The sequence below is a fragment of the Brachypodium distachyon genome, chromosome 3 (assembly GCF_000005505.3).
Source record: "Brachypodium distachyon strain Bd21 chromosome 3, Brachypodium_distachyon_v3.0, whole genome shotgun sequence".
In the NCBI taxonomy this organism is placed as follows: Eukaryota; Viridiplantae; Streptophyta; class Magnoliopsida; order Poales; family Poaceae; genus Brachypodium; species Brachypodium distachyon.
In genome coordinates, this window is record NC_016133.3 from 29,188,815 (window position 1) to 29,258,458 (window position 69,644).

Below are 69,644 nucleotides of genomic sequence, written 5' to 3' on the forward strand. Positions count from 1 at the left end.
TTTTTTCCATCTTTGAAGCTTTAACCAGTGTTGTCATCAAACACCAAAACGGGGGAGATTGAAAGGGAAACCTTGCCCCTGTATGGGTTTTGATGAATGATGACAACATGGTTGAGGAACTAACGAGTTACATGGAGTGTTTCAGGTTTTAATTCCTCAGAAGAGTTGGTCTAACCAGCATCGATGACCCCTAAAAATTGAAATACAGGTACTGGCTTGAAGTATGAAGAACGCAGTGAAGAACGGTGAAGAACATGAAGCGTAACATTCTTCATAGGTCTTTCCGCAGTTGTTTTCTTCACATGAGTATAGGAACGCCGTACTATTAAGGGGGGTTTGAAGTGTGGAGCTGGTTCAGGTGAAACCTATTCTTCATGTTCAGCTTAGGCGGAAACCATTTTCTGTGTGAGTGTTTTTCGTCGGAGTGAAAAATGAAGCATTTCAGGCTTCACAGAAACTTCCGCATGAAGTCTTCACTCCGATTTCAAATGTGTTTGAAAATCTGTCGCTTTCGTGCTTGACCACCTAATCTAACCGTTGTGAGACAAAGTGATAAAGTGTGAGCTGGAGTCTCAGGGATCACTTTATCCAACGGGTCACAACGGCTAGATCAGCCGTGGCCAAGGCTATATAAGATGTCCCACCCCGAAGGAGTTCGGTGGTAAACCCCAGTGAGTTGTTTTGATGAACACCTGATAAAACCCTTAGAGCTGAACTGAGCGTGAAGAATGGGATCTCCTCTCTAACTGAGCACTTGAAGCTTGTTACTCTTGGTGATTGGCATCACCTAGACGGCTAGGAGTCAGTGTTGAAGAGCAATCGAAAACTGTGATTTGCCATCAACCAGTCTGTGAAGGTCCGGAGATCACCTCAAGATCTATCACAAGTAACTGGGCGAGACTTAGGTCTTAGCTCAGGAGGATTGGGTGGACTTGTGTGTCCGCGAGTCTTGTGTGACTCAGCCCCCTCAACGGAGACGTAGGATTGTGCCAACAATCTGAACTTCAGAAAACAAATCCCTGTGTCTTCAGTCCTGGTGATTTCATTCCTCAACTTTTACTCTCTGTTGAAGTATAACTGATTCATTGTGTTCTGTCTTCATTGATGCTGCTATAAACTAGTTCATCTTTCTTTTTTCCGCTGCAACTCTAAAATTGCTAAGTGTAATCCCTGTTGTTGAAGTACTGTGACTGTCCTCAGTCTTCGTCTTCATTTTGTGCTGCTATAAACTGGTCACATTCACCCCCTCCCCTCTGTGACATACTCGATCTTTCACACTATAGCATCAAAACAATTATTCTTGTAGCACATCGGAATCGGTGCAACATAAAGTCAATGTCTATGAGCAAACAAAATGTATGTTTGTAGCATGTACAAACACCGTTTGCAACATAGAGAAAATAAAATAAAAAACACTCATCTACCTCCCCTTGCAGCATCGCCACCTTCCCCTTGCGACACCGCCACCCTTGCCTCAAAACTCCGGTGTCGCAGCACCAGCACCTCCCGCTTGCAGTATCGTCGGCCACCGCTCTCACAGCACTCCCACCCTTGCCTGTAGCATCAATGCTTCCCGCTTGCAACATCACCACCTCCATCTCACAGCACCCCCCGCCACAGCTCGCCGCACTGCCACCCTTGCCTCATAGCACCGCCACCTCCCGCTCGCAGCATCATTGGAGGGAAAAAGGACGAGAGGGATCAGGGAAGTGATAATAAGGCTGAAGGAGACAAAGCGTGGGTGGGACCCACATGAACTGCTGCATTTTTTTGGCAACAAAACAGGCCACATGTCGAGCGTACGAGTCGGCTGCGAAGATTCCATATCGGTCCGGGGAAGTAGATTATTTTACCATAAATCAATTATATCCAAACAATTTTACTAGTTGTTTCAATCTCAATTCACATATGTAATAGGGATTTCAGGTATTAGTGATGTCCACATATATGTGTTATCTGACAGGCGGAGGTCTTGGGGAGGATATCAGGAGATTGAACGCTGACAACATACGTGCCACGGTGGCAGAGGGTAGCTGCAACGCTCCCCCGTTCTGTTGCAAGGCTAGCGTATGCGGGACCTAATATAAGCCTGAGAAAACGCAGTGTATCCAACGGTCACAGCTTGGAATCAGACGGCTACCCAGGCGACGGATCGGGGAATCGGATCGCCCGACCGACGCCTAGCGCGTCCCATCTGTTTTTGGGGTTTTGCCGAGGTTTTACTGGGTGCGAGCGTCGAACGGCCGAGATGTTCCCACAAACAGCAGTACTTGTCCGTCCAACCTCCACGTCGCCAGGTGCCTCGTCACGAATCTACTGGTCAAGCATTTCGTCTCGCCCAAGTCGCCACCTTGTCCGGCACGTCTGCCAGTTGCCCAGGTCGCCGCCGCGTCTGCGTGGTTGGTTCCTCGAGGTTGCCACTTTCATCTTCGTCGCTCCCCGAGCCCCACGGCCACGGCTTCAGCTCACTGACAAGTCGGGCCGGCTGGAAAACGAAGATGTGTCCGAGGAGAGAGAGGAGGGGGTCCCGTTTCGGTTCGACTTTGGTTTTGTTCGATATGATTCGAGCTTTGGGGCCGGCTTCTGTTAAATTCCAAACCTTTTGCGGAAGGTTCGTTGAAAAATCTTCAGAAAAATTATCCGAACTGTTCTCTCTCTCCTCGCGGCGTGCGGAGGCGCGTTGGACTAGGAGTCGGCGGTGTGACGCCCGGCCAGACCTCCCAACGGGCAGACCTCCCAGAACCCTTGCCCCCTGAGCGCGCGATGGCAGAGCTGCATCCGTCGACGCCCGATGCGGCGGTGCCGGAGGTAGATCAAAAGGAGCAGCAGCAGAAGGGCGTCCCCGTGCTGATGCTGTTCGACACAAGGACTAGCTAAGAAGACTGAGGTGTTCCGGCCGGTGGTAGAGGGCAAGGTCAGCATGTACGTCTGCGGCGTGACGACCTACGACTTCAGCCACGTCGGCCACGCCCGCGCCTACGTTGCCTTCGACTGTCCTCTACAGGTACGTGCCCCCGCCGCACCCTCGCCGACCTCGGACCTCCCCCCCCCCCCCCCCCACCCCCATCGAATCGGCCGAGTTGAAGACGGACGACGACCATAGCCACGCGTCTGGGCCGAGATGGGCCGCGTGCCCACGCCTCACGGGCTGCTATATCAGCTGCGTTGTGCTCTCGTGGTCCATTCACTTCGATTTGCAAAGACGATTCTTTTTTTTTTTTGGTAGTGCAGAGGTAGCAGGATCTCGCTAATGTTCCGTTTCTAGGCCATTGAGGACTAGCTAGTGTGATTTTTCTTTGTCAAAATTTGAATCAACATTTGGTGGTTGGCCTACAGGGGGGACATGTGCGGCATCCCGTTGTTTTAACTTTTCAAGTGCAGCTAAGCTAAACTCAAATTGCTAATCATGGGTTGTTGTGTTGTATATTTATTTTCCACAAGAAATGTTGTACTCTCTCCGATCGGTATTACTTGTCTCACATTCGCCCAAATACGGATGCATCTATGTGTAAAAAGCGGCTAGATACATGTAATATTTCGACAAGTAATTTCGGTCGGAGGGAGTAGCATATCTTGTGTTCTTCTATGCTTCATATTATTACTGGTCTGATGGAGAGGGCTCCAGTACGAATTCGGATTGATCTACGTGGATACAATTGTAGTTTGGGTAGTCTCCTGCAGAACTGTCTGTAATAGGTTTAGCTTGTGTACAACGATCCGTAGAAAAGCCCTTTAGTTGTCGAATCCTTTTCATGGGATGGAATTGACATGTTTCTTCATGCTCTTCGTTTTGTTAAATTTGCTGCCTGTTAAGATTTTGTAGGGTTAAACTTGGATGATGCTATCTTTGATAATGGAACCTGGAGCATTTTGCTTAGCAAGGAGATTTGTTCTATTGTTTTAACGACATGATTTTGATAATACTTGAGATAATACACCATGCAAGTTTATTATAGCATTGCACCTATCAGTTTAATTTGATTTCTATTCTCAGGTACTTAAAGTGCCTGGGATATGAGGTTCAGTATGTGCACAACTTCACTGATATCGATGATAAGGTAACACTTTTGAGAAATACACGGTTTTCAGAAAATCAAGAACACACTTAAAGCAATAGAGAAAATAATGGCAAGTGTCCAACATAATCTCTTTGCACATATATTTAGCTGAAAATGGTAAAGTTATATCTTAGGTAGTTATCTAGGTCATATTGTACCGTTTTATCCCGATGACATGGAAACTGATAGCTTTGTATTTGTTTTTATTTTTATAATTCTCTGTTTTGTGATAATTGAATCCTATACTTTATCTTCTGTTAATTGTCCAGCTTAACCTTTGATTTTTGAAATTTAGGTTATCATAAGCTTCAAACTAATTAACTTCTCGAATCAACTTTTCATGAAAAGATGTCTTCCATATAAAACTTATCTTCTGGAATAAATCTCCTTGTAACACCTTCTTCATCGTTTGGTTGGATATGAGATGGTCACTCCTGGTTATTGTTTTTTGTGCAGATTATTAGACGGGCAAATGAAGCTGGTGAAACTGCAACCAATTTGAGTAGTCGGTTCATTGATGAATTCTTGCATGACATGGTCCAACTTCAGTGCTTGCCTCCTACTCATGAACCACGTGTGACGGATCACATCAAACAGATAATAGATTTGATAACCAAGGTACACTATAAATATGGAAGGATAACAGATAATAGATTTGATAACTTCAGTTGGCTGTTACTGGTTTAACTTTCCCATTGCGCATGACTTCATAAAACTGACTTGGTTACCTGTACTGATTTTCATACCGTTTTTCTTGACATTAATACCTATATTTTCAACTTGCATATGCATCTGGACAGATAAAGGGAAAAGATAAAGCCTATGTTATTGAAGGAGAGGGCGTATACTTCTCAGTTGATAACTTTCCTGAATATCTAAGTCTATCTGGAAGGAAGTTAGAGCATAATCTTCCAGGGTCACGAGTTGCCATTGATACAAGAAAGCGGAATCCTGCAGACTTCGCTCTATGGAAGGTGTTTACTGCTTTACCTTCTTTACTTTGGGCTACATTTTAGTTATGGTCGCCTTTAGTGATTAATAATTATCCTTTACAAAATTGTGTTTGCTGTTCAGTCTGCGAAAGATGGTGAGCCATTTTGGGAAAGTCCTTGGGGCCGTGGAAGACCAGGATGGCATATTGAGTGCAGCGCAATGAGTGAGCATTATTTAGGACAATTGTTTGATATTCATGGTGGAGGCAAAGATTTGATCTTTCCTCATCATGAAAACGAGCTCGCGCAAAGCCGAGCAGCTAATTCTAAAAGTGAGGTCAAATGCTGGAATGCTGGATGCATAATGGCTTTGTCAACAACAATGGCCAGAAAATGGCAAAACCAGATAAAAACTTCTTCACTATTGACGTACCAGTGGCCGCGGGCCCCACCGGCACGGGACGCATGGATCGCAACTAATGAGATCCCGCAAGGCCGGCTTCCCGGGAAGGGCGAACCTGGGAAGCTACCCGTTCGCTCCCTCGCAACTTGCCGGGCAACGGTACCAGGACGCTCTCGAGTGCCGGGGCTTCGAGGGTCGCAGGTGGGGCCGGCGGAACAGTGGAGACAAGACCACACAGCGGGCGGAGTGCATTTAATGCGCTGACAGGAGTCACATCATTAGGGCTAGTCTTGCTCAACAAGCCTAGAGCGGCTACCCTACGAGTTATTTTGCCTACGATCCACAGTGGATTGGGTGCTCCATGAAGCCCAGTATGGATCTACAGTAGGGATAGTTTTGTGGCAATGACACGCGTATAGGAAACGTGTCACATTGCATGCATTGGCACCTGTAGTATCCCCTTGACTATAAAAGGAGGACCAATGCCATCGGTCGAAGGCTTCGAACCCCAGTTAGTGGTAGCAAGGAGTGTTGCTCCTGATCATAGCAAAATCTCTTAGGAGAACAAGTAGCTCCCCTGGGAACTCCCCGGGGCAACCTGTAAGAACACACACACATTGTCGTGAATACAACTCGAAGCAGGACATAGGGTGTTACACCTCCGGGTGGCCCGAACCTGGGTAAATTCACGCGTCGACACTTTGTGTCTTTCATCACGTTGGCGATCGCCGGAGCAATCGCCTCGCCCTCCACCGAACCAAAAAAAGGGGTGCTTAGCATCCCCCGTGCCGGAGACCCGTGCTCCGACTTCTGGCACGCCAGGTAGGGGGGCGTGCAGAGAACTTCAGGTGACCGCCGGCGTCATCGTCTTCATCATCGGGCTTCTTTGTCGGTTTTTTCATCAACGACATCGTCCACGACTAGCTCGCCATGCCACCCAAGAAGGCAGACGAGCCCCGGGTTGACTTGCGTGACACACTAGCCATGCGCACTCGGTCCCACGACGCCGCGCGTGCGTCACAAGGCCAAGGAGACCCCTGGTCCCCTCAACGACAGCAGCAGCAACCGCAGCTGCCTCCCCCACCTCCTCGGGCGTCGACGGACAATCGTCCGAGGGGGCCTACGACTCCTAGCGCCGGAGCCAGCCGCACGGGTGACCTCAACGTCGCACGTGCCAGCCAGCCAGCTCACTCGCGGGCTGAGGACGCGCAACAACAGCTGCGCCACGAGCACAACGCGTCGCGTGCGACGCCAACGGAGTCTCGGCCCTCACATCCGAGGGCACCGGGCGATCGGCAGCCGGTCGGAAAACCGGCAGCCTCCCGCCCAAACCCCAGCAGAAGCCATAATTGCTGCGCATGTCATGGTGCGCTACAAGCCACCGCAAGGCACGCCAGCGCACGACGCGTGGAGCGCGGAGATGGATGCGGTCCTCACGCTCGCTGCCCAACAGCCGCAAGGTGAGGGCGGCCCGGTCGGTTCGGGCCGAGGACAAAACCCGGGACGCAGAAATGTGCCCCGTGTCTCGGGGCATGGAGAGCATCCTCCGCCATAGGGAGGACAAGGTGACGAGAATCCCGAGGACTACTCGGATTTGTTGCCGACCATCACGCCAGATGACGCGCGGGGCGTCCTGAACACCCGCCAGCAAGAGGATCTCCGCCAGCGCTTGCAGCGTCGGCGCTGGCACGAGGTGGAGCGCCAGCGCCCAGAGGAGCAGCAAGACGCTCCCATGGGTGCCGATGACGGCTGCACCGCGTTCTCTCGCGAGCTGCGCCGGGTGACATGGCCCTACAAGTTCCTAGCGCCAGCGCTCGGGACGTACGACGGGAACCTGAATCCCAAGGACTTCCTCCTGACAAGGTCACGACGACAAGGTCAGGGCCAACTGGTTTCCGATGGTCCTAAAAGGGTCAGCGAGAACCTGATTGCTCAACCTGCCCGCCGGGTGCATTCCCTCCTGGGCTGACCTGCACGAGCAGTTTGTGAACGCGTTCCAGGGTGGCTACAAGCGTCCTGGAACCATGGCGGGGCTGCACACGGTAGTGTAGAAACCGGGAGAGACGTTGCGGGACTTCACCAACGGGTTCTCCAACATCACTCCATCCCAGAGGCGGAAGCGGCCGGCATCATCAACACTTACGCCATCAACGTCCGTGACCCGAAGATGCATCAGAAGTTGAACACGCACCGGAGCTCGTCCTTCAGCCGGGAGATCCTCGACGCCTTCTCCGAGTTTTCCTCGTCGAGCTGTCAAAGATCGTTCCTCGCGACGTCCAGCTCGCCCTTCAGGGCTGCATTGGCGTCGGTCGCGGCCTTGAGCTGCTCCTGGAACTCGCATTCCCATGCTTGGAGCTGCTCCTGCAACTCCTTCTCCCGGGACGCGGCTCGCGTCGCCGCAGCCTGGGCTGCCCTGGCCTGCTCCCCAAGTTGATGCCGCAGCTGCTGGATCTCGGAGGAGTAGCTGGAGATGAGGCCACTCTTCTCATCGAGGCGCAGGGCTTCCTAGTGCTTCCCCTCAGCGCGAAGACGCGCCGCCTCCAGTGACTCGAGCACCTGCTGGTGCTCCACGTGCAGCTCCAGTAGCTGGCGTTGGATGAGCGCTTCCAGGACCGAGGGCTCGGATGCCACGGCCCGGGCTTGTTGCGCCACCCGGATCTCCTCCTGGAGGCGCGCCCTCTCCTGCCGACGCTCCTGGACTTCCTCCCGCGCGCCGTCCCGCCGACCCTGGGGTGCCGAGAGCTATGGGTGCACCCTATTGTAGCAGCTGACGAATCCCAGTTGCTGCCGCTTGATGCCCTCTATGATCTCGTGCCCTTGGTCGAAGATGCTGGGGACCCAGTTCAGCGAACCCAACCTGCGCCCACGATCGCCCCGGAACTCGAGGAGGCACCTGCGGCCACCGTTTGTGACCGGACCACCTCCTTGGGCGACAGCGAAGGCGAGCGCGTCCTCCTGCTTCCACTGGCCGCGAGCTCGTCCTTTGCCTCTGTCGGGGGGCTAGGCGGTTGCTCGCGGGTGGCCTTCGGTGCGGCGAGATCGAGGGGCTCTGACTCGGTGTCCGCTGCCTCCTCGGTTAACACCGGGTCGGTGGCTTGGACGCCGGGAGAGCCCCCTCCTTCCCTGGTCTGTCCGGTGGGGGATTGCCCCACCGTCACCTCAGGGGCGGCTTCCGCATTGGTCGTGGTGCCCCCTAGGTTGAGCTCTGCGGCCCCCGCTCCCGCAGTTGCTGCGGTAGGAGGGGCTGCAAAGAGAACTGTTTGAAAGAACGAAGCACAAGACAAGAAAAAGCGATAGGGAGGAATACTGCGGCAGGCGTGGCATACCTTGCGCAGTGTCCCCTCCGACTGTGTCGGTCGCCCCTTGGCGGCCGCAGTCGATCGTTGCCAGGTCGCCCTCGGCAACGCTTCCCGGTCCTGGGTAAGAGAGCAGAAGAGTGTTAGGCGCTGAAAAAGAAAAAAAGAGAAATATACCCGATCAGGTTGCCGGGCGCACCTGCTCCTGGGGCCGCCGGCTTGCTTGCGGTCTGGGCAGCATCGCCCCCACCCGCTGCTGCCGTCGTCGCCGTGCCCCCCGTCCCGACCTGGGGGCTTCCCCCACACGTGCCGGGAGTGGTGCGCGGCTTCTTGCTCGATGTCGCCGGTGGAGAGCTCACCGTACCCCTCTTCCCCGCCGGCCTAAAGCAAGAGGAATTAGTCGTCCAAAAGATGCCAAGGGAAACAGGAAGCACATATTAAGGGGAAAGAACTTACCTCGCTGGGTTCAACACCAGCCTGCGGTCGGAGAAGATTCCCCCCGCGTGAAGCGCCTTCCGCGCTGGCGGAGCGCTCCCGCTACCACCCGAGCCCCCCACCGCGCCGGGGGCTGAGCTCCGGGCCGGTGGGCTGCCCCCGCGCTGGCTCTGTTTCATGGCAGACAGGCAGGACAGTGGCACGACGTCGTCGCCGTCGCTGTCCCCTTCCGCGGGGCTGTCGGCACCCCGGGACCCCTCGTCCTCGGAGGTGTCGGCGACCTCGCGGGAGGCGTCGTGGCCGGCGGAGGCGCCTGTTGGCCCCTCGGAATCCCCGTCCGAGTCGTCCTTCTCCTCCTCGCTCTCGGCCCCCGGTTGCTTCCTGGTCCGGGCCCTTGGTCGCGGGGGAGGGCTGCTCAACAGGGTCCCCGCCATGATGCCCCACTTGTTGCAGGGTGGGTAGTCGCTGGCTCCCGGGTTGGCGACGTTCGCGTGGAGCGCGGTCACACCCGGAGGAAGCCCGGCGAAGGGGGAGTTGTCGCCGGTGATCCCCCTGAGCCACGTACGGATCTGCTCCATCGTGAGCCCGCCTCGTTGCAGCCTCATCCAGTCGCTCTCCCCCGAGTAGGTCCAGACCGGGTGGGTTCGGTACTGCAGTGGAGCGATGCGCCTCGCGATGAAGTTCCGGGCCACGTCCAGATCCGTGAGCCCCGCATGCCGCAGCGTCGCGATCTTGTCGCAGATCGGCGCAAGCTCGGCGTCCCTTGCATCGCGGTCCCGCTAGTCGCGGGATTTCTTCGGCAGTGTGGTGGGCTTGGCGTAGGCCTCATCGTGCTCCTCGATGTAGAGCCAGCACCAGTCCGCGCACCACTCTGCCTCAATCTTCCGGTCCTCCGTGACGATGAACTCCGATTTGAGCTCGTCCCGGAACCGGCACGAGACCCCGGAAGACATCGCCTCGCCCTTCTCGACGCGAGGATAGTAGTAGTGGCGGAACAACGCCACTGACGGCATCACCCCCACGAACGCCTCGCAGAGGTACTGGATGACGGCCAGCTTGAAGAAGGTGATGGGGTGAATCTGCGCCAGCTGCAAGCGATACGCAGAGAGCATGGAGGAAAAGGGAGTGCGGCGGCACAAACCCGAAGAGGATGAACCTCACGAACACTCGGTAGTAGTGCTCGCCAGGGTCCGACCCGACAGGCAGGATACACGTCGGGCCGTGCTCGTTGTGCTTGGTGGCCACCGCCAGGCGCAGCTTCTCCACAACCTCACCGTTGTAGCCGGGCTTAAAGAACGCGAACTGAGCCCTCTTCTCCTTGTCCCTGCGCTCTCGCTCCGACATTTCCTTCTTGCCGCTCTTCTCTCCCTTGCTGCTGGCGCCCTTGGCACGTGCTGGGCCTTTGGCTGCCATCGGTGGAGGGAGGGAGGAGAAAGGTGGGAGGCTTCTCGGGGGTTGGAGCACAAGGGGGCTTGGGGGAGGCAATGGCAGGGGCTGTGGCGGAGGGGAGTCCTTGTGACGCCGCCCCTGGATATTTATATCTGGCAAGCGGAATTGCAACGGACGCCCCCCACGATCAGTAATCAAGCGCGCTAAAGATTTGGAGGAATCAAGGCAGCATGCGCGACATGGCCATAACTCCCTACTCGCAGAGGAATAGTGGGGGCAGAGATCGTGCATCCGCCCCTCCCGTTCCGACGGGAGGAGGCGTAATCGAGGACGATACTGCCCGAGAGCTCAAGGTTGCCGGCCCACACCCGGGGGCTACTGTCGTACCAGTGGCCCGCGGGACCCCACTGGCACGGGACGCGTGGGTCGCAACTAATGAGATCCCGCAAGGCCGGCTTCCCAGGAAGGGCGAACCCGGGAAGCTCCCCGTTTGCTCTCCCGCATCTTGCCGGGCAACGGTACCAGGGCGCTCCCGGGTGCCGGGGCTTCGAGGCTCGCAGGTGGGGCCGGCGGAACAGTGGAGACAAGACCACATAGCGAGCGTAGTGCATTTAATGCACCAACAGGAGTCACATCGGCTGGGCTAGTCTTGCTCAACAAGTCTAGAGCGGCCACCCTAGGAGTTGTTTTGCCTACAATGCGAAGTGGCTTGGGCGCTGCATGAAGCCCAGTGTGGATCTACAGTAGGGATAGTTTTGTGACAATGACACGCGTATAGGAAACGTGCCACGCTGCATGCATTGGCACCTGTAGTATCCCCTTGACTATAAAAGGAGGACCAAGTCATCGGTCGAAGGGTTCGAACCCCAGCTAGTGGTAGCAAGGAGTGTTGCTCCTGTTCATAGCAAAATCTCTAAGAAGAACAAGTAGCTCCCCCGGGAACTTCCCGGGGAAACCTGTAAGAACACACACACATTTTCGTGAATACAACTCCAAGCAGAACGTACGGTGTTACACCTCCGGGTGGCCCGAACCTGGTTAAACTCACGCGTCGACACTTCGTGTCTTTCGTCACATCGGAGCGATCGCCTCGCCCTCCATCGAACCACAAAAGGGGTGCTCAACATCTCCGGTGTCGAAGACCCGTGCTCCGACAACTATCAGAGATGTAAGTGTTGATTCTTTTCTTTATATGTTAGTACTTTTTCAGTTCGAATATAGCATATCGTATGCCTAACTTTTTGGTGTTATTTCTATAGATTATTTCTCTGTACCATCCCATGGCCTTAAGATTATTCCTGATGCGAACACACTACAGGTCCGATGTGAACCAATCTGATACAGCCCTTGAGTTTGCATCTGGCCGTGTGTACTATATTTATCAGGTATTTTTTGTTTGCAAACTTTTAGCCACGATGGATGTATTCGCTTGAACAGTCCTTCTATAATTTTCTTAATTTAAAATCTTACCAGACTTTACAAGACTCTCAAGAAGTTATATCCTTGTACTGTGATGACAAATTGGATTTCCCAGTCCCAACTGGGGATCAGGCAGTGGTTGACAAGAACCATGAAGAATTCCTGAAACACATGGCGAATGATCTACATACAAAAGGTGCCCTTGATGAGCTTATGAAACCAATCTGAGCAATAAACAACAACTTGAGTGATTTGAAGGTAGTTATGTCGTACCTTGTGTGTTTTACTGTTTATGAACATCGAACAATCTTTACTGGATGCCATATACAAAATGAAAACAGAGCAAGTCATCTGATGGTGTGTTGTGTTGTCAGAAGTTGCAGCAGAAACTAGAACAAGAGAAAAAGAAGCAGGCAGTGAAGAAGCAGCAGCAGCAACAGAAACAGAGGAGGGGAAGCAGCAGGCACAGAAACAGACGGGACATTATGTACAAGCTCTGGTTGCCTTGCATGGTGAAGTTACGAGTAAACTGTCTATTCTTGGCTTGATGCCATAACCATCTTTGGCTGAGGTAAATTTATCAGTCTTCATATTATTGCCGGTATTACTTTTTTTTTAGCCAAGCACCAGTTACAGCATTATTTGTGTGTTGAACGCTCGTAGGCAGTGAAGGAACTGAAGGACAAGGCGCTGAAGCGAGCTGGGATGAGCGAAGAAGAGTTGCATCAGGTGATTTAGCAGAGAACAGTTACCAGGAAGAATAAGGACTTTGCAGAATCCGACCGGATCAGAACGGTGCTCTCTGCTCGTGGCATAGCGTTGATGGATGAGCCTACCGGGACAGTGTGGAAGCCAGCCGAACCGGAACTAGTTGAAGAATCATAGGCTACAAATACCTTTTCATGTTTACAAACGCAGAAACTCTGCTTTCCTTTCATTAAGAAGTAGTAAAACAGACAAATGTTCTTAGCCCAACCATATAGCTAGTACTGTAATTAACTATGTGCAGTGCAAGAACCTCCTCTTGTTTTGTTTCCTAGTAGTAGTTTGTAAAGTCCAGACGCTTGCAATCAAGTCACGAATCACTGGCAGCTACGAAGGGCGGCGCGAGAAGCAGTAAGTACCTGGCCTGCCTTGCTGACTCTGCACTAAGTACACGCACGGACGTCGCTGTCGGCGGCGCGTGGTGCTAGGATACGGGGTGGCAGTACCAGGTGGTGCTCGGCCGGAATGGTAACAAAGCGGGTGCGCGCATGTGATGAGAGGTTTCAGCCTGCCATTGAATGGCATGAAGAAGGGGATGCCATTGCCAGGACGCCACCCCACCCAAGGAGGGGCGCTTAATTTGATGGTGCCCTGAGGTGAGGTGGTGCCAGGTTGCCTTCGGCCAACATTGCTTAATAACTCTCCTAGGTCAATTTATTACAGAGCATCCACTGTATTTACTCTCGTATCAGAAACGGGAAAGCTCGAGAGGCAAAGGATTATTGCTCGTTAATCTTGGCCTTGTCTCATTCACGGTTGGTGAGGGCGGCACTGACGATAGGCTATACTCCTTTGCCTATTTGCGACACGACGGTACCAACATGTCGGGTACGTACTCAGTGGATGACGAATTTTAAGAGCTGCAGCACGAGGACAGTAACAAAACAATTGTAGAGGATCTGAACCCAGTTTGAAATGGACAAAGCTGGGGTAAGCTGTGACCTACTTCATCCTACCCTACCTATTGTATCAATTTGGGAGGAGTAGAGTTTATTCAAATTTTTTTACGAGACACAGCAAGGTTGTTTTTCATTCATTAAGGTTGAAGAATGTACACAACGGATTTAGCCAACCGTGGGACCAAATGTCTTTGATTCCGAGTCGAGTGACCATTTTTAAACTTCACTGCGAATTGAAAGACTAAAATCCTCTTCCATTATCTAAACTTAGACTTCGCTCGATAAACAACAACAATCAGAGTTCGCATGCACTCTACGTGCTGATTGAGAAAACTTGCGTCGCAGTTGAGCCAAAAGTACTTATTGCTCTTGAAAAGCGTGTGCTCTTATTTGGTATCAAGTCACCTCAAAATTTCCACAAATTATTGTAAAAATAATGGAAGTGTCGTTTGCTATAGAACGTACAAACTGCAAATTCCATCAAAAAAAGTATGATGAGTATATATATATGTCCTCCAAAACAAATTCACAACCAAAATGTAGTAGTAGGAGGTTTTTTGACTAAATTTTGCAGATCCACATGTTGTACCATACATAGATTACATCTATGATTTTCTTTCAATAACTTGTAACTGTCTCTAAAGGAGATATGAGCAGACACTCCTCAAGTATTGACAGCGAAGTATGGACAGAAAGTAGCAGCTAGCTTTGAAGGTCTGGAAGTTGAACTGCCAAATCCTCATTATACATATGCGGTGCACATCTTACACCTTTTATTTTACGGAATATGCACATACTCTACGTATCTAACATGGTGGGCTGATTAATTCCATGCACGACCCCCCTCTCTCTCTATATATAGGCCTCTTCTGTCTCGTGTCGTATGATCGATATATCGTCATTATCATAGGTGCGTTAGCAGCGAATACTAGTGAATATTAACACCCGCAAATTTAACTGACGCGTCACACTTTGATGACGATGACCCGTGCACTGGGCGGCTGCAGTAGTTTGTGGGCAATGTCGACGATGCTAATGGCGGTGGGGCTACTGGCGTCGCCGGTGGAGTGCGCGCGCGCCTTCTTCGTGTTCGGCGACTCGCTGGTGGACAACGGCAACAACAACTACCTGATGACGAGCGCGCGCGCCGACTCGCCGCCCTACGGGATCGACTTCCCCACGCACCGCGCCACCGGCCGCTTCTCCAACGGCCTCAACATCCCGGACATCATCAGTGCGTCCTAATAATTTGGTGTTACGACAGGGTTTTGTTGCTTAATTGCATGCAGCTCACGTACACAATGTGCACTACTGCAGGTGAGCACCTGGGCGCGGAGCCGACGCTGCCGTACCTGTGCCCGGAGCTCCACGGCGCCAAGCTGCTGGTGGGCGCCAACTTCGCGTCGGCCGGCGTCGGCATCCTCAACGACACCGGCATCCAGTTCGTGAACATCGTGAGGATGAGCCGGCAGCTGCACTACTTCCGTGAGTACCAGGCGAAGCTGCGCGCGCTGGTGGGCGCCGCCCAGGCCACGCAGGTCGTCAACCGGGCGCTCGTGCTCATCACCCTCGGCGGCAACGACTTCGTCAACAACTACTACCTCATCCCCTTCTCCCTCCGCTCCCGCCAGTACGCCCTCCCCGACTACGTCCGCCTCCTCATCTCCGAGTACAAGAAAATCCTCGTGGTTGGTACCCCCATTTTCTTTCTTTCTTCACGGTAACAAATCATAATATATAATACAGCAACTCAATTGATCGACATCCATTGGAAAACGCATATATGCAGAATCTGTACGAGATGGGGGCTCGGCGCGTGTTGGTGACGGGGACGGGGCCGCTGGGGTGCGCGCCGGCGGAATTGGCGCTGCGGAGCCGGGACGGGGAGTGCGACAAGGACCTGATGCGCGCCGCGGGGCTCTTCAACCCGCAGCTGTCGGACGTGCTGGGCGAGCTCAACGGGCGATACGGGGACGGCACCTTCATCGCCGCAAACGCCATGAAGGTGCACTTCGACTTCATCAGCGACCCGGCCGCGTACGGCTTCAGGACGGCCAAGGAGGCATGCTGCGGGCAGGGCCCCCACAACGGGCTGGGCCTCTGCACCGTGGCGTCCAACATGTGCGCCAACAGGGACGAGTACGTCTTCTGGGACTCGTACCACCCCACGGAGCGCGCCAATAGGATCATTGTGAGCCAGTTCATGACCGGCTCGCTTGACTACGTCTCCCCACTCAACCTCAGCACCGTGCTCCACATGGACGCCGCCAAGCTGCTCGACTGATCCAGCCAGACAGCAGGGCAGAGCAGAGCTGCCTAGCTTAATTACCTACTTGCAGCTAAATGTCATGTACTACGGAGTATAAGTGTACGTGTGTTCGTGTTTAATTTATCGATAGCTTTGTACGTGATGTACTGTATGGCATGTGCTCTACTGTTCTCCGTTTTGGCTTTTGAATGTCGGCGGTGTCGTGTTTTGCTAGTTGGAGAACTATCAATCAATAACTTGTGTAAGGCAGTTTGGACGGAGTTGCAGTGTGTGTTGCCACGGCCGCGGCCAACCGCAGCTTTTGCTTGCTTTTGTTCTTTGAGAACAGGGAAACTCCGGTTATGCTCTTCGCGGAACAGAGCCTCGCAACTACTAACGCGAGATAGGATTTGTATTTCGCTTAAGGAATTTATAACGAGTGAACGTTCGCTCTTTAATCTCTCGGAGCGAACGATCTGCTGAGCATCCGACCGAGTAAACTGTGTCTGAGATCGTGCCACGTATCTTGTGAGTGTGACAGCTTTAGGTCTGGGACGTGGCAACTTTGGTCTGTGAGGATGGCAACTTTAATTATGTGCAGTGGCAACTGTACCCCGTCACGCCAAAATGCTAAGGAGAATTCCTTGGGGTGGCAACTTTAGTTCTTTCTGTGCCGATGGCTTTACCCGTCGTGCCGGAAGATCAGGAAGCGAACGTTCACTCCCTATTCCATTCCTTCGCTTATGTTCTGTTGTTTTTAAGTCAATTTGTAAATCCATAAGTCAAATACCACAAAATAGTTGACCTGTAAACCAACACGCACCCGCATCGCTTCTAGGCAAACACAGGCGGCTCTCCCAGATCCACCGCCAAGGGCTCCCCTCCTCGAGGCGACGCGGGCGGATCTCTCCTTGGCGACAACGTTTCCGCGGGCGGCGATGGGCGGCGGCGTTCTTGATATTGTAAACTTTAATTTTTGTACTTTTGTATTTAAGAATGAATGGAGTATATAATTTAGCTCTCTGTGTCTATTGGGTTTCGATCCGGCTAGTTTCACTCTGTTTGATTCCATTTTAAGTTTTATTTTATTTCCGTTTTCTATATGCTTTATTTTTCCTTTTCCTTCAATTTTCTCTAATCATTTTTTTTCTTTTGAATTCTCTTTATTATACGTTTTTGTTCTTCATTTTATTTTAGTTTGATTTTTCCAGCCTTCTTGTTTTCTTTTGAGCACCTTTGATATATTTGTGGATGATGAGGAGCGGATCTGCACCCAGACCGGCTACCTGGGGTATATGGCCAAATTAGTACTAGTATTCCCACTTCTAAATCTCTAAAAAAATTGGGATCTAGTAGCTCAGGACTGGACTTATCCAGCCCATCTACCTCTAAAACCGGCAAAACATGAAACTGACTGTGGTCTTGTACCAAAATTTATTTATTTTCCCTATGCCTTTCTTTGTATTCAAACAACTAATATATGTTTGTATCAAAACATATATGATGTATCGGGTACAAATTAGTTATGATTTTTTTACCATGATAATTTAGAACCGGTAACACCTAAATCCTAGGTCCTACGATATTTGGCTTAATAATATTAGGATGGTCTACAATGTTCATCGATTGATGCAAAGATTAGAGATGTTTCCTCATTTTAAAAAATTATTTTAGGTGTGGCTATGACTCAGACGTCTAAATTTTGAGTAAAATAATTAAATCTCAATTGACATATCAAAACTGCCGTATTAGTACGTGAAAGCCATCCCCACTCTCTTCTCTCTATTATCCGTTCTGATTCTTAAAGCACAAATCAAAACCAATGTCTGAACAATCGAGTAAACCTTAATCACACAGCTTGAGTATAGCTAAACCGTTTTTTTACAGGCCGCCAAAAACATCCTTCCTTTCCCCGCGTCTCCCGCCAGAACCGTTTGAAGAAACCGCCACCATCACCGGACCGCACGAGCGCGCATCCCCTTCTTCTCCACCACCCCTCCCAAACTTGGCAAACGCTCCAAATCACCCCGGCCATTCCCCCCAATTAAGCTTGCAGCCAGGCCGGCGAGGCTGCGTGCGTGCATGCATGCGGCGAAGTCGGCCGGCGGCATGGCCCTGCAGATCGACCTCGGCCACGGCGGCAACGCCAACAACGCCAATGTGGGCAGCGGCATCGGCCGCGGCGGGTCGTCCAAGAAGCGGCTGGTGATGATCATCGCGGACCCGGGCCGCGAGTCGACGGCGGCCATGGAGTGGGCGCTGTCGCACGCCGTCGTGGAGGGCGACGACATCCTGCTCCTCCACGTCAACATGCCGCTCCCGAGCGGCGCCCCGGCCCCGGCCCCGTCGCGCACCGGCTCCGGCGGAGGCGGGGGATCCCCGATCGCCGTGCTCCTCGGCGGCAGCGGCGGGGCGGCGGACGGGGAGTTCATGGAGACGATGCGGGCGGCGTGCAGGGCGAGGCACCCGCGCGCGAGGGTCCACGCGGAGCGCGTGGAGCCGGCCACGGAGGGCCGCGAGGCCAAGGCCCAGACCATCCTCGCCGAGTCCCAGCGCCGCGGCGTCGAGCTCCTCGTCATCGGCCACCGACGCATCTCCTCCTTCCTCGGGTAAATCAATCAGATAACTTCGCAACCCATGCATCAATTTCAATCGATCTCCTCAGATCATGGCACAAATGATCGAAACACCTGCGTTCATGCTGCGGGTTCAGGTTGCGGAGCGCGAGCGGGTCGAGCCGGGGGCACGACAGCACGGCGGAGTTCTTGATTGAGCATAGCAAGTGCCTGTGCGTCAGCGTGCAGAAGAAGGGCCAGAACGCCGGCTTCCTGCTCAACACCAAGACCCACAAGAACTTCTGGCTCCTCGCATGACACGTATACCCATTCCCGTTAATTGATTAGATCGACCGAAAAATACACTTTTTGCAATTATCTCTCGTGCGCACGATCGCACGCTAATTAATTTAGAGCAATGCAATGCGTGCTTGATTGCATCAAGAACGAGTTGATCCAGCTGAATCGGTTAGTTGGGTAAAAGTGTGGGGGACAGAAGAAGATACACACCATTTCTTTTGTTTTCGAGTCATCGTTCTTGATGATCACACGAACGGCGTTTGTGGGGTGTATAGGGGTGCAACATGGTGACTCTCAGGGTACCTTTTGATTCTCCTTAGTTCAAACAAATGAACTAGTTTTTTAAAAAGTTGTGTCATTTTAAAATTTTAGTTCATTTGATTGAACTAAGAAGGGTCAAATGATACCTTAAGGGTCAAAATTTTGCAGCTCTAGGGGTGTACATACATAGACAGAGACGAGATTTTTGGAAAATGATGCTACATACATACAGGTGCGTGCTGCGTACAAGATGACATTTTGGAACTCTCCTAATCGGTCATCCTTGATAGACAAGACGACACCCGATAGCGGTGAAAGTTAGTGGACGGCGACAAGTTGACCACCAAGAGGGACCGCTTGGCGGGAGCCTCAACGAGTCTCCACTAGTGTTGAGAGGACTAAGATGCTTTTTGTTGACAAGTTGTTGCATATCTTTGTTCACTACTCACAGTTGCTTGACCAATTGTAGTGTGAGGATCAGCCACCCTTTAGTCAGCACACCACTGACGGCTAGTTTGCCACCCCTTCGTGCTGACCTCTGTCACAGGCTATAAAGGCTAAGCGATACACCGAGCTTGTAACCTAGATCTACCCCCTCCCCATCCGTTTCCCAACCTTGACGATGGGCAACAGTACCTCCTAACCCTAGATCTCCTCTTCCTTCTCCCCATAACTTGATGACGACAACAACAAGGATAGGCAGACGCGCCGGCTGCCTCCATGCATGCCACCTCCCTCATCCACCTTCTTGCCACCGTCGTCCTCCTCCCATGCAGTCCGCCCATCCTGACCATTTTGATCCATTGTCTGATATGCGGGCGCCCCATGGCTCCACTTGTTCGATGGATTTTTGTCACAATATTTCAGCAAAATGATAGAAATAAAGACGGATATTGAATTTAACGAGGCACATTGATTTACAAATACTATTGGCAAAATGCTACCAGTATAACATGAAACAAGGTTTCATTTTCTCCGTCAGTCACCTACGCATATTTGTTTCGAAGGGACACTCACATAGACCATGTCAGCACAATTTCGGTTTAGAAGGCAATAGCAACGGTCAACACAAATAGATGGGATGTCTCATATAAAAATATATGCTATGTGCTCTAGGTTTCCCTAACACAAGTACGTGTGGTCATTTGATTTAATCACCAAATAATGATTTGGGCTGCAATGCACATCGGCCATGTATGCATGGGCCCACAGATCAGCAGCTGCATGCGAAGAGAATGCCAGCTAGAGAGGAGAGGATAGCAGCCGCATAGCACAGCGCGTGTAGATATTTACCGGACAGTTTAAATCACGTTGAACAATTCCTGGATATGCATCTTCCAACGGAACAATTCCTGAGATCCAGAGATAAGTATTGACCGTTGCAACGACGCCAATCTTGATCCTGATGTTCGGCAAGAAGAGCTATATAAAAAGATCAGATCGCGGAGGAGGGGATTCGGAGGCCAACACACACGGAGGAGGGTGGCCAGGTTCTGCTCTGGATCGTCATCTCCACCAGCTTCGAAGAGAAGAAAATGGAAAGGGCCAAGCGCCAAGTCAAGCTGCTGTACAGAACATGTCTCATGGCTGATGCACAACGTTCATATAAATCGATTTATTGCAAGACTTCCTGCTTCATTGGCTGGTCGCATGAACGAGAAAAAGAGAGATCAGTTATGTTTTTAAGCATCATGAGTTAATCTTGCATGCCTTCAGCAACCACCATTACCGTTCATGTACATGCTGCATACATGAAGAAACAAAGGAATATCGGTGCATCACCATTCATGTACCATTTGTGATTGACGAAGTCAGAGAACAAGTCATTTGAAAATCAGATTCCATACGGCTATATGTGACAAGATTATTGTAACACCTTTCGTATAGTGGATTTGGCCTCCGCACCACGCGGTTTTTTCCCAATTTGGGTTTTCACGTTAAAAGATGTGTCTCTTATGTGCTCATATTATTTACTTGGCTGCGTAACCATGTGATGATCTAAACCCAAGATATTGTGACCGTTGAATGTTTGATGTAACTTAATCGGAGGTGTTCTGTGAGTAGATACACCGCAGATGTAATTAACTGAAATTCTTCCGAGATTTCAGGAATCAAGAACCTTACAATCGTCTCAAGTCAGAAAGATAGGCGCAGTACATGAAATATATGTGAAATGGGATATATAAAAATTGTCGAGAAATCGATGAAATACAACGTTTTCCCATTTCCATGTGTTTATATCAGTTTAATTTGTATACAATAGTATACCGGCACGCCCGCACTCAAAATGCCATAGCGGATAAATTTAAATATTTATCTTGCAAGAACACCACTCCATCAAGCTCATGACCCTGTCTACTAAGAACTATAACCAGGGCGAAGTCAGGAAAATATACCGTCGGGTCGCTCTTCAGAATTTACCGTTGTCATTACATATTTATGAGTGTATTTTTTCTATTTTCAACCGGGATTAGCAAAACAGCATTGGTGTCATTTGACATCAATGACTATATGTTGGCTCCACCCCTGATTACAACTACAAGTGACACGCGGAATATGTCTTCTATATCTAAATAGGAGCACTGCACTACATGATTTCTCATAACATGCAAGTCTAATCTCTTTGTATTCCTTTTTTGTATCGCTTCTTTTTGTTTTCGTGCCCTTTGTCTGTAACCCCCTTGGTTGAGTTCTCTCGACCTTCTTTGATATATGAATGACATGTTGTGTCATTTCGTTAAAAAAGCCGCAAGCATGCCGCCTCATCAAGCCCACCATATTGCCATGCAAATCATGCATGACATCTCATTATGCCATACATGTCTTTTTTTCATGTATTCATTTACATTTTTCATTAGTCTTTCAATTCAAACCATGCCACTCATCAATTCCATCATGTTTCGTTTTTTGGGAAAGTTTTTCTCTTTCTATACATCATTTGTCACATAGTTCTTAGATCTGATTAAGAACACTCATATATGTTTTTCATTAGTTTTAGTTAATTTGAAACATCCATTTATGCATTTGATTGACCACGCACGGTTCCGCAACAAGGCGCAGGTCGTCATTTAGTTTCATATAAAGGCGAACCCCACACGTACCCAGCTGCTGTACCAAGAAGTCATGCTACTTTACCTTTCTACCATATGCATTCTTAAGTACCCCGTCCTTTTCCAAAATATAGAGCACATAATTTTCGTGTTGTCAACGTTTTAAGTTTGATATTATATAAACTATGTTTATAAAGTTAGTAAAAGAATATATGGTATACCAGTATTTTGCAAGAAAAATATAATGATATTACTCTTACATGCTCAATTTATACTTTGTCATACATAGTAATAAATTATGTGTGTTATATTCTGAGTAAATTTCACAAAACCACACTTTTCGGGGCAGCTCTGTCGCGGAGCCACATTTAACACAAAACCGTCCGCAGAACCACAATTTTTGCGTCAATCCTTCTCACTTAACCCGAATCATGACCAGTGGGGCCCACATGTCGGGTGACACATCATCACTGAGCCCCCTCGACCCTTCTTCTTCCTCGCTCGATTCCCTTGGTTCTTCTCCCTTTCACCTGATTTGTGACGCGGCGAGCTCGTGCGAAGGAGGAGGCGGCATGATGGGCTCACATAGATGGGCTCGCGCGCACGCGGCGGGGCGAGTACGGGCGCAGGCGGCCAGGCGAGCAGGGGCGTAGCTGGCGCTGCGAGGGAACGGGCTCCAGCGGCGAGGGGGACTTGCGGGAGGGAGGCGAGGCGGTCGAGCACCAGCGAGTGGGGACGAACTCCGGCAGCAAGGGAGAGCAACTTCGGCGACATCTCAGCGAGGGGGGCGAGCGAGAGAGCACACACGAGAGAGAGAGAGAGAGAGAGAGAGAGAGAGAGAGAGAGAGAGGGACGGAGGGAGAGGGAGAGGGAGAAGCATCAGGGGAATCGAGGTTGGAAGAAGAATGCCGACATGTGGGCCCCACCGGTCAGGATTCGGGCAAAACCATCTGAATAAGCGATTTCAGGTTAAGTGAAAAGGATTGACGCAAAAAGCATGATTCTGCGGACGGTTTTGCATTAAGTGTGGCTTCGTGATAGAGCTGCCCTAAAAAATGTGGTTTGTGAAATTTACTCTCGTATTGTTCTGAAGAGCGAGACATCTTTGCATCGTTCCTTAATACACAATAAACGCTAAAAAAACATGTTCTCTATTTAAAGTAGCAGTTCATTAATAGTTTGTGAGAGATGGTCACTAGTTCTCAAATTCACAACCGGCAAAGCAAAACAAAATGGGACAAACGTATGGGGAGATCATCACAACCGGCAAAACAAAACAAAATTGAGACACACGCGTGGGGAGATCAAGGTCATGGTAACGACTAACGAGGCTGTGGAGAATGCAACCGTGCAATCGGGTTAGTTTCCCTGCGAGCGTAGCATCTGGTGCTCCTTTGAAGTTTGACTTGTTGTTTCTGAAAATGGGGGCATGGTTTGGCAGACAGCAGATGATTGAAATATTCCATCCGGTTTCGTATCGCGTGATTCAAATTTGTTTAAATATGAACGTATCTATATACTAAAATACGTTTAAATGCATGTAACATTCGGCACTTAATATGGGACGGAGAAAATAACAAGAGTGAGAATCAATTACATGACGAGAAATCGGATGGAATATGAGAATCTCACGAACAAAATTCCAAACGTGAAAATAATCATCAATCTGTTTCATTTTCATTTCTTCCCCCACAGACGCACACATCAGTTTCTATCTTTTTCTTTGTTTACGATCACTCACACAAAACCATTTGCGTGCGGGCGCGCGCGCGCACACACACAGACTGAGAGAGACGTACCCACGGCTCAGGAGTCAGGACACAAATCAACACAAGCCGATCTGATTCTGAAGCAGAGATGTTGGGAGAGAGAGAAAAAAGTCAAATGAAGACCGGAAGAAACCGAAGTTGGAAGACAAAACAAACAGCCAAGCATCAGACTTGCCTACCACCACCCAGCAAATCCTATCAGGTGATCATCATCTCCCTCCTCTCCACGCTACCACCGTCGGCGTCCACCATATTGCCCGCCAGCCTGATCCAGCACCATCGCCTCCGTCGACGACAGCAGCGGCCGCCGCCGCCGCCGCGCCGTGCCGCCATGGGCGACTTGACCCGAGATCGCAGGTCACTACAGGTCGTCGCGCACAGACCGATTGGGGGAATTGATTGAGATGCGGCAGAAATGGAGAACGGAGGCGCCAAGAAATAGAGGTTTGGGGGGAGCGCTGTGGAAGAGTGGGGGGGAGGCCTTTTTCTATCTACCTGACGAGCTGACGACCAAATCCACTTCCCATTGGCAGAAAAGCGATATCGAGGTGGCGACGGATTAAACAACTGGACTGATGGAGGAGGCTCTCTTGGAATCTACGTGCATGGATTAAACAAGGCGGGCTGGGATCTTGTGAAATCTCCGCCTTTTATGTCACCCATCCACCACTGTCAGGAATGACGACGGAAATCGATCGAATCATCAGATGTGTAACTCCCCAATGGCCGCTTCGTCAACAGGTGTGTGGTGGTACGATGCGGTTTCTTGTGGTGTGTATGTCTTGTGCCACTACTGGATCTATCTAGTGATAGATGTCAATGAATTCACATGAATGGGATACAATATTTTTTTTGTAGTTTTTCGCGCAACTAGTCCTTCAAATTCTCACTTCGCACTTCTCACTAGCTCCTTGCCATCCATAAACTACTACCTGTTTCCCGACCGAGGGAGTACAATCTTAAGGTTAACAGTATGATCATATTCATATACCTTCAATTAGAGCACATGGCCACCGGATTCCCTAAAAATGATCCATTAATTCTTAAAAAAAAGCAGCATTTCCTAAAACTTGAAAAAAAAACATGCCCCATATATTCCCTATGTAATTCTCAATTCCTAATATGGAATATTTTTTAAGAAAATCTCTATTTTCTCTCTCCCCAACCAAAAAATATGGAATGTTGCTTTAAGAACGATGATTGTCCTTCTGTGACTCTAATAGGGTCTATGGTCGGTTAGTGATCCCATGGATGCCGAAGGCGTCCTTGGAGTGATCTTGTAGTTTCAATGGGCCGCGTGGAGACAAGGGGGGCCGTCCATGGATTTTGCTTTCTTTTGCTACATTGCAATAGTGAATCTCTACACTTGGTCCCTTGATTCCCGAATCCATTGGCGGGAGATCAAGTGTTCTGATGGGACTTTTCCAGTGACATTGCTTTCCGTTCGCCAGCGGCCATGTCTGGGCGCCGAAAGCCCCCGTCAACGCTCTACTACCACTTGTCGCAACCCTGCCGACTCGGATTGTAGCCGCCCACCACCGGCGACCGGGCGGAGCCACCATGCCGCGACCCTATGCCACCTCCGCCCAGTCGCCCGGAGCCCCCAAATCAACAGCACACACATCCCGAGGCGCTCCCCGAGACCGAGCACAAGCGTCGACGAGAGTCGATCTCCTCAACGACCATGAGCGGTAGTGAGCATGGGCACGGGGATGAGCGTGGTGCTGTGCTGGCGAGCACGACAATGCACGTATGCGTGCTTGGCGACGTGCGGATGGGTACGACAGCAAACGCAAGAACGATGGTGGGTTCGGCAGCAAGCGCAGGCACGTCGGCGACGACAGGAACGGGCACACATGCATGCATGGTGGCGAGCGCATGCGCACATGCTTCTTGGGGGGAAAGGAGCAAATAAAAACTTTTGAACCACTAGATGGAACATCTTAGGCTGTATGCATTTTGAATGCAGAGGCCGGAGTTAATAAAGCTTCCATTATCTAAAAAAACTAGATGGAACATCTATGTGGGTGTATGTAATGTAGAGAAAAATATAGAGAACCGGGATTAGGAAATTTCATGGAGACAAAAAATTGTTTCAAAAGTTTTTCTCTGTCCTATCTCTAAAATAAAACTGATTTTAGTAAATTAAGTTTAGGGAATATGTTGAAAATGCTTCTCATTAAAAGCAAAAAAAAAGAAAAATTGCTCTCACGGGTTTGATCGTGGAAGAATACTGGAATCACTGGACATGTATGGACCAGAATTTTGCATTCATTTGCGCTGCACGGGTTCGATGGTCGAAGAATAATCGAACCACTGGTCATCGCAAAAAGAAAAGAAAAGAATCACTGGACATGTATGGACCTAGATTTTTGCATTCGCTGATGCAAAATTAAAATGGCACGTCTCATCACACCCTAGTTAGGTGTCCATTAATTAAGGGCGCCGGCCGGCCACCAATAATAGCAGTTAGTGTACAGACACTGATTATTGTCGCCAAGGAGCTGTACGTAGTGTACCAATAATAGCAGTGTGTATCCGTTTAGTAGGAGCACATCGTTGAATGATGAGACGAGACAGCACGCGCGTCGACTAGTCTCTGTCGGTGCAATGTTCCGAGATAGGCAACTGGCTCAAGAAACAGGGCATGCAGGTTCGACGAGAATTCTTTTCTTTTTTTGCTGGCAAATTTTTCTTTCACCGAGAAAGGATGCAAGTGGTATACCCTGAACGGCACACTTGTACTGTAGTCTGTAGTTCATTTCTCAAATCTTTAAGAAAAGGTGAGCCGTTCGTGAGGATCCCGTTTGCATTTATATGAGAAACTAGCAGGAACATTGCTTTTTGATAAACAAAAGTTACTCCGTATTATAATTGAACACTACAGATAAATGAACTCAGTTTTTAAGTTGAACAAGTCGAAGGAAACAATGATCCGTCCGAGGCCACATGCGTTCCAAGGTTTTTGGTCAGAGATGGTAACCATGGAGGGAAGGGTGAAGTAGTTCCCCAGGCTTAGCTTTGGCAAGAAGGCCAGGTGTATTTTGTATTTTCTTAATGTACTAATATAATACCCATTACCGGAAGAAAAAAAAAGAGCGCTACAAGAGCGCGTTGAGCCATCGGATAACAAATGAGAGGCTGAGATCTAACTGTAAAAGTGAGCCATACGGGGACTAAAAGGGACATTTTTCAAATATGTACCGATAAGCCATGGATGCACATCTTAGTGAAAAACAAGGGGTAAAGATATTGACATTTACGGACCGTAAGGAACAAATTTGTTCTTATCCAAGAAGCAAATCTTTGGTTAAAACAAACACTAGTGACGCTAAACCTAGAGGCTAGAGAAGGACATGAGATATTCTAAGCGTATAAATACGTGTTTCCTGCTTTTCATGCATGTAGATGATGGCGACGGCGTTATGGAATTAATTACTAACTCCGTTCCATAATTTTTGTCAAAATCTTACATGTATCTAGACAATTTTTAGAAATAGATACATCTATTTTTAAGCAAATTTGAGACAAGAATTATGAAACGGAAAAAGCAGCATACTCTGGATTGCTATGCGAGAATGTACAATCTGACGGAACTCATCCGTCTCCCAACCTCTGCTTTAGAATCTAATAGACCAGTAGAGAAAGAGATAAGCTCCAGGAGGATACTATCAAGGTATAGATCAATTTAAAACAATTATAGTTTTGGTGCATAAGTGAAGTGATTTTACTTTCAACATGTCTCTTTAGTACGGATTATCTTTTAGGTAGGGCGACGCATCATGGCAGGCAAAAGTTGAGCCAAACAGGATTATGAGAATCCGTGGTACTCCCTCCGATCCATATTACAATGAAATACATGCGTATCTAGACAACAGTATGGATCGGAGGGAATAATATTTGCCAAACACAACTTTCATCAGTTTCGATTCTTGTGACTTTTTCAGCATCGATATGCTCCATGACTCTAGCTTTTAGTAGACTTGTGTGAATGTATATGTTCTGAAGCCATGAAGGTGTATTGTCCTTGATGTTTCTTAGTTTACTCACCGTGCATGTTCTCTTTATAGTGTGATAAATATTTTAGACACAGCTATCCAATTCATTGTATCTTATGTAAACTAAATGTTAATATCACAATCCTCACTTTTATTAAGATTGGGGAGTCTAATTGGATGATTTATATTGGATTGCGTGTAGAGGCGATTTCATCCTCTCCCATTAATTATAATGTGGAGAGCTAAGAAACTGTGAAATCATATGTGATGTGTAACATTGGCAAGTGTTTTAGATGAAACATTGACGTGGATAATTTGGATAATATGGATATTTAAGTGATGACATGTATCTTGTTTGGACTTAGTGCTTTGCTAGTGGTGTGCTGATCCATTAGTTTCTTATGTGAAAACATGGCGTGAGTTGTGTGAAACTTACCCTGAGTCAAGTCGTGGATTTGTGCTCGTACTGGTTATTTGTGTGTTCGCTTTCAGGTGTTGCCGGAGCTAGAAGAACGTGGTCAATGACGGGATCGAGAGACGAAGCTTGGGAAGCTGAGGTCGAGGATCAAGGTCATGCGGGACGTTCGTGCGAAGGAACAATGGAAGTGAAGGCTACGATGATTCGGGAGGGCACCGGTTTGTCGTATGTTGTTTATACCGGAGATGTACGGTATTGGAGATATTCGATACGTGATGGTCGAGTTTTGAAGACATCACAAGAAAAGTTGATGGCATGAAGTGACATCGAGGTGAAGATATGTAGGTCCAGCCGTGGCTGGATGAGAGCTGTTTAAAGATTAAACAGTAGCGTCATCAACATGGCGTCGGATGGAAAAGTGATCCACATGAAAGTTGTGCGCGTCGTCGATACGAACAACTTTGCTTTTGGAGTCATATCAATCCGAGGTCGTATGCGGGCCCCACGGGCAAAATACTGACCGGGACAGAGGAGTCCGTGTTGGATTCGGATTCGGTTTAGGGTTGCGAATTTTCCCTTATAAATAGAGGGCATCCTAGTTAGGGTTTTAGCAAGGACGTGAGGGAACTCAAAGCTTTGGATCTAGATCAATTCTTGGAGAGTTCTTGGATGCATGGTTGCATCTTTTGTAATCGATCGACATCGTTACAATAAAGAGATTCGTTGGCGGTGTCATCTCTGTTCTTCTCGGATCTTCGTGAAATCTTCGTGCTAGATCTTTCTAATACTTTGGTGCAGGTTCATCACAAGTTCATAATACTTTGCTGCAGATTTATCACGACATCAAGAGAAGATTGCAATTAATTCATCTTTTTTGTTATTTCTCGAAATTGGTTTTAGATTAATCCTCGTTAACTTTCTGTCAGCTGTTACTATTTTGATCATATTTTTTGATTGGTAAGTCCGATTAAGCTGATTCTTGTTGCCTTGGTTAGATAATTTTAATACCTTTCTTTTCCATACTCATACGTATTTTTTGGTTCATCCAATCAAAAGTTACGGCTGTTTTACTATCACGGACAGAAAGGTGATTTAGGGTTTGAACTTTCGGGAAAAGTTTTAATTTGCTTCCGCGCAATCATTCACCCCCATCTGATTGCCTATCTCGATCTCACAGAAACAATGCCAAGTTGGAGCACTAGGAGAAGCTTGCAAAACAAATGCAGGAATCAATTTTGAAGTGAGAGAACAGAGAAAAGAACATGAATTAGTGTGTACTGCTAAATGATAGTTAAACATTTTAACTGTTCAAGACCACCATTTTTAAAGTACTTCCTCCTTTCTGGTTTATAAGACGCACAAGTACTTTGGTATTCAAATTTAACCATTAATTTGGCAAGTAAAATGTGAGTTACATGCCATGAAAATCATACTACCATATCGATAGAAGTTTCCACTGGTTTAAAAAGCTAAATCTTGAAATACATGGATGCCATACAAATCAAGAAGCAGCGAGTATTGCCTTAATCTCTCCATAATAAAACAATTCATTACATTTTGTCACCTTCAAAGTACTACACCTGTTCAAAATAGATCACATTTTGGATTTTTCTCAGTCTCATAACTAAATATTTATGAAAAAGTTACTGTGAAACTATTCTTCTAACAAACTTTGTGATACAAATACAGTTCCTAGAGAATCCAAATATTTTTCGGCGCCAAAGATAGAGAGAAGTTCAATTGCAGATTTTCTAAATTAAGCATCGTGTATTTGAACCGGAAGTAGTTGTAGTGTAGTACATTGCAATCAGATGAAAATTGCACTATTAGCATCTTAAATAACACCCGAACTGTGTCAACCATCCTCTAATTTGTCAAAAAAATACTTCCTGTGGAACCTGCAAATCATGTACCTAATAATATATTTTGATTTCCAAAAGTTTAATGGCATAAATGGAAAGGATTCAGATCTAAAATCTCCACAGAACTGTGCATTCAGATCTGCATGCGAGTACCTCTTAGTTCCGCAAAAGCATTGCAAATACTCCCTCCGTTCCTACATTGTTGTCGGGGTTTTAATTCAATTCAGGTACTCTTTTCAGTCAGCAAAACCGTCAGCTTCACACCTGTACATGCATGATCAGGAAATGATAAGGGATGGCCCGATCTTCTCGGAGAGCAACTTGGATAACTTGTATGATTCTACAAATCTTCCGGCTGTTCACCCGTCGCCGCACGACGAACTTGCAACCAATGGAAATTGGCAACACCACACACTTCCGCAGCAGTCCGCCGACCACAAGCGGTTTCGCAATCTTCCAATTCCCAACGGAACGACAGATTACGCTCGAACTTTCAGTAGATAAACACCCTATCGAATCGAATATGGTGTAGGTAAAATTTCTGATCGAAACAAAGAGGAATTATATACTTTCAGATGAATGATTGGAGCAATTCAACAAAAGGTGCGGAATAAGCTAAAACGTGGTCTAATTCTAACCCTAGGCGTACCCCTTGTATATATAGGCGAGGGGCAGCCCAAACACGCAAACGGACTCAGACTCAGACTTAGATTCAAACTAGGTTCGACTTGACTATCACACGACAACTAAGGTGTATAAGGTGGAGCTTAGTTGGGATACCTAACAACACCAAATTACAATGCCTAGTGCTGATCGTATGACTCGACTCACACGGGAAACACACATGGTGGAGATAAATGGGGCAAATGCAACTATATATATGGAAGAGCTGAAAATATGATATACGTCGGAGAAAAGCTCGTGTTGCAATGTACAAGGAGAGACACTAGCAAAATCTTAAAGAAAACGGGCACAAGATTGCTCAAACTACGTCGCTGCTTGAAAACAGCAAATTTTGGATCACAAATTTTCCGCTACAATGGCGGATAGCTAAAAACGATCCCGGAAGTGTAAAAACAGTGTAGACTCAAAAAATTCAGAAAGGTTTCCAAACTCTTTTTTTTTTGCTCTTCCCTCTTTCCTTGCGGCCGAAACTTTCCGGAACTCGGATCAACTTACAGATCGGATATCAAAAGGAAAAACAAGAGCAGCCCGTAGAGCAAAAGATATGCTAGTCTCAAATAGGTAAGTTTACAGAAAGAAGGAAAATGCTATAAACGGAAATTTGAAAGTACTCGAAGTCAGAAAAGACAAGCCGACTGAAAGTAGGACTCGGATCGGAAACATGAAACCGATCTAAACTTGACGCAGAAACAACGAGCCGACTTGGGGTAGAACTCGGACACAAACTGATCTCGGTGATTCCGACTAGAACAAGGAGAAAACCAATCTCGCTGATTGCAAAAGGACTCGGAAACAAGAACCTAGACGATCTACTAAACGAAAAAAAAAGTTAGGCAAAGGAATACGACCAGCAACTAAACACAAGTAAAAAAGGTGTAACTAAGGCTATGGCAAAATCTAACCTAATTTTTTGTATGGCTTTTTCTCGATAGGACGAAAAATAGATCTAACTACGGGGAAAATTATACTCACCGAGTAAACACTGGAAATTTGATACCAAGATGATAAAGGATGACCCGATCTTCCCATAGAGCAACGTGGATAAATTGTATGATTCTACAAATCTTCCGGCTGTTCACCCGGCGCCGCACGACAAACTTGCAACCCAATGGAAATCCGCAACACCACACACTTGCGTAAGTAGTCCGCCGACCACAAGCGGTTTCGCAATCTTCCAATTCCCAGTGGAACGACAGATTATGCTCGAACTTTCAGTAGATAAACACCCTATCGAATCGAATATGGTGTAGGTAAAATTCCTGATCGAAACAAAGAGGAATTATATACTTTCAGATGGATGCTTGGAGCAATTCAACAAAAGGTTCGGAATAAGGCTAAACGTGGTTTAACTCTAACCCTAGGCGTACCCCTTGTATATATAGGCGAGGGACAGACCAAACACGCAAACGCACTCAGACTTAGACTCAAACTAGGTTCGACTCATACTCATACAACCGGTCCAAATAGGACTTGGCTTAACCAAGGACTCTTAGGTCCGGACGCCCCTTAGACGTGTCGGACTCGTCGTAGGCTGTCCTGGTGCACCTCATACTCGTACTCAACTTGTGGTGGGCAGATCATTATTGTCGTTGGCTGCCCCTTAAACACAAGTTGCTCTTCTAGCGATTTGTATCCTCCAACTTCATTTGTGGTGCGTCTGCCTCCCTCTCCTCCCTCGCGCATATCTTGAATGATGATCCTCGCACGCGGCCTCCTCTCCTCCACGCTCCACGGTTGCCTCAGCCTCAAACCTGATTACACAAAGATACAAAGACTTAGGCAGTATAAAATTATCATCAATATAAACATTAGGTGCAGCTAGGAGTGAGTTCACCTGTTGTTCTAATAACTTGGCACGTGCTCGTCTAATTGCTCCTGTTGTTGTTCTTGACAACAATTAGAGTAAGGGGTGCCAATGCTCGATAGCACAAGTGCGGATATAAAAAGTAAGCTGTGTACGCCGGCCTTATAGCGAAGGTCGCTGTACACTTGGACAAGTTGACGCGTTGATATTTTTTTAATAGGTTTGGTCGATCCTGCGGGTGCGACTTAATCCTATGTTAGGAAAGGCTTCAAGGGAGTTTTTAGCCAAGGGCTTGGACCGAGCGGATCTTCCCAAGACACCTTTTAGCGAGAGATTCGTCGAGGCCGCCTCGTACTTGGACCGAACGCGTCTTTCCAAGTATCGAGGTTAGGATAGCCTCGGAATTCTAACCCAACCCCTTCTCCTTCGAGCCCGTGCCAACCAAGGTTACCTCGGAGCCTCGAAACTAGAGTCTCCTAGAAGGCTTCCTCGAGGCCGATCGACTTTCAGTTGAGAGCGACGCGCGAGAGCGAACCTTAGAGGGAGCACTCTAGCCCTCTCCCCTTGAGTTTATTCAAGTGAGAGTGAATGGTACATGCCCCCATGTGGGGGTATTTATAGCCTAGGGGTACATGACAAAAGACCGTGGCTACCCTTGAGGGAAAGAGAAAAGTGGAGACAAAAACGTAAAAGTGGTTCCTTGGTCCATAACTTTTGTGTGCACCATGAGGGGGAAAGTGAGGGTTGGTCCATGGTCCACCATGGACCAAAAGCCTCATCCCCACACCTTTCTTGTCCCCTACTCTAGCTCATTCCACCCTTTGACCACGGCACGAGAGGCTTGACTTGTTGACTTCTTTTCCTTTGTCACGTAGGATTGACTGCGCCACGTGGGCGTCTTGACTCATGCTTGGGAAATGTTGACTTAGTCGTCACCATGTAGGATTTACGGCCCGGCCCATATAAGGATTTTATTTTACTACAACAGTAGCCCCCTTGAGCTGGAGGCATTGAGAATGCCTTCGGGTCAACCTTCGATGCGAGACTTTTGATCATTTTTCTCGTTCTTGTATTCATGATGGTGTCTTTGATGGATTCCCTGGCGAGCTTCCTTGTGAGAAACGAAGGTACTTGGTGGTTTTCCTACAAAGAACAGGAGCCTTGGAGGCATTTCGGGGAAATTCCATGCCCACGGCGATTTTCTCTGCGAGAAATCGAGCTTTGGGGGGTATTTTAGCAAAAACTGGGACCCTAGGGGCCTCTCTGCGAGAAATCCGGTGTCCCGGAGGACTTTTCTGCAATCCGCCCTGCGGGCCTCCCCAAAATTTCTAGGGTCTTATTGGCAATTTCCCCAAAATCCTGGGTTTTTTTGCAATTTTTCGGCCGCGGACGAAGGGAAGCCCTAGATCGGACGGTCCCTGCTTGTCTTCCTCCGTCATACAAGAGGGGACCGAGCGGCCTCCTTTCCGAGCTTTTGCAGGCGACGCCCGTCACCGGGAGACGCCGGCGCGGCAAGGACATGGGGCCCGCGAGCGGGGCGTCCTCCTTTGGCCAGGCCGGCCTCCTTTAAGGAAAAGGGGGTCCTTTCCCTCCCCATTTCTTCCTCTTCTTGTCTTGTTCTTTGGGATGAAGGACGGCGAGGTGTCACCACACCATTGGCCCGACTCGGACGCCTAGGAGCTCCGGCGGCCTATAAAATGGCACCCCCGGGCATTAAGGAGGCTCACATCATGCTTGTTTGATTTGTCCGGTGTCGAAGACGAGTTCAGCGCGCCCGACATTTCTTCGGGAGGTTGGTGTTTTCTAGGGGCCTCGCAGGGGCATTAGCCATTCTTCAGCAACGACGGGGGTCGCGTTGGTGGCCGAGGAGACACCACGGAAGCTTCTTGTCGTCGAGTCTTCTTGACTCGGAGCTCGCCCGAGGCCGCTAGGAGTGAAGGTGCCGGTCATGCCTACAAGTGCAGTTGGGAGACCCTCGCCGTCAACCGCGTCCTTCCTGCTCGTGTGAGGGTAAGTGGAGTCCCATGGCACAAGCTTCGATGCTCCTTGGTCGTTGGCGGGGCTTGCGAGCATTTCGTCGAACGTCTTAGTTGCGGCTTGGGCTTGTGGGGACGGCGGGTGAGACTCGGGCGCGGCGCGTCGCGGGTGTGACCGAGGCAGTGCCTGACGGGCGCGAGTACTTCACAGGCATCGGCAGCACTCGAGCGCGCGGCCTGGCAGAGCATGGCGTGGGCATGAGCGACGCGTGCGCACGGCTTGGCGCAGCGCAAGCACGGCGTGGGCACGCACGCCCTTTGTGCACAGCGCGGGCACAGGCGACGCGCGCGCGGGGCTTAGCGCAACGCGACCTCGGCGCGGGTGCGGCGCGGCACGGCGGGAAAGCGGGCACGGCCGGGGCACAGCGAGGCTCGGGAGGAGGGGCGCCGCGCGGCCGAAGCGCGGGCACGGGCTTGGGCACAGGCACGAGCGTGGTGCGGATGCGGCGAGGGGCGGCGGGAGCGCGGGCACGGCCGAGGCGCGGCGCGGCGCGGCGGAAGCGCGGGCACGGCGAGGGCACGGGTTCGGCGCAGCACGAGCTTGGTGCGGGTGCGGCGCGGCAGGAGCGCGGGCACGGCCGGGGCGCAGCACAGCGTGGTAGGAGCGGCGCCCCGTAGCAGGAGCGCGGACACGGCCGGGGCGCGACGCAGTGCGACGGGCTAGGCGCAGCGGGAGCGCGAGCGCGGCGCGGGGCAGGCGCGGACGCGTTCTGCCGAACACCCTGCGGGTGCGGGCGGACGTTTGTCTGGCCTCCCTTCTTTTCCTTCTATTTTTTTTGGGGCCCCTCTGTAGGCGGGCCGAGGGGCTTAGATGGGCCGGCCGCTGGGGATTCCGGCCCAAAGAACCCAGCTCCCCCTCCTCTTTTTGCTTCGGCGGCGTGGGCTTTGGCCTGAGGAGCTTGGTCCCTTTTTTTTTTAGTCGATTCCTTTCGGAATTTTCCACACTTTGCTAATTCTTGGTGGATCTTTTTTCGCAGTGAGATGGCGGGACCCGACGTCGAGCGTCCAATGGGTGAGCCGTTGAGGGGCACTTCCGCGGCGCAGCTTGCGGCGAACCGACCGTCACGAAAGAAGAAGGTCTCCTTCCGCCCTCGTGGTGGCCCTCCCTTGGTTCCGACAGCACCGGTGGACGACGGAGGTTGGGCACACGGCCACCTTCTCCCTTCGTCAATGAGCCCCGAGGATCTTGCCCAGCTAGAGGAGGCAGGATACTTCCCCAAGGGGGACGGTATCCTGCCTGATGGCGAGGAGGTGAGGCTCTACCAGCGGCGGCGTCCGGGATGCATCGTGGCATTCTCGGCTTGGTTCCACACCGGCCTGTGTGTGCCTATTTACCCCTTCTTGCTGGAGTTCCTAGAGATGTACGGCATCGAGTTGGCCCAACTTCGCCCGTCGACGATCGTGAGGTTGAATGTTTTCAGGTGGCTGTGTGAGACGGCACTTAGGAGCCTTCGATGAAGCTTCTGTTGTTCTACTTCACCGTGGAGGTGAGGGAGTTGCTCACCCCGGACGGCTTTGCTCTGAGCGCCTTTGGTTCGGTGAACCTGAGGCTTCGTTCCGGGTTTGGGGACGACTTACTGCTCATGCCGGGGAAGAGCGCAGAGAGGTTGTTCGTCAAGTGGGAGTCCCAGTGGTTTCTTCTTCGGGCCTCGAAGACCCGTATTCGGCACACGGGTAATCTCCCTCAGCACTCTGGGGCCAGTGGGCTTAGAGAGGTGTCTCACCCCGGTGATCCTCGGTCGGCCGACCTTTGGAAGGTGGCCAAGATCAAGGAGGTGTCCGCCGAGAGGAGCTTTCGTGACCTCATGGAGGAGATGGTGATGGCGGGGCGCTTCATGATGAGGAGCCGTCCGAGGTCCGAGATTGGGATCCCTCGATCTTTCCGTCCTCCACAGCTCGTCACCGCATGTGAGTGTCACTCCTCTCCCCTTCGTGCTTTGATTGTTTTCCCTTGTGAAAGTACTTAACAATTTTGGCTTGTCTTTTTCAGCGACGTTTTCCAAGGAGAGGGCGGTGTTGTGGGCCGCGCAGCTGATAGGTCCGTATGGTGGACCGGAGCACCGCGACTACGAGACCAAGATCAGCGAGGGGGGATGCTACAACATCATCGCAAAGTGCTTCGAGAAGATGGTGCCAATGCGACAGGACCCGAAGCTCGGTCGCCTTCTCCGAGTGGGTGATTACTACTCCTGCTTGGCTACACCGTCGATGTTGGCGGTGGGGTCCAAGTCACGGGACTCTTGCGGGAAGGCGAAGGTGGGAACGGCGGTGTTGGGCCTGGCGGTGCCTGTCGCGCCGGTCCCCAAGACACCTCGTCCGTCGAGTGGGTGCAAGAGGAAAGCTCCCCCGACTCCTTCTCCTTCTCTTGACTACACCTCGACGGATTCGGCGGATCCCGTCGTGGGCGAGTCGAGGTCCCCCCTGAGAGTGACCTTGGACCTGCACATGAAGGGGAAGATTGGGCTTGAGCAAGGTCTTACTCCTTCAAGTCACGAGGTTGAGGCTTTCACTTGCGAGACAGGGCTTCGGCTTCGGAGCGACTTAGTGGTGGAGTTGTCGACCGGAGCCAGCGGTGCGGACGTCCAGGTGTTCTCCATTGGTCGCGAGCATCCTGAGGAGGATGCTCCTAACTCGGGTGAGTGCCCTTCTCTTTTGGTCACGTCATTCTTTTTCTGAATGTTTTTGACATGATCTCCTTGGTTTGCATTTAGGTGTGAGGGTCGCGAGCCCGGGGTTCTTGAGGGCGAGCCCCCGACTCAAACGAGGGACGGATCACTTCCGACGACCGAGGATGGAGCGAGAGACCCTTTCGTGACACTGGAGTTGGTGAGCATCCGTGACATATCTCCCTTGGTCCTTCGGGTTAGCTTTGTGCTAACTCCCTCTTCTCTGTAGGTGAGGGGTTTGGTCGAGGCCGTGGGTGCCCTTCCTGCCCTCAAGACTCAGGTGGGGGCGCTTTCCGCTGCTTTGGGCGTGGAGATGTCCAAGTCTATCCTTGCCTTGAGCGAGTTGGCTTCGGAGAGGGTGCGGCGCGAGGCCATGGAGACCGAGCTTTCCCGCGTTTCGGCGGAGCTTGCGGCCGTGGAGACCAGGGCTTGACTTGCTGAGGAGCGCCAGAAGGACGAGATTGCGAGGACCCGTCGAGCTGAGGAGGACTTGGTGGTGGCCAACCTTGATAGGGAGCATGCCCGTGCGGAGGCTTCTTCTCTCAAGGTGGAGTTGGCAGCAGCGGGTGACGGCCCGATGCTTGCTCCTCGTGCTCGCCCTCCTCCGGATCGTCGTCCCGAGGTGGTTTCACTTTTACTTGCTCAAGCCACCGAGATTCGGGAGACGATGATTTGCTTGAGGAGTGTTCCCCAGCCGGATCTTCCTCCATGTCGTACGGTGGATGAGGCAAGCAGAGTGCTTACTTCCTAGGTGGAGCTCATTGAGCCTACCGTGAAGAAGTGCCTCCTGAGTACGGGTGCCCGACTTGTTTCGTCGGCGGTTGCGGCGATCCTGGACGGCGGTGCCGGGATGAGCAGACTTGAGGGTGAGATGTCTCATGGGGCGAAGAAGTTTCTGGCGGACCAGGGTGCTCCTCTTCGCGCTCAGGCTCAACGCTTCGTGCATTGCCTTGAGCCCGCTCTTCAGGAGGGTGACGGTGAGGTGTGAGGCGACTTGGCCTCATGGCTAGCATGTTTAGGCTCTTAGTCGTAGAGGTTGTAAGGCAGCTTTTTTGTTGTGTTTCATGCTTCACTATGTAGTCAACATTATCGGAAATGTTAACTTAGCTCAGCATGTATTTCTCATGTTTCACCATGTAGTCGACATTACCGGAAATATTAACTTGGCTCAACATGCGTTTCTTGGAGTACTATATTTGCTTATTGTGAAGTACTATATTTTCTCAAATTATACAGCTCGCGGTCGTTCGCTATGATTGCACTTTTGTGTTATCAATTGATGTCACCGTTGGGATACGACTCGGCTTCGGTGCCTTAGGCCATGGTTACGAGCCATGGGTGCTAGCACCCTTGTGAGGGTCGCTATCGATATGCCGGTAGTGATCCGGTCATTTCGACCTGCCGTTCGGGAAATTTCATGCAAAATTTTCCCTCTTCAGACTTCAGGAAGCTATGCTTTCCCGTGATTATTATGGAGCCTTAACCTGGTTACTATCATGCAGGCCCGTGCGCAACATCTCGCCCACGGGTAGCACGGTTCTCCGAGGTAAGCTCATGCATAACTCGCTTATTTAAGGTTCTCCTTAAATGCATTTTAAGGAGCTTCCGGTCCTCGGGGGACTTGGTTCTACTTGGTGGATGGCCTCGAGGCACGCTAGAATCCATCAAGGAACAAGTCGCTAGTAGCGATCTATGTCCGTGGACATTTTTAGAGGATGATCGGGCCAACGGAGGCCTTTCTGCGTTCCTCGGTGAGCGGCACGGGGGCAGCGGCTCTTTTACGACGACGAGTCGTGTGAGTGTCTCGTGTCACTCTCGATTTTTCCTCAAGGACTTGCTTTATTGATCCTTGCTTCCTTGTCTTAAGGTATGGCCCGATGGGCGCTTACAAGCCTTATGTAGACGCGGCCTAGTTGGCGCTTACGATCCCTCAAAGTTTCGTAGGGAAAAGGCCGGTTGAGCGCTGATAGTCTCCTTTTGGGAGCGGCAAGGATTGCCCTTGAAGGTCCTCCTTAGTCGTAGAAATGCCGGAGCTTGTCGCTGTTCCAGGCATGGACAAGGTTTTGCCCTTTCATATTCTCGAGGTGGTATGCACCATTTCCCAATACTGCGGCGATGCGGTATGGTCCTTCCCATTTAGGGTCGAGTTTGCGCTGGAGTTTTGGGTCGACATTCTTTTTCAGCACGAGATCTCCTTGGGAGAAGACTCGTTCCCGCACTCTTATGCTGTAGCAGCGTGCGGCGCTTTGCTCGTAGATGGCGTGTCTCATGAGGACTTTGTCGCGAGCTTCTTCCACAAGATCGACGGCCGTCTTGTGATGCTCTTCATTTTCAATGAAGGCAATTGGGGTGGCCTCCTGGAGCCTTTCGACCCGAGGTGAGCGGAACTCAACCTCGACGGGAAGAACTGCTTCGGCTCCATACACCAAAGAGAATGGTGTTCGGCCCGTGGAACGGCTTACGGAGGTGCGTATGCCCCAAACCACGCTAGCGAGTTCATCTCCCCATGCTCCCCTTGCTTTGCTAACCGTGTGCTCTATCCTTCGGCGGCGTCCTTGGAGGATTAGTCCGTTTGCCCTTTCGCATGCGTCGTTGCTTTTGGGGTAAGCTACGGATGCAAAGTGCGGCTTGATCTTAAGGCATTCACAGAATTTGATGAATTCCACACAGTCGAACTTTTTGCCATTGTCCATGATAAGCTCTTGCGGGACACCATATCGGCATATGATGTTTTCCCAGAAAAAAATTTGGACGGCCTATGACGTGATCTTGGCAAGCGGCGCTGCTTCTATCCATTTGAAGAAGTAATCAATCATCACCACGAGGTACTTGCAGCCCCCATTGCATGCGGGGAAAGGCCCGAGAAGGTCAATTCCCCAGCGTGCAAATGGCCATGTTATCTGGATGTTCTTTAGGAAAGTTACGGGCGCATGGATTGACTTAGCCATTTTCTGGCAAGCTTCGCATTTCGCAACATGGTGATTACGTCTTGCACCATGGTGGGCCAATAGAATCCCTGACGTAGGGCTTTTGCCACGGTGGCTCTTGGCGCAAGATGTTGGCCGCATATTCCTGAGTGGATTTTCATGAGGAGCTCGGCTCCTCAGTCAGGAGTTATGCATTTTAGCAATGCGGCCGCTCCTTTCTTTTATAGGATGCCGTCGAGGAGGACGTACATCTTGACTTTTGCAAGCAGAGTTTTGGCGCTTGGGCCTTCTGCTTCTTCGTCCACCTCGCCTTCAAGGCGCGGATAATCGGTGTCATCCAAGAGGGTGGAGAGTCGATTACCATGCTGGTCTTTGAAGCTTCGTCAAGGGCGTCGACTTCTTTCTTTATGACGGGGCGCGAATTACTTCGAAGAATGCACCGGGTGGCAGCGGTTCTTTGGAACTGGCCGTCCGGGGCTAAACTGCCGGCCAGGTGATTTTCTCCTCGTGGAATGCGTCGCGCCTCCATGCCCAGGAAATACCGTTCCATCTTGCGAACTTCTTCGATATATTTCTTCATCCTTTCATCAAGGCATTGATATGACTTGTCCATTTGGTTTATCACCAGTTGGGAGTCTCCTTGGATGAGAAGGCGTCAGACTCCCATGGCCTTGGCCAGTCGAAGTCAGAGAAGTAACGCCTCATATTCTGCCATATTGTTGGTGGCGTTGAAGTCAAGATGGGCGGCGTACTCCAGGATCTTGCCTTTGGGGCTGATGACCCTCCCGAACCTCATTATCCAATGTGGTTCGGGAGGGTCCATCTTGGATGCGATTTCTTCGGGCGGGGTCAGTGGAGCATGCCACTCGGCCACAAAGTCGGCCAGGACTTTGGATTTTATGGCCGTTCTCGCTGTGAGTTCCAGCGAGAAGGGGCCAATTCCGTTGCCCATTTGGCGATTCTTCTGGTGGCCTCCTTATTGCCAAAGACTTCCTTGAGTGGGAAGGTAGTTGGCACCATGATGGTGTGGCCCATGAAGTAATGACAGAGTTTTCGAGAGGCCATGAGGAGGGCGTATGCGATCTTCTCGATCTGGGTATATCGACCCTTTGCTCCCCCCAAGGCTTCGCTCACGTAATATAGTAGGCGTTGTGACCCATCTTCTTCCTTCACGAGTGCTGCGCTTACGGTGACCGGGGTCGCGGCAAGGTACAGGAGCAAAGGCTCCACCTGTTTTCGGCTCGTGAGAAGCGAAGGGGTCGACAAATAGGTCTTGAGCTCTTCGAAGGCCCTTTGAGCTTCGTCGGTCCACTCAAAGTTGTCGAGGCTTCTCAAGGTTTTGAAAAAAGGAAGACCCTTCTTGGCTGACCGGGCGACGAATCGCCCTAGGGCCGCCATTCTTCCCGCTAGGCATTGCACATCTTTGACGGAGCGAGGAGGCTCCATCTCCATGATGGCCCGGATTTTCTCCTGGTTGGCCTCGATCCCTCGTTGAGAGACGAGGAAGCCTAGGAGCTTTCCCCCTCGCACTCCGAACACGCACTTCTCTGGATTGAGCTTTACGCCATACTTGTGGAGATTGTCGAAGGTTTCTTACAGGTCCTTGGGATGGGTCTTTGCAACTTGACTTTTGATGACGACGTCGTCAACGTAGACTTCGACGTTTCTCCCCAATTGTTCTTTGGGGATGAGGATGACGAGGCGTTGGAAAGTTGCTCCGGCGTTTCTCAAATCAAAAGGCATTCCACGATAGCAGAAGGTGCCAATGGGAGTGATGAAGCTGGTCTTTTCCTCGTCTTTCTTGGCCATGTGGACTTGGTGATACCCTTAATAGGCGTCCAAGAAGCTCAACCTTTCGCATCCCGCCGTGGAGTCGACAAGTTGGTCGATCCGAGGGAGCGGGTAGTCATCCTTGGGGCACGCCTTGTTCAAGTCGTAAAGTCGACACACATTCGCCACTTGCCGTTGGCTTTCTTTACCAAGACCAGATTGGCTAACCACTCAGGGTGCCAAACTTCTCGGATGAGACCGACATCAGAGAGTTTGGCGATTTCTTGCTTAATGACTTCGCTTCACTCGGTGGAGAGCGTCCAGAGCTTCTGCCCTACGGGAGCTTTGTCGGGTCTCACGGCGAGGCGATGTTCCATGACGTCGCGCGGGACTCCCCCCATGTCGGAAGGCGACCAAGCAAAGAGGTCAAAATTCTTTCGAAGCAGGTCGACGAGTTCTTCCTCGAGTTTACTCGGGAGGTCGGCTCCAATCTTCACTGTGCGAATGGCGTCATCTTGGGAGATGCGTACTTTTTTGAGTTTTCCTTTGGGGAGGGGCTTAGGGATGTAGTGCTCCGGGTGATTGGCTTCAGATGCTCCCGCGTTCGAAAGCATGTTAATACTTTTGGATGATTCTTCCTTTTCGACGCACTAGGTCTCATGGCGGTAGAGCATCTTTCTATCAGAAGATTGCTCGCCACGGACCGTTATCACGCCCTTCAGGCATGGGATCTTCATGCACAAGAAGTTGTGGTGGATGGCGGCGCAAAGACGGTTTAGTGTCGTCCTCCCGAGGATGGCGTTAAAAGAGGCCTCCATATCCACCACGTCGAAGCGCACAAGCTCGGTCCGATGGTTTGTGGCGTCTCAGAAGGTCGTGAGGAGCTCGATTTGTCCGAGCGGTTGAATGGATTTTTCCGGCACGAAGCCGGTGAGGGGATAAAGGGATGGCTGTAGTGAGCCGTTCTTGTATCCCCTTGTGGCTCCATCAACTTCTTTAACGTGCTCAGATATGGGATGTCGGCGGAGCTTCCGCCATCCACAAGAATCTTCTTGAGCTCGCAATTGGCGACGATCGCCGTCACAAAGAGGGCGTCGTCATGTGGGAAGCGTATCCCCTTGGCGTCTTCTTCAGTGAAGGAAATTGGCACGCTCGCTCACTTGGGTGGTGGTGTCGGGGTGAAGGTTCCCACGACGTTGACTTTGCGAGCATACTCCTTGCGTTGCCGCTTTAATCCTCGTCCCATGGCGGAGCCCCCAAGTATAACTACGACGTGATGTGCGGGTTCCTGAAATGGGAGGTTATCTTCCTTGGGTGCTGGGTCGGCGACAAGGACGTTGGCGGGGCGTGGAGCCTCGGTTGTCTTTTCATCCTCGCGCCGGGCTTGTATTCGTGCCTGGAACTCTTCGCGAGCCGCGATGAGAGTGTTGCACTCTTCGATGCTGTGGCTTGCCGAGTTGTGGATGAGTCATCTCCCCGTTCCTCCCTCGGTGGGGCGAGGTGGTTTCTTGGGTTGCCAAGTCTTTTGGGGCGGTGCTTGTCCTTCGACGGCAAAGATCTTCCGGGCTTGGTCGCCGGGGGCCTTTTTCCCTCACCTCCTCTTCTTCTTGGAAGACAAAGTAGGCGCAGGGGGTTTGTCGGACGAGGGAGCTCCTTCGGGAGCAGCCTGTGGCGCGTCTTTTTTGGCGATGTCCCCGTTTTCGCCCCGGGCGTATTCTTGCAAGATTCGATAGAGCTCTCGGTCGTCTTTGGTGGGTTACGACTTAGGGCCCGATTCACTTCTCCTTGGAGAAGACCTTGCATGCATGCGTCGATCACGGTGGTTGACAGCGGGTTGGCGATTTGGCTTCGCACCTTTGCAATGCAATGGAAGAAGCTTTGGAGGGATTCCCCCGGCTTTTGTTTCACGGCGTATAGCTCGTGAGCCTGCACGGGTTCTTTGAAGTTTCCTTAAAAGTTGGCGATGAAGACCTCTTGGAGTCACTCCCACGAGTGCACGCAGTTCTTCCGCAAGATATAAAACCAAGTTTGCACCATTTCGATGAGCGTGAGCGGAAACAGGTTTGCACATCTCGACGGGTCCTCCCCCGACGGCCCGTATTGCGGTGGAGTAGACGTTCAAGAATTGAAGAGGATTCGATTCCCCGTCGTACGGCCGTATTGTAGGCGGCTTGAACCTTGGCGGAAAAGGCGCGTCTTGGATCTCCTGCGTGAGCGGGTTGCAAGTCGGCCGATTCTTTTGGTTCCTTCGGTGGCGAGGTCCTCTCTCGTCGCTTTCGTCGCTAGAGGGATCGCTCGGAGAATGATCTCAGCGTTTTCTTGGGGGGTCAGAGCGTCGACGGGTATTCCTTTCGTCGCCGGCACGGGCTCCGGATTCTACCACTTGCTCGTTCCCATGCACGCTGGGGTCTCGTTCCCCGCGAGGCGCAGCTTGAGGCGGTACCTGGTTGCCACCTTGCTCGACCTCGACGGGGGGGGGGGGGGGGGCGAGGGGCGCTTGCGAGGTACTCGCAAAGCGAGGTTGATGCTGAGCGTGTGCGACTTGGAGAGCGCCTTGCGGCGGAAGCCCCCAATAGGGATGATACCAAGGAGCTCCATGGGCGATCGCGGCGAGCGCCAGTGGAGGCAATCCCGTGTTGGAGGGGTCGTAGGTCGGGACTCCTTGGTTTTCCGGCGCGGATCCTCCCGACGCCACATTGTTTCCTCTTGTAGGTTCTGAGGGCAAGGTCACTACAGGTTGTAGGGAAGGTGGCGTGAAGCCCATTGAGCGAGACATGCCGAGTTCCGTATCCCCTGCGGGGGCGGCAACCGTAGGCAGCTCGCCGATCCTTGCCACCATGTTGGTGAGTGTCAAGGGACCGCCTACGACGGTTTCCAACACCTCGGTTCCTTCCGGGACGGCCGGTAGCGAAGAGGCGACCGCGACTTCCGTCGTGACGACCATGCTTGCTGTGACGTCCGGATTGGTGAGGATTCCTTCTTCCTCGGGAGCCCCCGAGGCACTTGCTTTTTTCGTTTGCAACCGTGTAGACTTCGCGGCAAGTTGGGGACCTGATGAAGTAGGCTTCGTCGGGGCCATTAAATCTTCAATTGCGGCGAGGGTTCCCAACGGTCGGCGCCACTGTTGTTGTTCTTGACAACAATTAGAGTAAGGGGTACCAATGCTCGATGGTACAAGTGCGGGTATAAAAAGTAGGGTGTGTACGCCGGCCTTATAGCGAAGGTCATCGTACACTTGGACAAGTTGACGCGTCGATATTTTTTGAAGAGGTTCGGTCGACCCTACGGGTGCGACTTAATCCTATGTTAGGAAAAGCTTCGAGGGGATTGTTAGCCAAGGGTTTGGGCCGAGTGGATCTTCCCAAGACACCTTTTAGCGAGAGATTCGTCGGGGCCGCCTCGTACTTGGACTGAACGCGTCTTTCCAAGTATCGAGATTAGGATACCCTCGGAACTCTAACCCAACACCTTCTCCTTCGAGCCTGTGCCAACCAAGGTTAGCTCGGAGCCTCGAAACTAGAGTCCCATATAAGACTTACTCGAGGCCGATCGACTTTCAGTCGAGAGCGAACCTTAGAGGGAGCACTCTAGCCATCTCCCTTGAGTTTATTCAAGTGAGAGTGAATGATACATGCCTCCATGGAAGAGTATTTATAGCCTAGGGGTCCATGACAAAAGACCATGGCTACCCTTGAGGGAGAGAGAAAAGTGGGGGCAAAATGGTAAAAGTGGTTCTTTGGTCCATAACTTTTGTGTGCACCATGAAGGGGAAAGTGAGGGTTGGTCATCCGCACACCTTTCTTGCCCCCTACTCTAACTCATTCCACCATTTGACCATGGCATGAGAGGCTTAACTTGTTGACTTGTCTTCCTTTGCCACGTAGGATTGACTGAACCACGTGAGCGTCTTGACTCGTGCTTGAGAAATGTTGACTTAGTCGTCGTCACGTAGGATTTACGGCCCGGTCCATATAAGGATTTTATTTTACTACAACAGGTCCAATGCGTAGATCATTGGGTTTATTTTGAACAGTAAGATCATCATTAGACAAAGATGACAAAAGGTTAGGATGCCCTCGTCAGCAAAGCTTGCAGAACGGTTAGCTTGTATCAATCCATAGCAATCATGTATGATATCAGCATTGTGTTTGGACCATGACAATATGGCATTTTATATTGGGATTTATTCAGAGTGCTCTGTGCAAGTATTAATTACAAATAGAAGATGATGGATCGTGACAGGATGGTGCCATGGATAATGCAAAGACTGACTACTCTTTAGAGTGTTCATCCAGATAAACTTGAGATCTTCTTTCGGGGTGGGTTAACTTAATACTAGGGACATGTGATCTTTTAGAACATCAAATTCTACTATGAAAAGGAATGGATTATATCAACCCAGCAACCATTTAAAGTTCCAATGGTGCAAAATCTATGGAAAACGAGAAAAGAATATCAATGAAATATAACAATTGCTATATTTGCTAAGGAAGCTGATAGGAAAGGACAATTAGGCCCATAAGAGCATAGATATGAGATATACTAGCCATACTTGTCGATTTTAGCCTATTTGCTTAATTTGGGCATCCTCTAGATAAATTTCAGGTGCTTTTCTCCAGACGTGAAGTGCTGGCATTGTCAGATTCGAACAAACAAATGCTTAGTGGTGCAGGAAGTGCGTCTAGAGGAAAGAGCAGAAAGAGAGGCCTCCAGGAAATGTGGCTAAAGGAGGCCATCGAGAATTCCAGATCCCAAGGACACATAGATCAACACAAAGGCAGAATTGAGTTTTGAGGCTGCTGCTTTTTTCGCTCTCTTTGCCCACCTTTGGATTCACCCAAGAGCCAAGAGCTCTGCTAAACTATTGTCCATTTTGGTACTTTTAACTAATTGCCCTCATTTGCCCACTATAGACCTGTGTGCCTTTTCAATTTCTGTGCCATTATAGTTCCATGAAGAGTCAACACAAATAAGAAGCTGCAAAAACTAAGCATTTGCCCACTAAGCCGAGCGCAATCTTCATCGTGAGTCGACGCAAATGAACAACTAGCTTGGTTAGTGATAAAAAAATTCCTCAAGATAAACGAAGGAGAATAGTAGCGAGAATAATCAGTGTTAGTTATTGATGTTTAGATTCAAATTTGTGCAATTTAACTATGAAACAAAACATATGATATTTTGATCATATAGATTAATGTATTTGTCAAGTGGGAAGGCCCCTGACAGCTAAGGAATAGAAAGGAGAGCAGATCAGCGTTCGATCACACGTCATTTTATTGCAGGGTAGCCACTTTTAAATAATATTACATGATTCATTACAAACTTGAAGGTAAATGGCATCTTTGGTGAGTGACGACTCACAAAGCTGATAATCCCAGTCGTTAGCCACAAATCTGGCTGAGTCAGAAATGTATGCTTCTTTGGAAAAGAGGGTTCATTCCAACCACCTGGTATTAGAAGTTCCAGGGACATAATTTTCTCAAAGATGTGCTCATCAGTCATCACAGAAAGTAAATGAATAAGAACTAGAATGACCACAACTTTTCTGAGAAAAGGATTTTTGTCCTTCATGTCATTTTCATTCTAGAACATAAAACTATGTTATACATTTCCAGAAATCAGTTTAGACTTTTGTAGACAATAAATTAGATTAGAATTGGTGAACCAAAGAACCATGACGACCCAACAGGAAAATAAAACGATAAGAGACATCTAGATTCCAGTTATGGGAGCACAATGCCACTAGGAAATGTTTGTCTTTATTGAGTCTGATTTTAAACACGCTTCTAGCTAGCTTATACAATAATTACACAAATTCACGCTTTCAACACATTTCCAAGAGGCCCACTGGCTGGTTTGCAGCATGTCCGATCGAGAATTCACACAGTCTATGCAAACCTTCGGGTAAGCTGATCCTTTGACGTGCTCTCAAATATCTTGTCTGCATTGCCTACTTCAAAACCATCGCGCCTGTGGTGTTCCTTGACCTTCAGAAGTTAAGAATAACATTTCATTAGCAGATTAGGAGGACAACTTCATATGGCAAAGACTAAGAATATAATAAACCCTATGCAGCAGAGTTTATTGAAGTATGTGCACTAAATAAATACTCTGATAATATAAGATGTTTTAGTTTTGTCCGTAGTCAAACATCTTAAAGTTTGACCAAGTTTATAGAAAAATGTACTTATCTCTGCAGTATCAAATAAGTATTCTATATATCATGACGGATTTAATAAAACTAATTTACAGATGTTTGTAGATTATTCTATAAACTTGGTCAAACTTTAGAATTTGACTTAGGACAATGCTAGAATATCTTATACTCCGTATTTAGGAACGGAGGGAATATGTTGATAATCTAGGGGTGTTAGGAAAAGAGAACAAAATTTTAGCAGGAACCCTGATTGAAGATAACGTGTCATCATAGGGGAACAGAAATATTTCAAATGCAAAGCTGCTGAATGTGCTGATCATATCAGTACTTGTCCAGGTACGGACCACGCAGTAAACGCAAGACGAGTAAGCCAGAATCAATATAGTCAAAAAAATTGTGCAAACCTCCTGTTCTTGCAAATCCTTGAACTGTGGGAGTGGCAGGCGCTCAGCAAATTCAATATAGGAACGGGGAATAGCTTCAGTGATTCCATTGGCAAAGGTAAATAATGCTGAATCAGCTACAGTTGAGCTTTGCTGAAGGAGGCCATCAGGGCTCACTGTTTTATGCAGACAAAAACATCCAAATCACCTTCTCTTTCAAACGTGCAACAACAACAACAACAACAACAATAATAAATAATGATAATGATAATGATAATAAATGTCTGCTTCAGCCAACAGTTTTTTCAAGATATGTTGGACATAATGCATAAATTAAAAGCATGTCAGATAACTGCAGAAGCAAGTGAAGCTATTATTTGAAACATAGCTAACAGTTGATCAACATCACCAAAAACTGAGCTAACAGTTAATCATTATCACCAAGCTAACAGTCAACCCTATTCTAGATCTGAAGTTGCTAGAAAGTGCGTTAGGTGCAATGCCTCCAAATAATATGTACTCCCTCCATCCAACAAAAGATGTCTCAATTTTGACTAAATTTGAATGCATCTATACACTAAGTCATGTCTACATACATCCAAATTTTGACAAACTTGAGACATCTTTTGTTGGACAGAGGGGGTACCTTTTTTTGCGAAAATCAAAATAAAATGTACCATGATAACGAATAACAAAAATTCGTTCAGCAACAGACCTTTCAAAATCCCTCCTTCTGTGTTTAACTTGAACCCATTTTCCTCAACAAATTTATTGAAATTATTAATACTTCTGATATCCGACTCTAAGCGATGAGTGGAAACTGTTGCATGGTTTAGTGCATAGCCATTAACAAGAGTCCATGCAGCATATTCACTTTCCCTGGGGTCCACATGGCAAGAACAAAGTCAAGAGGACTAATAAAATAAAGAAATAGAAGTGTGAGAGACAGAATCAGGAAAGACAATAGGCGACTAAACAAAAATGTAACAACATGTATTCTGGAATGAGTAAAATACACCACTAGTCCATGAACTCGACAAAAATGAACACTTTAGTCCACGAACTCGGAAAATGCACACTTAAACCCCTAAACTGGGACTACTATGTCACTTTAGTCCAAAAACAGTTCGGCGAGGCTTAAACACGCCATGTGGCCGCCACGCCAGCCTCGGCCAAGACCGCGGGTTTGGCAAAATCACCATGCCCGAGTCACCCGCGAGGGGCAAGGCGGTCGCGCCCAGACAGAGATCCTGGGGTCCTGAGAACCACGCCGTTGCCGCCGCCATCTCGCCTAAGGTTGCTATCAAGTCCACAACGCTCAATTTTGACTAGAGGACGCCGATGAAGGGGTCGCCGAAGCCGACATGGCGGCCACGTGATGTGTTTAAGCCTCGCCGAACCGTTTTTGGACTAAAGTGACACAATAGTCCCAGTTTAGGGGGTTTAAGTGTGCGTTTTTTGAGTTCGTGGACTAAAATGTTCATTTTTGCCGAGTTCACGGACTAGTGGTGTGTTTTACTCTTCTGGAATTATACGGAATCACTAATAGATTCACAAACAGTTGTGTTAAGCAACATAAAACTTAAGCTCCTGAAGCCCTCAGGAGTCATTAACAGGATTACCTAGATAAAACCTGGAAATCAGAATAGATGGGCTTTTCCCATGTCAGCTCCCCATATGTACTTGCAAGAACAGAATATTTATTTCCTCTACCAGAAGTTTTAACGTATTTGCATATAATTTCCTGCAGAGAATAATAACCTGATAAATATTTGATTAAAAAAATTGCATACCAGTAAAAATGATGGAAACAAAGCAACTAATATCACAGCCCATCAGCCAAATTCCTTGAGAAATGGCATAGGATGTCCAAGGTTAAGGCTTTTTTTCATACTAGATTATCTTAGTATTAGTCTTATTTTATATTGCATAGAACAGTAAAACCTAGTCAGCTTTGGTTATTGACTAACAAAAATAGAGAAATAACCTAATGGGAAACAACATTTAGAAATAAATTTGTAGCAGTTTAAGTAGCCTTTCTTCAGCCATACAAGAGTGTTATGACTAAAATGCCATCAGCATACAAGCATGCTTTTTGAATGTAACACACAGATGTCCATACTACTACATCATAGACAACCAACTGAACAAATTAAGTAAATAGTAGAGGATTACCTGGCTCTGAGCACTCAGCTCGTCCACAAGAAGTTCCGAAATGAATATCCTTGGCAAAGGCCCATATATACCAGTTCTGGTATATCCATCATTGGCAGGAGGGGAAAACCATAGTGCTCTAAGTTTTTTTGCTGGAAACCTTAGTTCTTCGCGAGATACATAACCAAAATCAGTGAAAAATTCAGCAAGTGAGTTTATACCATAACCATCAACCTGCAGTTAAAACAGGTGGAAATTTTACTGGTCGTTACAGTAATCAACAGCATACAACTGTGCATTACGTAATACATAGCATCAGCAAGCCATCAAGCAAATTTTAGCTAGTACTCACCCCAAATGTTCTGAAAGCAAAGTGATCAAAACAAATGTGGTCCCCATCATAAGAACGGACAAGGTCCAGAATTTTTTCTGCTGTTGGGTTTCTGCTCAAGTAAACTTTTTGCATGTTTGAGAGAATTGACCTGAAAAATAAATCAGCACCCTGAAATGGAAGAATGGTAAAGACAGTCAGTTGGTCTCCTTGGAAATTTGTGCGGTCAGTAACCCATAAGGGAGGAAACAGCAAGCATAAACCAAACAAAAAAAAGCCAATACTATTTTAATTAGTATGAAAAAATAGTGCTTGAAAGTTTTCTAGCATATGGGTATCTCGCATTATTGCCATACTATGTTTACATGTCATATTTAATTTAAATTTTGATCAACTTGTAAACCGTTGAATATTTGAACGAACAATGACAATAAGCACATCGATAATGTAATGAATAACAAAAAAAATTATCAGCAGGATTTGCCAAGAAATCAATGATCCTCCTATAACAACAGCAGCAACAACAACAACAAGAGAACAATCATACTCTATTCAGCACGGTTTCTAGAAGGTTTTAACATGGAAGCATTCCTTCTTATTTCAACACACCTATAAACTAGCCCTCATTTTCAATTAAAAACTCGAGGAAGTGTTTGATTCAGGGCTGACCAGGATTATGAACCAATGACCAAAAAATTAAGGGCCTCTCAGGAAAATTTTGTTGTACAATTCCATCTCCTAATGATTGAATTCATTTGCACCCGAAAAGTTGACTGCCTCAACTATGGCCAATGATCATTACAGTTCGCGACAATTATTTGTCCCCGTCGGAACTCGGATTGAAGGCATGCAAATTTGAAGCCGCACCCAAACCAGGCTTCGCATGTCGCGAGGCCTATGACGTATTATTAGCTGGAAAAGCATTTCCTTAAGACCGAGGAACTTTTTAATATAAGGACCAATTGGACAAAACATCCACTTGGTTGCATACTTGAATGTCCCTGTTAGCTATAGTTTCATGAAGCAGACACACTTACGACAACGACTCCTACAGTTCTAGAATGCTTAGTGCCTCAGACACCCGACGGTGCAGACTTGACCACCTACTGAGCAGCGAGCAACCACCGAAACAGCGTCCCAACTGACAACTTACAGTGACACCGCCGTACACGTGAAACGGATCGAAAGCTTCCACGCATGCCCACACCATACGTCTTCCAAGCCCGCGGGCCGTAGCCAACAAGGAACGACACGTACGGAACATTTTTATTACTACTCCGTATTACTTTTGCGAAAAACTGATCACCAAACCTCATCAGAACGAGACACCCGCAGCCGCAGGCAGAATCTGGCGAGCACCTCTGTTCGTGCGTACCTTGGGAATTGCATCTACGGCGGGGACGCGGGACGGGGTGGAGGAGGAGGTGCCGGCGGCGGCCATCGCGACGCCGCGGCGGTAGTGGCGGAGACCAGACGGGCCGAGGGCCGTGGCGGCGATCGCGGGGGAGCGGCGGGTGCGGAGCAGCGCAACGGTGGCGGGGAATTTCGCTGCGCCGAGGGTCGCGCCGGCCATGGAAGATGGTGGAAGAAGAGGAAGGGAGAGGCGGAACGGAAGTGGAAGCCCCGGGAGGTGGGGAACTGGGGGTGTGGGACTGTAGTACGACAAGTAAGCTGCACGTTGCGGCGGGAGAGAAGTGGGCAACTTTGACACGTCGCCGACGGAACCGGAAGGAAAAAAGGGCTGACGTGTCCTGGCGTTGCGGGTGGGTTTTGTTTTCTTCGAGCATATCCAATCCAGTCAGGGTCCAGTAGACTGTAGGCCCAGTTGGGTCGTACGAGGTTGTCATAGTGGACCACTTCCTAACAAGATTGCGCCCAGATTTCTGTTCGGATTTCTCGAGTTTATGGGCTTAGATTGGGCCTGGAAATGTGCTCATCCCTGACTGGATGTAAAACCACCTCCTCGGTGTTCCTTCCAGGAGAAGCCATGGCGGAAGCGCCACCGCTTCCGACGACCCCGTCCGACTCCTCCTTGGCCGCTGCTGTGCCGCGCTCCCTCCCTCCGACGCTGATCCTCCCTCCTACTTCGTCTAGTGGGAGCCAAGCAGTGCGCGGCGGCGTCAGCGGCAGGTCGGCGGCGGGGAGCAAAACTGGCAAGGCGAGGACGGGTTTGGCGCCACTCGCCGTGGCGGAGGGAGGGAGACACGACCGCCTGGTGCAGGCTGTCCGCGTGGTTGGGAGGAGCGTGGACGCGGGGGTGGCGGGCGCCGACATCCTGGAGCTAGCGATGGCCAAGGGCCCCATGTTCTCGTGGCTGAGCTACTGGCCGGAGGAGGGGTACCCCAAGGAGGACCAGCCCTACTGACTCCTGTCTCCGTTGTTCGGTAGTACAGGTTCCTGGAATTTTAATCTGCATTCCCAAGGAGGACCAGCCCTACTGACTCCCGTCTCCATTGTTCGGTAGTACAGGTTCCTGGAATTTTAATCTGCATTGCTGATAGAATTTTCTTTTCCTAGTTGGTCCTGTCCAGGGAGACTGATTGATGGTCCTGCGTCACTGATTAATTATCATAGTAACTAGTTTGTGCAGGTAGGTAGTAGAAATGTGCTTAACGACATTTGTGAAATTGCTAAATGAACTGTGATTATGCTGTGCTAATTATTCTAGTTAATTTTGGGGCTGAACTGTTAGATTCCTTGGTGTAACTATAAGTTAGTGGTCTACTAGTAGATACTTCTGCTTACAGTTTCTCAATTGCATTAGCTTCATTTTTTCCTCTAATTTTCTTTATTCTGCATATTTTGCCTGCGGGTAATGCTAGGTGCTAGCTTAGGAAATTCGTTGAGACATTTGTAAACTTGACCACTCCAATATACGAAATCAAAACTGTATATTAAAGTGACAGAAGTTGTGAAAACATTGTTGTAACTCTTGGAAACCCAAGTACAGCCACACAACGATCACTCACCACATCTATCTATTGTCCACATGCTCCATTTTGTATATATTTAGGCACTTATGTACACTAACTGATCCATATACAATAGAAGGCAAAGCATTTTACAGGCTTTGATTAATATCTCACAAGCTCACACAATATTCTTATGCACTTTAGGGTGATTTTCTTATGTCAAACGAAGAACTAGCTGGCTTGACATGACCAATTCAAATTCTTGTACACATGTGTTGACTGTTCAGGCATTCATGAGGCCTCCTGAAGAAGTCCATTGCAAATTTGACTGGGAATGTCCGCAACACCACCAGGGCCATGAGGGAGGAAAACCGCAGAAGATTTATATGCCGCTCTAATCTCTTTCATGGTCAAAAGTACCAAGTGAGCAGAACCATGTCCACCACATCCTTAGCTGAAGTCCCAGCCACATTGCCAGAAAAGCCAAGCACACTGTCCCTAAAACCATAGAGTATGGCCTGGAGCTGCCTTGCAATTCCACCAGAGACATACTTCGCTTCAGCCTCTCCCTCGGTTCTTGATTCGTATGATATTTTCTGCCTCTGCCTTTTAATTTGCTGCAACACGTAGTCTTGCAGCTGATATAACAAAAAGAAATGGTTATACCTATACATCAAACTGCAGTGTTTTCAACTTTCAAGTGGTAGTAGTTGATTTATTTCCTCTTCAGGGACCAACATTAGGGTTTTTGATACACTACAATGACATCCTTTCATAAATGACATGCTAAGGTTTATTAGCACATAGTATAATGTATCGCATGGAAGACCTTTTTGAGGTCATGCTAGATTTATCAGTTTATACTCCAAAACATGGAAGACCTTCTTGAGTTCATGTCCAAATTTTAAGTTTTACTAATGTAGGCCAATGCTTACCATCATTAATTTCATTAGTAGCCCTTTTAACCTTTCTGTCTGGCTCAATATCAACAATTAGTGTCTGTGCAGTCTCGTGGCCATAAGCAAACATAGCCTTCTCAAGCTCCTCCTCCACAGATTTTGCTATGCCATTCTTTAGCTGGGAGTTGATTGCTTTGATAAATGCAAGAAGATACTCCGTCTTTTTCATAATGCATGGCTTATTAGCTTCTGTTAACAAGGTTTTGACCAAGAATAACTTTGTTAATATGTGGTTTTTATAAGATAAATTATATCACTAGATTCTTTTTCAAAAATACTTACTGGCAACTGTACTTTGTATCATATAAATCATACCTAATCCACCATGTATTAAGAAAAGAGCATATCATTATCAACAATATCGTGCAGAGGATCTTTTAGCATTTATGTATCCATCTTTTATTCTTTTATTTGGATTCATGTGGATATTCAGATCCTTACCATTTTGTGATTTTTGGTTGCTCAGATTATAATACATATCATTTGCTTTTTCTTCCATTTCTTGACATTGAACGGATGCAACAATTGTAACATTATCCTGTAAGAGGACGCATTGTGCCAGCAGAAATTAAATCACATGAATTAATGAGGATGCATGGGTAGTTTGAATGATAATTCTGAGAAGTGCAATTTCAGAGTACCTTTGTCAGTGTCTCACAACGGACTTTGAGTTGCCTAAGTCTAAATTTGACCTGACCAGCAATAGACTTCCTATAATCCATGGCACACGGTGGCATCCAGGATCAAGCACATCCTCAAATTTCCCAAATCTGTCCTTGATTCCTATTGTTGATTGGTTCACATGCACACATAGAGAAACCTGCCTATTACTGCAACTAGTTTTCCCATTCTGCTTTCTGTCTTGAAACAGTGGCGGTACAGATCAATCTTGACAGTTATAATTTTACATTGCCAGTCACTTCCTTAGTTTTCAGACAAATTATTTACATATAGGTATCCGAGTACCGAGGTATGCTTCTATGAAAATAGTGAAATCGATACATGTTATGACTAATAGGCTAACAGATCACCTAATCATTCACTATTTGTGTAATAGGGCTACAGATCTGCCGATTCATTCTCTATATATTTTCTTTCCTATTACTAAGTTTCGTTCTCAAAGCTGCGGTTTACAATATGTTGTCCAGGGAATATGGTGCGTCTCCAGTTATTTTATTGAACTGATTGCCTCAACACATGCTGTGTTTCCCCCCTCTCAACTTCGTTTCATCCCAGTATGATGCATCTTTACGCTTGAATGGAAAAAAGTTGGTCTTTCATTGTTTGTTCTACAAGAAAGCAACATAACTTTTCTCCCTAAGAGCCTAGGACAGGGTTTTTTTCTTAATCTGAAGGACATTGAAACTTTGAGCACTGGAGCTGCAGCCAGCTAAAGAGCATGGTGCTTTTACACTTGAACTGGTGAAGACAGTTCAGATTGTTGAAAAAGGTACGGAATGACAGGATTTTATCTTGAATTGTCTAGGAGCATGGTGCTTTTATACTTGAGTAGTTAATCCCACATTCTGGTCAACATATGCATTTCTGGGATTATCCGCGTTGTAAAGCAAAAAGGTCATGTATATCCAGGTCAACATCTGCATTTCTCTGTCAGTTACCTGTACTCACTCTCTGTCATAGCCTGGGAGAAACTTCTTAGGGTGGGTTTTGGTCTTTTGGTGATTAAATCGGCTGCGAGCAATCACCATCGGTTACCATGACTGGTTATTGAGTTCTTGACTAAATAAACATATCGTTTTGTTTCTGTTAGAACTATATTTAGCACATGTTAAATATGTAGGAATCCATGCTTGAGGGACACATCCTTTCCCTCTCTCTCTAATATGTAAGTGTCATCTTTTGGTGACAACTCTTCCAATAGACTTTTGGTGACACCACTTGTAACTCTATATATACCTCAATCATCAATAAAGAATACACACTTGAAAGTTATAGAGATATCCGTCGAGACGGGATTCACGTAGAAACCCACAATGACAACAAATGGGAAATTTCTCCTATTAACAAAAATAATGGATATGTCAAACAAATTCTTGAAAAATTATTTCTTTATCATCTGGGTTGTACTATACATACATCAAACATGTAGCTCATGTTGCGTACAAAATAATTTTTCAGAATATCAATACATTCCAGACTTGGCATGATCGCTTTGGTCATCCTGGTATTGTGGTATCGGGATGATAAGAAAAATTATGAACAATTCTGTTGGTCATAATCTCAATAACGCAAAATTCCCACAATCTTCGAATTTCATGTGCACAGCATGTGCACAAGGTGCGCTTATTTTAAGGCCTTCTCACCTTACAATACAAGCGGAACTACTCCAATACCTTCAACAAATTCATGGAGACATTTGTGGTCCTATCCTATCATTGGCTGGACCTTTAGATATTTCAAGGTTTTAATTGACACATCCACAATATGGTCCAATGTGTGTCTTTTTTCCGCACATAACCATACATTCGCAAAAAATAATGAGCCAAGTAATTGAATTAAAAGCTCATTACGCAGAACATCGAATTAAAACAATTCGAATGGACAATGCCACTGAATTCTCCTCACGTGCCTTCAATGATTATTGCATGGTCTTAAGAATCAAAGTTCAGCACTTAGTTCCATACACACACACACAAAATGGTTTGGCTACACGCTGCTGACTTAATTCATAAGTGAACAATTGCATATCATAATAATTCCCCTATCATATTCATGCGTGGACATCCACCAAGGATTCCCCATTTACGATTATTCGATTAAATACCGATATCACTACCCTAGCGTACATCAATGGCCCCTTACATATTTGGGATCTATGTGAGGAATAATTGTATTTTCCGTCACTTACAAATATCTCAAGTCCTTGCCAGGGAGAGTTATTTATGGCAAGTACACTGCCTATATCACCGAGGAGCATTCCAGGCATTAGGGGGAGATTTCAAGTACTAGAAAGTATGCCAGGAAATCAATTAGAATGCAACAAGTTATTCCTAAAATCCACGTATTCAAGAAACTGAACACAACAAGTTCGGAAAATCATTCATTTGCAACACATTGCAAATAATCTGCAATACTTATTTACTGACTACAAAGGTATCATAAAATCCTCTAATCATGCAATTAATGTGCCCGAAAGAGTGGAGATACCAATTAAGAACCACTCAACTCCCCATTCAATATATGAGGGGGAGAAATACATCCACACCACATGATTTAGCTTCTCGCAAGCAACAAAGAAAACTTCTGAGTATACTCTCAAAAAACAGTAAATGCAATTCAATTTCAAGTTGATAGATATCAAATGGGTAGTATACACCCAGTGGAAGGGAAACCGCCACAAACCCAGCTCAACAGTGCACATAATGACTGGGACATCGGAATACCTAGACTTGACTGCGTTGGGAAACTCCAAATAGTCATCATGGGTACATAATATTCATGTATACGATCATCTCACGTGTGTCTGATCTACACATGGAACCATGCACAACTATCTAGATTTTGGAGAATCATAAAAAAAAACTACAATTGTCAACATATATTTCTGCACTATAATTGCAAAAACCCTCCCGAATGATCTTGGTCCAAAGACCATGGCCATGGCATAGTGTGAAAACACTCAGACTGGATCCAATCAACGGATGCAATACAAGCAGAATCAGCTTCGCTCGATAAAAGAAAAGTGTCGTGTGTGTGCGAGCACAGACACCGGGAGTGAGAGCGCCCCCCCCCCCCTTTTTTTTTTTTGTTTAGGTAGAGTGGCACGAGGAGCGTCCCGAACTTCACTGGTAGGACTTCGACTTCGTTCGTTTACCCAGGTTCGGGCTACCCGAAGGTGTAATACCCTACTTCCTGCTTTGAGTTTGTATTGACGGTGGTGGCTGGATCAAGGAAGGTTACAAGGAGTGGCCGGAGCGGCGAACTCTAGCCTATACTCGGAACCCCAACCCTTCTCCTATTCGAGCTCTCTATGCCTGGTCTAACCCTGATGCCAACTTTTTTTGTGTAGAAGCCAAGAGCCTCCTTTTATAGTTCAAGGGGACACCGCAGTGGCGGACAAGGGCACGCATTGTGCGTGCTGCTACAGGAAAACATCCTCGCTACAAGACGAATATGAAACTATCCACCTGCTATGTGGCTCTGTCCAAATCAATATGTACCCAGTCCGGGGTGCAGAGAAGCTTTCGGCCCTGTCTGGACCGAAACAATGATAGCCTTGGCGCGGGATGGAAGCTGGCCGGTCAAAAGGTAAAGGCGAGCCTGCCGCACCCTGGCCTGCAGTCCTCCACGGCGATCGTCACGCCGCAGTCCCGCAGTCCCGAGGACGCCTCTGGACGGGCAGACTCGTATTGGCCCAGGCTCGTGGGCGCCAAAGTAGGAGCCTAGGACCGGCTGAGGTAAGCAGCGACGTGTTCTCTCCCCGGGCACCAGGCCAGGCGCCCCCGCGATGCCTCACGGCTCCAAGTACGGGAAAGGAGAGAACAAGTACTATACTGGGTTCTCGGGAAGGCATTCCTGGGAGGCGGTCCCCAGGGATACCCCCTCCCTGAGATGCCTTATACTGACGTGGTGGAGCCGCGGCCCATGCTCCTAGGTTCTGGGGTACCCCCATATCCCTGAAGCCGACAAAAGGTATCATCTAAAGTAATACCTACATAAATTTTCTTTCGAAACCGGAATGAAAATACAAGATGGTGAGACTCAAAGCGGGGTTTGTAGCACAAGGGTTCACGCAGATACCCTAAACCTATTCTCCACATATGCGTGGAATCATTTTTCGATAACATATTTTAACGGCAGTTCTAAATCGTCTATTTATGCAGTTGATAGATCTGGTGACGAAATATATTTATGAGTCACTTGATTTGGACAAATAGGTTCCTCAAGGAATCTCAATTTCCAAATACACACAAAATATGCAACATGTATAGTGTAAAAACTTAGTAAGTCACTACATGTTGTATTAACATAATCGGGCAGATAGGTACAACCGATTAAATGAGTTTCTTCCACTGAAGGACTACTCAAACAATGATGATTGTCCAAGTATATACATCAACAAGTTCGATGAAACATAGAATCACCTAAAGATGGAATTTGAGACGAAGGGTCCGGGTAAAACCAAATTTACTTGGGTTTAAAACTCGAACACCTTATCTCAAGTCTTATGGTACACCGAGCTGCCTATATCCATAAAATGTTGGAAAATTTTAACAGGGAAAAATCTTATCCATCCAATCCCTCACGGTTGTTCAATCTCTAGACGTAGAGAAAGATCCATTTAAACTATGAGAAGATGGACAAGAGATATCAGAACTCCAATATCATCGGATAAACTAACTCTGGCTACTTATCACCCACAAAGTTAGATCACAAATAGACTTAGTGTTCCTACATGATTGGTGGATTCAACCAATCATGTACAAATCATGTGGTATCGATTCCATTGAATCACCAACCATTATGTACAAAGATAATGTTACTTGTGTTGCATGGATGCAAACAGGTTATATAAAAAGTAATATCATTATTCTATTGCCTCCAAATTGTTTTATTCTCACGAACCTCAGCATAGCAAGGATAAGCACATTTTGCAAGTCAAGTTATGTGATAACCTCGCAGATATATTTACGATGTACCTACCGACTTCAATATTCCAAAATACGTTTATGGAATTGGTGTGTGACACCTTCGAGATTCGCAAGGGTTGGGGGGAGTATCTTCCTAGGTTATAACCTATTCAAACATTATATTACACTGTTTTTTCTTTTATGAGTTTTTAAGGTTCTCGTCAAGGTTTCAAGGTTTTTAATGAGATAATATCAACACAAGACCATATGTCATACCTTCTATTTTCCCCATTGGGGTTTTCGAAGGAAGTATACAAGTCATATTGATTATGTTATATTTCTTATTTTCCCATCAGGTTTTTTGAAGGAAATATACAAGACATAAATATTGTTATCTAAACTCATCGAGTATTCCCTTCTTTAAGGTTTTCTCATGAGTTACCACGGAGACAATAACCATTATATGTTGTAACATTTTTCACCTTATTTTCTCACAGGGCTTTTAAAAGAGTTTTAGCAACATATCATACACCATTCTGCCCATATTTTTCCCACAAGGTTTTTGAAGAAATCTTTATTCAGCGAGGACAAGCATAGATTAGGGGAGTGTTAGAATTATATTTAGCACATGTTAAATACATAGAAATCAATGCTTGAGGTACACATTTGTTCCCTCTCACTTTAATATGTTCTGCCATCTTTTGGTGGCAACCCTTCAAATAGACAATTTTTTATGGCACCCCTTATAACTCTATATATACCTTAATCATCAATAAAGAATACACACTTGAATTATTTGCTTTACTTTCAGTCTCTTTTACATCTCTATTCTTAACAGTTTCCATCGTAGACCTTGAAATAATGATCCACTGGTGGCGCCACAGAGGTGCTGACTTTTAATCAAAGACTAACGAAGATTGCTTTTATCTCGCTCCAAGACTAACGAAGATTGAGTACTTAAAGAATCACATGCGAAGCATGTTATGTCAAATTCTTTGTCGGTTGGTAAAAAAACATTCTTTCTGTCAACGCTAACTAATGCACAAGAGTCGCCGCTCTGTGTTCTGATGCCCATTGCTGGTAGAAGATTATTCAATGATTTGTACGGTATTACCCCTCTAACGAATACAGAAATATTAAAGAGCACAAATGAGCCGTTTGGTAGGACTAGATTACAAGGGATAATCCCAAGATATCCCTCACAAAATATCTCATTTTTACACCATACTAGTGTTTTGGGGTGGAAGAGTATTTCTGGTGAACACCAAATCCTCTCAAATGCCCCATCCATTTGGGGCTAAGAGTACACTTGTACCAAACAAAACTCGTACGTAGCAAACAAGGCCTTAATGGTCCAATCAAGTTAACTTGTACTCAGACTAAGAATATCACCAAAACCGACCGTGCGTGCAAAAGTAGAAAGGCGGAAAAGAAACGGGGAAAGGCAACTGGATATGAACCAAAGTACCAAACTGTAAAACGGGCGACAGCTAGAATTAAGTACAACAAGGTCTTGTGTCAAAAAATAAAAGTACAACACGGTCTTAACCAAAGAAAAACCTTACAATACAATTTGCAGAAGTACAGTATACTGATCTTCAGAGTTACGAACAGAGTGCAAACTGTGATCAAGTGTGCATGGATAACGGCTGTTAAACTGTTGGTACAGCAAAACGGTATTCTTCACTTGCCAAGGAGCTTGATGGACCCGTCTTATTTTATCTGTTTCCCTGTGCTACAACTCTTCCCTGCTAATCTTCCGAAAAAAGTAACGTCCCAGCATTAGTTAATTCTGTGAAATAGTTAAATAATCAGACATAGAAAGACTGCACATGCTAGTAGGAAGTAATGACACGAAAGGTTACAGGGCAAGATGAGTGTAGTGAAACAAACAACTATAGTTCAACCAATGCTACTGACTGCGGCAAAGAGCTGAAGACACAGAACTCAGAAATAGGCCTGTTCATCCCCGGTTTCAAGCAAAAAAACTAACCCAACCCAAAGTGGCAGGTAAGACAGCTTGGGTTTAGCAATCTTGCATGGCTTAGGCGGGTTAAAGAAGACATGACGCGTGTTTATCAAACGATGTCAGCTAGTCTCTGGTAGAAGCCACAAGCATGTCGTCATTGAGTCCGCCTGGCACCAGCGCAAGCACTGCACAACGAGCTTCTCCTACTGCACCAGCACAAGCACTCCACAACGAGCTTCTCCTGCTGCCCCAGCGCAAATGCTACAAGCTTCTCCTGCTGCACCTGCACAAGCATGGCGTCTCCTGCTGCACGCTCGGCGGCAGGTGACACCCATTAACACGGTGAAAACGGCCCGCTGCATCATCTCCTTGTTGAAACAGCACCCGCCGACCACCATTGCCATCCCATCAAGCGTCGAGCCACATCCTCTTCGTCAAAACAGCACCCGCCTGCCACCAATCTTATCCTGCCGAGTGTCACGCAACATCCTCTCATTGAAACAACACCTGTCGGCCACCGCTGTCATCCTGCCGAACGGCACGTCCACGCCATGCCAAGGAGCGGGAGCTCTGTCCAGACCACCACACACTGCTCCATCAGGGTGGGAGCTCAGCCGCAGCCACTGATGCTTGCCGCATCGGCAAGCTCACCATGGAGACATGATTGGAAAATAAAGATGAGTTCAACAGTTCAGACCCAGAGAGACCCATGACCAGTGTAAACCCACTGAACGGTTTAGGTCAGGCTGGTTTGACGGGTTGAAACCAATCTGTGAACAGGCCCACTCAGAAATCACATGCCAAATCTTGAACGGGATGATATAGAGGAAAAGGGGACAATTTCAGAACTGGCTAACAGGAAAATTTAACACCGAGTGATCAAACATCATAGAAATTGCACAAATTAAATATGGCATTGAACTGAGAGGTCTTAAGGATCTACAGTGAGCGGGTTGGACAGAACAGTAGTGTGAAACCAATCCACCTGGGTTCAAGTCTATCTCGGCCCTATTGTGCGAGTGTGGCAGAGCCCATGCCCGATTCTCTAAAGTCAATTTGGGTAAATGAGCTATTGAATACTATACAGCAGTTGCGTTATTCCAAAACCTAAACTAGAACTTTGTCTATCTCGCTTATATTGTACTCCTTCCAAATATAGAAGGCCAACATGGAATTTTATGCCAAACTTTGACGAACTATTATACTACTAGTATAAGCCTATGAGGTTATTGTGAAGCAAAAGTGATATCGTATAATTGGATTTGTATTGAAAAATATTTTCTAATAGTACCTTTTATGCGCACACATCGCAAATATTATTTGTGCAATAATTGGCCAACGAGAGAGTATAATAGAAACCTAAGAACATACATATGTGCAACAATGACGTAACCATAGTTTAACATTTGGTACAGAAAAGACTTGCAGTTCCTTTGGATGCGACACTTACTGCATATTTTTTAGTTTCCCGTAGTTTGCAGGACTCATGGAAGAACTTAATATCCTCCCTGCATTAGGTTCACTCTTGTGACTTGTCATGAAATAGAATCCTGGTGTACCATAGCTCATTTTACCGAAAACAAATTGCTTACATCCATATGTTATTTTTTCTCTTCGCCGTCGGAATCGGACTCTGCAAAGACAGGATTCGGCTGAGTTTGAGAATATGCTGGTGCAATAAACTTTGGGTCTTTCTCTGCAGCATCAGCATATTTCAGAATTGCCTCTCTTGGATCTTCATCCATCCAGGTCTCCTTAATTAAACCACCTTCCTGTAACAAATAAAGTGGGGAAAACATGTGCCATCAGTAAAAAGCAAGTGTACTTAATATGTATATCACAAAAGGCAAGTGTACTTAATATGGATACAAAAAAACACACCAAGGAGTACAAGAATAGCACAATACATATATAACAAAAGGAGCAATTAATATATCTATCACCTTCATGAGATACTGTGTCAGCAAGCTGCCTTTTGTAGTACCAATTTTACCACCAAACCCTGGGCCATTAACAGGTGCTTCTGGTTTGTGAGACTTGAGAGGATCTTTCATCATCTTCTCTCTTTGGCGTTTACGACTTGGTTGATCTCTGAATAGCGGCAGCGCATGTGGATTGTGTATTAAAGGTTGCGCCTCATAATCATCAACAGACTTTTTCCTCGGTGCTCGTCCAACACATACAAGAGCTCCCCTCTGACTAACAGAAGGATCATATAAGATATGAGTCCCACCTTCCTTCTTGTCCCCAACTGTTGCAAATACCTAAAGAAATAATAGAGAAAATCAATAATTCCATAATATCCCAAAAATGGTATTCAGCACTAGCGATTCATCAAAGCAGAAATAACCTGGTTAATTCTTTGATGCCAGAGACACCTTATCACGCTGTAATGTGGTGAAATCCCCACCCTTGATACAAGCTCTAGTTTCCTTCTATCAAAGAAGCAAAGTAGTCCTCCGTTTGTCCCGTCTTTCTCAATAGAGGTTCCTGTAAAAACAAGTTGCTCGTCTGGGCTAAATGATGCATTCGTCTCGGCGTAGTTATTTGGCAGATCTTCAAACACTTTCAAAGGAGTCTTCATTTTCCTCAAATCCCATATCTGCATTAAATTTCCAACATAATAACCTAATAGAAATAATATATCCAATAAAAGAGGACCTGACAACAGTACAACCAAAGTGCACAAAAATATCCAATCTAACCCAGCTGATAACTGATCATGTTACAGGTTGCTAGGTCAAATATTGACAAACATAGCAATTTACCTCCACAGGTATACCAAACTACCACATATGAATTCAGGTCCTCAAAAATATACAACAAGCCTTACAAGTGGACAACTCGACTAAAGCATGAAGTACTTGTATGAACTTACCAAATTTCATTGAGAAACATGGAGAAGTCAAGACTAATGAGAATCATTTTCAAAGGGACAAAGGAAGGACAAATTGCTAGGCTCGCTAGACTGATGCTTAAACTAAATATCAAGAACCTTCTCAGCATGTATTTGTATGACAGCAAAGGTGAAATACAGATAAATGAACTTTAAACACATAGGCACAGATCAATAACATGTTATTGTAGGCACTGTGAAGGATTTGAAACTAACAGGTACCTTTAGAGTACTATCCATACTTCTTGAAACAAGAATCTGCCCATCTGTAGAAAACTTCACCCCAGTAATATCTTCTGTATGTGCTTTTTCAACATGAACATCTGGTCTACTTCCCCATCCAGTCTTGATGGTCCAAAGCTACGAATGAGATATGTTTCAGATCACAAAACGTATTGACCAAACCATCTGGCTGAATTCAAACTGATAGAGCACTTTAGATATGATATATGATATACCTGAATGGAACCATCTCCTATGCCACCAACAATTCGCTTGCCTTCATGATCCCATGCACATGAAGTAACAGGAATCCGCATCGGTCTTATTAGCTTAGGTTTGATGACCTGGTGAAAAAGTAATGAGGAAGCATCAGTATTACATGATAGAATCATTGGGAGCTTTAGTAATGCAGAATTGCAAGTGATTCATCTTTAAGAAACTATTGGTGCTAAAAGGAGTCAGCAACAGAGCATTTCAGGGTTCTGATATTACTTGGATCTTCTCCAAAAACTAATGCAGTTCTATCTGCGAATAGAAAGTTTAGTTCAACACACCTGCTTTTGACTTTTAAAATCTGAAACATCCCACAGACGTAGGGATCCATCTTCTGATGAGGTCAATATAGTTTCTTTTGACTTAGGATTCCACTCGCCACCGGTCAGTCCAGAAATGTGACCCTTTGTATTCTTCAGATCACGGATATACATATCACCCTTAACAAACTCACCGAGAGAAAGCCCATCCCGATCATATATCTAATTGGCAACAGAATGTAAAAGACATGTTTTAAATTTCTAGGGTGATAGTTTCAGGAAATTCAGCAAGATAGCCAAAACAGAATACCTTGGCCTGAGCTGAACCAGTTACACACAAGAATCGATCCGACGTTGGACTCCAACTTAAACTACGAACTTGATGCCCCTCACATGGTTCCAATTGCCTGAATGATTGTAGTTTTGAATTCATGCCTTGGAAGTCATACATACGTACAGTATAATCATAGCTACCCGACAGCACTCTGGATCCTGTAGGGTCAACAGCAAGGGCTGAGACAACCTGCAAAGGAAACAAGATCGTCATTAACCAGTACAATACATTTACATGAAAGTTAAAACTATAGCAATGTGATCTGATGTATCCTGATAGCACTAGATGAGGCAACTTGAGGATCACCCTAAGATCATGCTAGTCAATATTTGAGTAGAAATTTGTGGATGGTCACAGGTTTACCATGGATTGAGCATTGCACTACTTCTAGCTAAAGAGAACAAATAATTAAATACCAACAACTCATTATGTTTGAGCATGGCTAGAGTTGTCAGCATTTACCCTAATTAACTTGCCAACAGTAATCAATCATCAATTTATTCCTACCTTGAGGTCTTCATAGAAATTTTCTACAGAAAACTTTTGTGGTGTGTTAATATAGAGTAAATCATTTGCAAAACAATATCGATGAGAACTTTTGCAGCTTTTCTTACAAAGCCAGCTTAAGTCAGCTGGAGTAAATCATTTGCAAAAGAAATAAGAAACCTTAAGAGCTACCACAGCTATCCAGAAAATTTTGAAGCAACCGAGCGAAAGTAGCTGTAAGGTGATATCAATCTTAACAATTCCAAAAGTACAACAACTCGAGATGGGGAAAGAAAGAATTTTGGGCGTAGTTACCTTGGTGTGGCCCCGCAGAACAATTTCATTGCTGAGAGGAATCCGACCGAAATCCTCCCCATCATCCTCCATATCATCGTCATCGTCATCCTCGTCATCCTCGTCGTCCTCGTCGTCGTTCTCCTCCTCAGACTCCTTTGATGGCGGTGGCCGGGGAGGGCCAACCATGCCAACGTCCTCATTCTCCGCCTGGGTGCGCAAGGAAGGCGGCCGAGGCGGTCCAATCATACCGACGCCCACCTTGTCGTCACCCCTCTTTCTAAGAGACGAGTCCGGCGGCGGCCTAGGAGGCCCGATAATGGCGCCTCCACCATCGTCGTCGTCTTCGGCGGCGGAGGTGGATGGGTTGGAGCTAGGGTTTGGGGGCTTGCGGAGGGTGGAGGAGTGGGAGGCGGCGCTGGGGCGGGAGGGCGCCTTGCCGAAGGATACAGGGAAGAAGGCTCGCATCGCGGCCTCCTCGTCCATCTCGCCGCCGTCCGCCATGGGGCCACTCGCTGGCGTCGAGGTTGGAACGGGAGACGTGAGCTCCCCGAGGTTTGTAGAGCGAGCGCACAGGGGAGAGGCGCTGCAAGTTTTTAAATGGCTGATTCGGTTCCTACAAACTTGCTCAGATTTGAAAAAGGTTGAATTAAAAGTAGAGCTATGACTTCTAACATTTAAAAATGGAAAAATAGATGGAGTAGTAATATCTTATTATGCAATCTGATTTGTTTTGGCTTAAGTACGAACTTCTGGAATTTTTATCTGATTTAATTAGATTTTAAGGAACAGAGGAAGCAAATATTATGGAAAAGTTTCACACTAGAAATTTTTCTCGCATTCGGAGTTTCAGAGCATCTGCTAAAGTTAAACCGATGATTATTGTATGGCCAAGGATCACCCAAAGAATTTCACATCCAAGTTCAAGTACCTCCATAGCCAGGATCAAACAACAAGAAAACAAATTTCACATTAGAGGAGAAGTCCCCAAAAAAAAAGGAGAAGACGGGTGATCTTCCCCCTTTATCATTGGCAGCTTTGGATTGTCGTTGGGATTGCCGTCGATCCCTTCACTAGACCTCCATCACGGCATCACCATCAACACCACCCCATTCCCTCTTGTCGGTATCTATTGTTATTCATTGACAAACATGAACTTCAATTAATTATTTTCTATGACTTTTTGCAAGTCCATGCCTGTGTTTGAGTATTAACTTGCTCTATGAACTATGGCATTAGTGGTCTAATTTAAACATTGGTTTGCGCATGTCGGTTCAGTTGCACTCAAATTTCATGATCTATACTCTAGAAATCTCAAACGAAGTCATTTATTAGAATCATGGACTCCGAAGCATCATGAGAGGTCTTTTAGGACACATCACACATACAAACTCACTATAATACATTAAGAGCATACATTAATATGTAGAGAAATGTGATATTTTTTTGCTTGTCTACATTTATTGTAACAAAATGTTACTCCCTCCAATACATAATAAGTTTCTCAGATTTTTGTATTAACTTAGTGCAAAGTTGTACTAACTCTAATACACTTATTATGGATCGTAGGGAGTCCGTAATTCGTAGGATGCTCTCGACAACATTGCAGAAAATAGAAACGGGGAGACGATGTTTATTAACGGAGTTCGGCCAAATCGTACATCATCAGGAGCCCTTGCTCGGGTGCTCCTCCACGTGTATTAAATCGACATAATACAAGCATGATGACAAACGCACCGATGACTCCAGCGGTTTACCAGCGGTTGCGCCTTACTATGCCTATCAATTTGTCTAGTCTATTTTGGTTACCCTACGGTGCTTTTATTTTTTTTCGAAAAGGAGGTTGAAACCCCAACCTCTGCATCAAAATAATTTACACATCCAATTTTTTATTGATTTATTAAACAAGCCTGACAAAACCAATACATCAAATGAACAACCCCTAGCCACCAAACTATACCTACAAACCTGATGAAGGGTATGGCTAATATCAGTGCCGTATGCCCTGACCGCACACCACCGCCCAACATCAAAATCAGGAGCCCATGAAGGCACAACCTGTCAAGCTCTCTTTGGCATGTGCTGTATGCGCACGCTTTTAGAAGAAGCCGCCACCGTATTCCACCAACCCAATTTCAGGACAGAGAATGATGCAAAGTACTTGCCAGACCTGACACGATGACGCAAGCCAAAGCCAGACAACAGAGGACCAGCCACCGACCGCCCAAGACCTCCTCACCCGCAGATCTATGGTTCCCCTAACGGCGCCCCCAAAGGGGAAAAGCGACGCAGTCAGCGCCGCCGCCACGCAGTCCGAGGACTTAGGGTTTTCACCCGGGAACGTAGAGCGGGGGTGTGTGGGTACCTCAACAACGCCTTTAAATATTAGATCCGGATTACAAGTGTTCGACTCCAACGTCTACTCATAGCAAAGTCCAATTGTAAGTCTACTCATACACATATTCGACATGAATCTGAA

General features: G+C 47.5%; 6 protein-coding genes and 1 pseudogene across 10 annotated transcripts; 4 read left to right on the forward strand and 3 right to left on the reverse strand.

The window, feature by feature from the left end:
* The first annotated feature begins 2,854 nt into the window (after positions 1-2,854).
* LOC100839525 lies at positions 2,855-12,902 on the forward strand (annotated as a pseudogene).
* Positions 12,903-14,485: 1,583 nt separating this feature from the next.
* LOC100826675 (GDSL esterase/lipase LTL1) lies at positions 14,486-16,177 on the forward strand. The gene is made up of 3 exons (XM_003573967.3): positions 14,486-14,830; positions 14,914-15,284; positions 15,386-16,177. Exons 1-3 carry the CDS (start codon positions 14,572-14,574, stop codon positions 15,878-15,880), a joined length of 1,125 nt encoding a protein of 374 aa, XP_003574015.1. The 5' UTR covers positions 14,486-14,571; the 3' UTR covers positions 15,881-16,177.
* Positions 16,178-17,926: 1,749 nt separating this feature from the next.
* LOC100826988 lies at positions 17,927-18,947 on the forward strand. Its single transcript, XM_003573968.3, has 2 exons — positions 17,927-18,453; positions 18,558-18,947. The coding sequence occupies exons 1-2, from the start codon at positions 17,927-17,929 to the stop codon at positions 18,715-18,717; spliced, it is 687 nt and encodes a 228-aa protein (XP_003574016.1). The 3' UTR covers positions 18,718-18,947.
* Positions 18,948-47,632: 28,685 nt separating this feature from the next.
* On the reverse strand, positions 47,633-52,634 carry LOC100827291. 2 transcript variants are annotated; one of them, XM_003573969.4, is made up of 7 exons: positions 52,345-52,628; positions 50,991-51,140; positions 50,660-50,872; positions 50,107-50,228; positions 49,200-49,363; positions 48,506-48,660; positions 47,633-47,931 (listed from the first exon to the last, which is right to left on the reverse strand). In XM_003573969.4, exons 1-7 carry the CDS (start codon positions 52,540-52,542, stop codon positions 47,833-47,835), a joined length of 1,101 nt encoding a protein of 366 aa, XP_003574017.1. In that variant the 5' UTR covers positions 52,543-52,628; the 3' UTR covers positions 47,633-47,832. The 2 variants fall into 2 exon arrangements, with proteins under 2 accessions (XP_003574017.1, XP_024317736.1); XM_024461968.1 differs by lacking the exon at positions 47,633-47,931 and having other exon boundaries at positions 48,560-48,692; positions 52,345-52,634.
* A 174-nt stretch (positions 52,635-52,808) lies between these two features.
* On the forward strand, positions 52,809-53,937 carry LOC100839830. Its single transcript, XM_003571802.4, has one exon. The coding sequence runs from the start codon at positions 52,897-52,899 to the stop codon at positions 53,332-53,334; it is 438 nt and encodes a 145-aa protein (XP_003571850.2). The 5' UTR covers positions 52,809-52,896; the 3' UTR covers positions 53,335-53,937.
* A 354-nt stretch (positions 53,938-54,291) lies between these two features.
* LOC100840128 (hypersensitive-induced response protein 3) lies at positions 54,292-55,009 on the reverse strand. The gene is made up of 2 exons (XM_014900509.1): positions 54,848-55,009; positions 54,292-54,519 (listed from the first exon to the last, which is right to left on the reverse strand). Exons 1-2 carry the CDS (start codon positions 55,007-55,009, stop codon positions 54,292-54,294), a joined length of 390 nt encoding a protein of 129 aa, XP_014755995.1.
* A 6,855-nt stretch (positions 55,010-61,864) lies between these two features.
* LOC100827594 (WD repeat-containing protein 70) lies at positions 61,865-67,746 on the reverse strand. 4 transcript variants are annotated; one of them, XR_002965255.1, is made up of 10 exons: positions 67,187-67,746; positions 66,362-66,574; positions 66,073-66,273; positions 65,755-65,862; positions 65,519-65,656; positions 64,751-65,002; positions 64,344-64,664; positions 63,993-64,172; positions 63,851-63,908; positions 61,865-62,182 (listed from the first exon to the last, which is right to left on the reverse strand). XR_002965255.1 is itself a non-coding variant. In XM_024461965.1 (8 exons), the coding sequence occupies exons 1-8, from the start codon at positions 67,667-67,669 to the stop codon at positions 64,002-64,004; spliced, it is 1,887 nt and encodes a 628-aa protein (XP_024317733.1). In that variant the 5' UTR covers positions 67,670-67,746; the 3' UTR covers positions 63,989-64,001. The 4 variants fall into 4 exon arrangements, 1 of the variants encoding a protein (XP_024317733.1); XR_002965256.1 differs by having other exon boundaries at positions 61,865-62,187; XR_002965254.1 differs by having other exon boundaries at positions 61,865-62,223.
* Positions 67,747-69,644: the final 1,898 nt, after the last annotated feature.

Bases quoted from the DNA above. Each gene is read 5' to 3' on its own strand.
- LOC100840128 (XM_014900509.1), bottom strand. From the start codon at position 55,009: ATGAAAAAGACGGAGTATCTTCTTGCATTTATCAAAGCAATCAACTCC. The intron at 54,520-54,847 runs GTTAAAAGGGCT...TTGTTATATCAG, and splicing joins ATATTGAGCCAGACAGAAAG to CTGCAAGACTACGTGTTGCA.
- LOC100826988 (XM_003573968.3), top strand. From the start codon at position 17,927: ATGCATGCGGCGAAGTCGGCCGGCGGCATGGCCCTGCAGATCGACCTC. The intron at 18,454-18,557 runs GTAAATCAATCA...CTGCGGGTTCAG, and splicing joins CGCATCTCCTCCTTCCTCGG to GTTGCGGAGCGCGAGCGGGT.
- LOC100827594 (XM_024461965.1), bottom strand. From the start codon at position 67,669: ATGGCGGACGGCGGCGAGATGGACGAGGAGGCCGCGATGCGAGCCTTC. The intron at 65,657-65,754 runs GTATATCATATA...TCTCATTCGTAG, and splicing joins TAGGAGATGGTTCCATTCAG to CTTTGGACCATCAAGACTGG. The intron at 64,665-64,750 runs GTTATTTCTGCT...TTATTTCTTTAG, and splicing joins GGCATCAAAGAATTAACCAG to GTATTTGCAACAGTTGGGGA.
- LOC100827291 (XM_003573969.4), bottom strand. From the start codon at position 52,542: ATGGCCGGCGCGACCCTCGGCGCAGCGAAATTCCCCGCCACCGTTGCG. The intron at 48,661-49,199 runs GTCTGTTGCTGA...TGCATAAAACAG, and splicing joins AGAAGGAGGGATTTTGAAAG to TGAGCCCTGATGGCCTCCTT. The intron at 47,932-48,505 runs GTTTGCACAATT...TAACTTCTGAAG, and splicing joins AGGATTTGCAAGAACAGGAG to GTCAAGGAACACCACAGGCG.
- LOC100826675 (XM_003573967.3), top strand. From the start codon at position 14,572: ATGACGATGACCCGTGCACTGGGCGGCTGCAGTAGTTTGTGGGCAATG. The intron at 14,831-14,913 runs GTGCGTCCTAAT...GCACTACTGCAG, and splicing joins CAACATCCCGGACATCATCA to GTGAGCACCTGGGCGCGGAG. The intron at 15,285-15,385 runs GTTGGTACCCCC...GCATATATGCAG, and splicing joins AGTACAAGAAAATCCTCGTG to AATCTGTACGAGATGGGGGC.
- LOC100839830 (XM_003571802.4), top strand. From the start codon at position 52,897: ATGTGCTCATCCCTGACTGGATGTAAAACCACCTCCTCGGTGTTCCTT.